Source organism: Aricia agestis, chromosome Z (genome assembly GCF_905147365.1).
Source record: "Aricia agestis chromosome Z, ilAriAges1.1, whole genome shotgun sequence".
NCBI classification, from domain to species: Eukaryota; Metazoa; Arthropoda; class Insecta; order Lepidoptera; family Lycaenidae; genus Aricia; species Aricia agestis.
Window position 1 is genome coordinate 22775892 of NC_056428.1, and position 72089 is coordinate 22847980.

Consider the following 72089-nt stretch of genomic DNA (forward strand, 5'->3'; position numbering starts at 1 on the left):
GTTGCCGGCCTTTTAAGTGGGAATAGGATAATAGGGGAGGGTAGGGAAGGGAAGGGAATAGGGGAGGGTAGGGAAGGGAATAGGGTAGGGGATTGGGCCTCCAGTAAACTCACTCACTCGGCGAAACACTGTTTCACGCCGGTTTTCTGTGAGAACGTGGTATTTCTCCGGTCGAAACGGCCCATTCGTGCCGAAGCATGGATCTCCCACGTATAATAAACACATCACACCACGTCAGTCTGGCCCCGTGCTAATTACCTGAAGGACTTGTGTTACGGGTACCAGACAACGGAAATATATTTAATACTTTTATACTATACATATATTTAAGATTTTTATTATATTATACACATATAATTTAATACACATCAATGACCCAGGAACTTTTTAAAACTTTTTGTTCCGTCGGCGGGATTCGAACACGCGGCCCCCGGCTTGAGCTACCAACAGCTCACCGACTGAGCCACATGGGTCTCATATTGTGTGATACACTTTACGGAAAAACTATCACACCTATTGATTTGTGCTTTAGGGAGATCGCAGACGGCACACTTTTTGTGTGATCGAGTCTGCGGCGCCAATACAGTCGGCATGGCGCGGCCATTTGATCACAATAGACATAACGACCAGTAGTTCGACTGCAAAGAGACGGACAGATTTCAATATCTGTCAAATTCGTCGGGTTTCACTAGGATTATGAACGGAATGTGCCTCGCGCTGGCTAATATAATTTATTTTGAAATATTTAAAATAAAGATTTCAAAATTGGATTCTGACAATTTTAATCACATGTGCCAAAACACAAACAACAATACGACCAAAGAGGAACACGAACAGCGAATATGTCATAGTTTTAAATTCGTAGGTAACAAGTTAACAACCCTAGCGACGATTTTCGTCTTAATACGTCAAATTTAAAAATTTCAACATCAGTTCTAAGTCGGTATACTCTATCATTCTGTCTACTCTGATTTGATGGTCCCAAAATGTCATATTTGTAAGACAATGTAATTCTTAAATTATATAACTATTAACCTATCACTATACAAAAAATCTGCTGGTTAGGGTTTTTGGGCTTCTGTAATCAACAAAACTTGGTTGAGATTTCACGCAGATAAAATTGCTGTTCGTCTTATCAAAATGAAGCTACTCACAACAAATTAGCTTGATAGTAATCAATAAAAAATTTGTACTAGGGATCCCTGACTATAAAGCCTCCATTTATGAAAGAAAAACTCAATTTTTTATTTCTTCGTTTCCTACATTATCCACTTAACATGTCTTTAATTGTTTAACGAAATCAGTGCCAGTTTTTGTTGCCTGCCCAGGCGCTATCTTCTAAATCTTTTTACCTTCAAATTTAAGAATTTGTCACTTAATAAAAGCACTTTCACAATTAAAAGGCGCCAATGGATTCCACAAAATTGTTTTCAAAATACAAAATTGCGAAGAATGTTAAAAAATACCATCGCTGCTAATGAAAATTTCATCCCGGGTAAAATTCACGTTTAGTTTCCACGCGAATATTCACTGAAACATTTTAACACTTTCTAGCAAACCTGTACTCTCTAAGTTTAGATACAATTATGATGTACCTTATAAACTTTAGGCAGTAAATACTACTATTCATATATATTTTTTAATATTACTAACATAAACTGTCCTAGTTCTAGTTACAGTTTAGTTATAGTTTAAACTCTGATATTAGTTTAGTTTGTGCATACGATTTTGTTGTATCTCTATTTTCAATGGGGATTGTCCATTTTTTTAAAATTTTGCTCATTACAAAAACATTTCGAGGAATAAGGTCAGTGATCGTTTTTCTGTATATAAAAGAAAAAAATACCCATTAGTTACTTATATTTTTGAACAAATATGTTTAACCTTTGTTTGACCTTCAATGGCGTTAAATTAGCAATAAATTCGACCAACATTACGTTTCGAACTTTTGGTAAGCTTCTCGTATCAACTTTCACATAATGAGAACTTGGATTTGACGAACCAGCCATTATAAATAAGATTGAAAGGAAAAAACAGACTGCAGAGGTCAATTATTGGCCGCCGATGATGACGTCAGAGCGAAACTTTAAAAATTTATTGAGAAAAAACTAGCCAATGAATTTCAAAATTATTTAATTTATATTCTTAAAATACCTTATTTTAACGAAAAAAAATATAAAAAGTACATGTGATTTTTTTTGGACAATGCCCATTATATCTACAAAATATTTGACTGGTAGAGATTGCTTGGTAGCAATAAGTTCGCCTTTTGTACATCAATAAGTAATATTATATTATTTATTATGGTATCTTTCATATTGTGTCTGTAGTTTGGTGTGCAATAAAGAGTTTTATTATTATTTCAAGTCATAAAATATAACATCGCCTCTTGTTTGCATATACAGAAGTTACCCACATAAGCAAACAATTAGTAAAAAAAATCTAAAAATGGTCGATAATAATCATCCACGTAGTAATTAAATTGTGGTGAAAACCAAACGACTGGTAACGACATTTTGATGTACCCAAACATCCAAATTACGCGTAAGGTAATTATACTGTCAAATTTCATTAATTCATTTTTGATGTAGTTTCAGTACGGGAATCGTACCCACAAGCACCTTGCTCGTGGGAGCTTGCTCTAAAACATTAGATGACGGAGGCAGCGCCGGATTAATTTTTTATGAGTATAGGCCTCTTTAATTTTGCCGAAAACTCTACCGCCCCTCCTAGGACGCCATAGGACGCTGCCGTCCATAGGCCATGGCCTGTAATACTGCTTATATATAAATCTAGAGCTGCACGGAGGCATAACGGGAAGCGAAATAAATAAAATTACATTTGTACAAAATATTGAAGTGAATATCAAGGTTTTTTCAATAATTTGTTGTACCGAATCTTGTCTGAAGTGCAAACAGCAACGGAGCAAACTTTTAATTGTGCGAAGCGAGGTACAATTGCTACCTCGAATATAAACGGAATAAATTGATCTGAAAACCTTGAGCTTTGACACGTGTCTATAGATTAGTTTGAGACAATGACTTTAAAAAAAACTGGCGGAAAACTGTGATTTGTTGTGTTGATGTGACTTAGGGGCTAGCCTTGGGCTAGCGCGCTTCTGAGTCTTTAGATAGACGCATCGGTACAAATGAAGATACGCACATACTATACGCGTTGGAAAAAATATTTTGTACTGCATGACGCCTGCAACTACGTTGCGCCGAAATTCGTTTATCGCACAGGAACCGTACATGTACCGGGATAAAAAGTATCCTCTGCCCTTACCCGGGACTCAAAGTATTTCCATGCTAAATCTCAGCAAAATTGATTCAGCGGTTTAAGCGTGAAGAGGTAACAGACATACAGACTTTTTATATCATACTTTTTATTAAAACCTGTCATTAGACCTCATCATTAAGAGTTGCGTGTTTAAAATTATCAATTGTTATTTTTGCTTAGCGCCTATTTTATATCTTTACACCGTGTTTCTTCAGAAAACATTTATTTTATCTAAATGGCTGCGGATGTTAATAAAAACTTTTGTTGTTTTTACTAGCTTTTTTCCTGTATTGCCCCTAACTTAATAAAAGTTGGATGACTAATGAGTAATGATTTTACTATTTGTATACTATTTTATGCCTTAGTTGTTGAGTAATATTTATGGATCAGAAGCACTCCATTGCTCTACATGTTAGGGAAACCTCCTATCGCCTACACTGTCCCAAAGTCCTAGAAATTCGTGATGAGTTTCTTTTAACATGATGGGTCTCCCACCTGCCCGCACCTTCAAGCGATTTCACACTACGTCATAATGTTACAATCAGATGCCTGATCACTGCCATACTAGAAGTAAGATAGACTTTGCGCTAGATTCAACGATTCGGCGGTTAAAGCTGATCACACATTTGTTAGCATTGTACGCTCCGTACGCGCCGCATAGTTCACGAAATGCGGCGCGTACGGCGCGAGCGAATGTGCGAGGTTTCACATAATATCATACAATGGATTCTAAAATGCGGCACGTACGGCCTGTGCGACCAGGAAAAGACGGTTTGAAGACGTAGAACTATTTCTATCATTACACTCTTCTTCTTATCCACCTTCGATTACTCGCGGATAGAACCGTCAGCCGTGATTCTTGATTCGGATCAGACGTAATGCAAAACCGCTCTTAGATGTAGAGTCGTCGAATTTAGCGCAAAATTACCATATTAAAAGAAAGTTTACTTTTAATGTGGTAGTGATTCATCTTATGATATAACGTAACTCTGTTAAACTAACATCTTCGGCCGCAAGTGTACCATTTATCGGAAAATTATCGTCAATAAAGCATTCATTAAATGGCTCTAAACTTCCAGTTACCTCGTAAAAAATGAGTAAAAGTGTTAAGTGCCTATAAATGATTATGTCGTGCTAACAATAGAAGAGCCCGCTCCAGTAAGTACGACATGAAATAATCGCAGACGTAAGTGGATTAAGTCGATAAATAAAAATTTAACAAATGACGATTTTTTGCATAAACGGAGACTTTAGGACAGACCGAAACTATAAGGGTTCCTTGTTGACTACGGAACCCTAAAAAGTTACTCTTTCAGCGCTGCTATTCTTCCTCAGCGAACTCTATATAGGGGACTCATACACACCCTTAAGTATTATCACTTACTTTTGTTACACCCTGCATAGAGAAAGAATGAGAGAGTTTTTCTGTAGAATAAAAAAAGAAAAGTAGAAAATATCGGCTATTTTCTTTAGTATTTTACGTGAAAGCGTAATATTTCTTCCATTTTAGTGAAGCTTAATCCAAGATTAGGCTATATCGCAAGAAATAAAATACATTTTTTCAGCGTAAGCAGGCGTAAGCCTTCTATATTGTTAATTAAATACTGTGGTCAGTAAATCCTTTTATTAAAATCTTTGAGTTGTAGTTCTTGTAGATGCCGATAGATTAATAATTTTCATTTTATGAAAGTCCATAAATTACTATCTAATAAGTACTGTACGGGGTAAAATAATAAAACAAGTAATCAAAGCAAATAATTTTGTATTACTTGCTTAATACGATATAATCCATACTAATATTATAATTAATGTGAAATGTGTCTGTCAGTTAACTTTTCACGCCCGAACTGCTGAACCGATTCGGCTGAGATTTGACATGAAGATAATTTGAGTCCCGGAAAAAGTTATTAATACTTTTAACCCGGAAAAGTGTAGGGTCTTGCAGGTGTAATCTAGTCTAGTATCAATACATTTATCAAGCTGTTAGAGCTAGAAATTTAGCTGACAGACGTGTTTTTAACATAGGCATCTACTAAAATTGTTTTTTTGTATAAAAAAAGGGCAAAGGAACAAACAGGACACCTGATGGGAAGCAAATATAAGTATTGTCGCCCATGGACACTCGTGAAATCAGAAGAGCTGCAGGCCTTTTAAGAGGGAATACGATATCTTGAAGGTTTACAGGTCGTATTGGTCCGGAAATACTGCTGGTGACAGTTCATTCTAGAGTTTCACAGTGCGCGGCCGAAAATTACGCGAAAAACGCACGGTGGACGACTGCCACTCATCAAGGTAATGAGGACGGTATATTTTAAATATACCAAATCCTAACGGAAGGAAATAGACGACCAATGTCTGTATGGCAATGCTCATTTCACTCGTACGTTCCACTGGGTCATGAATGACAAAAGGAATAGAATATAGTCCTCTTGTGTATTTCGCAAACATTTGGGCACTTTAAAATTATTCCTGCATAACTGGGGTGGTTTCAATGAAACACCGGCCACCGTCACCGAAACCGATGTAGGAGGGTGTAAGCGTGTTATAATAACACTAGATGACGCCCGCAACTCCGTTGCGCCAAAACTCGTTTATCGCGCGGGAACCGTACATTTTTTCGGGATAAAAAGTATATCTCATTACAAATTTTCAGCATTAGAATATAAGTTCCAATTGTAAATTATCTACCTTAAAATCTAGCTATGATTAGAATTCACATTTTTAGGGTTCCGTACCCAAAGTTTAAAAACAGGATCTTATTACTAAGGCCTCGTTGTCTATCCGTCTGTCTGTCCGCCTGTCTGTCCGTCTCGTCGCAGTTGGCCGATTTTTGATTTTTCATTTTCAATGTCCTAATGCGTCCATTTATGCAAAAAAGTCCGTTTTTAAATTTTTAGTTACCCATTTCATTCACACCACCTGTCTTCAAATCATAACCGATTTATTAATCTACTCTGCGTTGGAATAAACACATAAGCTGCCAGAATCGTAACATTTTGCTTCGTCAGGTGTACGATGTAAAGGCTAAAGTTTACGTCAAAATTGCGTTGAAACAGAGCTTGTTATTTCCATTGAGAGGCTAATTGTCTAATGGCTATATCGCCAACATCAAAAGCAACTCCAAAATATCGTAATTATTGGTTTCTTTTGCGATGCGAAAATAGCTTTTTGTTTTTACAAAGTTTTATTCGGCCTCGTGGTAATTGTTCTTTGATTTTTTTTTTATGAAATAAGGGGGCTAACGAGCAAACGGGTCACCTAATGGAAAGCAACTTCCGTCGCCCATGGACACTTGCAGCATCAGCAGAGCTGCAAGTGCGTTGCCGAATAGGGTAATAGGGGAGGGTAGGGAAGGGAATAGGGTAGGGGTTAGGGGATTGGGCCTCCGGTAAACTCACTCACTCGGCGAAACACAGCGCAAGCGCTGTTTCACGCCGGTTTTCTATGAGAACGTGGTATTTATCAGGTCGAGCCGGCCCATTTGTGCCGAAGCATGGCTCTCCCATGTATAAATGATTTTTTTTAAGCTGATATTAAACGGTTCACTCGAGTGATTGTTCATTCGAATGAATATTCAGATTAAATCACTAGCTAGGTATGTTTCATTATGTGTTCAGCCATCACTTGGATTAAAGATTTTGAATGCAACAGGAAAGCGACAAAAATTAACTGCCTGATTATCCATTAAAGTGAAGGCCGCACTTGGATACATTTTTACTATCTGTCTGTCTGTCTGTCTGTCTGTCTGTCTGTCTGTCTGTCTGTCTGTCTGTCTGTCTGTGGCATCGTAGCATCCAAACGGGTGGACCGATTTTGATCTAGTTTTTTTTGTTTGAAAGCTGACTTAATTGAGAGTGTTCTTAGCTATAGTTCATCATCATCAGCCTGCTCCGTGCTGAAAAATCGCGGTTCATCTGGTTCGTGAAGGGCCGATTAGCAACTTGCAGTCGTTTGGTGAGCTTTATAATTATTAACTTTAATTTAATAAGGAGTATGACATGAAACTTACGTCAAAATCATTAAGTTCAGCGTTCACAATCTGAACATGCTTGTGCCTGCATCGTGGGTATCGCAGACACAATAGATTTTCAATTGTTATGTGGCAGTCAGCTGCCGCTTGGGGATTGATGGGTTAATATTAAATAAAGTTCTTTTGGTTTGTTTACTTTACTCACTTGATTTGTTAAAGACGTATCAGCTTATGTCTGTTCAAGCATTACACAAAAACTGCAGATTCAGTTGAATTTGTGACAATACGGGCGAGCGGTACAATAACGCTATTTCTATTTGTCTAATGAGAGAAATGACTAATCCATATGTTATTACTTATTACATAAATAGAATAAGGGCCAATTCAGATGCAATGGGACGCGTCGATGCATTTCTAAATTTCTATGCATTTGACAGATCAATTGTGTGAGACGTCATGCAAATCTGTCAATTCAAAACATATTTAGGAATGCATCTATCTATGCGTCACTTTGCGGCCTGAATTCATCCTTTATCATCAGATAGCTGTATTCTACTTCTATCCATAATATATTATAAACTACATGTTCCGCGCGGCTTCGCTTCGTAATTTAGGAATGTCACGGAAACTATACATTTTTCCACAAGTAAAGAAATCTTTCACGTGGTCTATTCTTCATGTGTGCCAAATAACATAAAAATTTCTCCAGTATTTTCTTAAGATAATAAGCAATTTTAAATAATTTCCTCCATTTTTTCCACATTTTCCTCTATATCTTCGCTCTTATTAGTCTTAGCGTGATAAAATATAGTTTATAGCTTTTCTCGATAAATAGTATATCTAACACTGAAAGAATTTTTCAAAAGGGACCAGTAGTTCCTGAGATTAGCGCGTTCAAATAAGCCCTTTCAAATAATTTCCCCTGTTTTGTCCATATTTTCCTCTATTTCTTCACTCCTTTTAGTATGAGCTTGATAAAAATATAGCCTATAGCCTATTTTAATAAATGGTCTATCTAACACTGAAATGATTTTTCAAATCGGACCGGTAATTCCTGAGATAAGCGCGTTCAAATAAGCCCTTTCAAATCATTTTCCCCCGCTTATCCACACTTTCCTCTATTTCTTCGCTCCTATTAGTATTAGCGTGATGAAACATAGCCTCTAACCTTCCTCGATAAATGGACTATCTAACATTGAAAGATTTTTTCAAATAGGACCAGTAGTTCTTGAGATTAGCGCGTTCAAACATACTAACTCTTCCGCTTTTATAATATTAATAGCTGTTGCACGCGACTTCGTCCGCTTTAGTATAGTAGATCACGTCTCAAGTATTATTTATTGTACAAAAATGTTCAGTGTACAGCATAGACTCTCCTACGAAATTATTATTCATATATAGATGTTCCGCGCGGCTTCCCTTGCGTAATTTAGGAATTTCACGCGACCGTACATTTTTCCACAAAAAAATAGCCTATGTCTCTTAATGTGTTCTATTCTTCATGTTTGCCAAATAACATAAAAATTGCTCCAGTAGTTCTTAAGAATCTTAAGATAATAAGCAATTTCATATAATTTCCCCCGTTTTTTCTACATTTTCCTCTATTTCTTCGCTCCTATAAGTCGTAGAATAATAAAATATAACTTGTGGCCTTCCTCAATAAATAGGCTATCTAACACTTAAAGAGTTTTTCAAATCGGATCAGTAGTTCCTGAGATTAGCGCGTTCAAATAAGCCCTTTTATATATTTTCCCCCGTTTTTTTTACATATTTTCCACTATTTCTTCGCTCCTATTAATTTTAGCGTAATAAAATATAACCTATAGCCTTTTTCGATTAATGGGCTATCTAACACTGAAAGAATTTTTCAAATCGGACCAGTAATTCCAGAGATTAGCGCGTTTAAATAAGCCCTTTTATATAATTTTCCCTGTTTTTTTACACATTTTCCACTATTTCTTCGCTCCTATTAGTCTTAGCGTGATAAAATATAACCTATAGCCTTTCTCAATCAATGGGCTATCTAACACTGAAAGATTTTTCAAATCGGACCAGTAGTTCCTGAGATTAGCGCGTTCAAATAAGCCCTTTCAAATAATTTCCCCCCGTTTTTTCCACATTTTCCTCTATTTCTTCGTTTCTATTAGTCTTAGCGTGATAAAATATAGCCTATAGCCTTTCTCGATAAATGGGCTATCTAACACTGAAAGAATTTTTCAAATCGGACCAGTAGTTCCTGAGATTAGCGCGTTCAAACAAACAAACAAACTAACAAACTCTGCAGAATTATAATATTATAATATTAGTATAGATTAAGTATAGATTAGAAAGTGTGTCTGTGTGTCTGTCTGTCTGTGACCACTTTACGCCAAAATATCTGAATCGAGTTTTTTGAAATTTGGTATAGAGTTACTTTGAATCCCGGGAAAGGACATAGAATTCTTTTCGTCCCGGAAAAATGTATGTTTCCCTCGCGACAAACATATTTGGCACAAGTTGCGTGGTGCGATTAAATAATGTTTTTTTTTTGTTGTAAAATGTTAGTTAGCCACTTTATCCATTCATGCCTTCAATTTTGTACTGTGAAAACGGAACCGAATATCGAATATCGTGAATTTTTTCGTCAATTATTTTAACTTCAATTATTATTTTTTCATAAAACACTTAATTAAAAACAATTCTTGGCAAATCATGACACCACAAATATCAATAAATAGATATAATATTATTATTCACTCAATTGGAAGTATTTCAATGAAATTTACAATTAAAACCATTGTATTTTGAACCTCAATGCGTTCGGATAGAGTTGTTTGTTGTTCAAGAATAATATTGCGGCTACATCTGTCACGGACAGGACACGATTGTAAAGTGACGGTAATAATTGTTACTGGCGTTAGAATGGGTTCACGCGGATAAGTCATAATGATATTGATAATAACCTAAATAGAGCTAAAATCTACGGTAAAATACAGGCACATTTATATTTAAGAAGAATATTTCCTTACACTTACGAATAGAGCATCTGTCAAAAATCGTGAATTGTTTTGACCCACTTTACTTTACTGAAACCTTACAATTTCACTCTCAACGCGCCTAAGAAGTTTTATTTCAAAAAGATTTTAAAATATTCAAGCGGTTTTAGAAAAAAGTTAGGAAAGGTTTTGTAGAAAGGCCGGAGGAAACTGTATATTTTATGTTATACTTGGTTTGTTTGTTTCCGTTGTGTTATGTGACAGAAAATAACAAGCGAAAAAAGTTCGGGTAAAAGAAAACGAGTACAAACAATATTCAACTAAGTACATACTCAATGCTTAAGAAAGTAAGTCATATCGACTTGTCTTAGATATTTTTACCGTTCACTTTAAGAATTAAAACTTACATAAAGCGAAATGTTGAAATACCAAAACAGAACATTGGCGGTATCAGCTATCAGCCTATGAAAATAGATCTGAATAAGTTTTCTGTATGAAATAAAAGCCTGTATCTTTCCTTTACTGATTTACTATCCAACATCGAAATCAAATTGGAAATGCTAATAATTATGTTGTTCCTACGAATATTATCCTAGAAAATATGTATATTTTCTAGGATAATATTTTTAAAGTTATTACAGTTTAACTGCAAATATTTTTGATCCACAGAATAATTAAATTTATGAAAGACTAGGTGAAGCCCGCAACTCCGTTACGCGAACATTCGTATATTGCTCGGAAAAAGTTAATTTTCCGGGATAAAAAGTATCCCATAATATCCTTTCCCGGCACTCAAAGTATGCCCATGCCAAATTTTAGCGAAACCTGTTCAGTGGTTTGGATGTGACTCTTCACATAGTAGAGTATAGTAATAGAGTAACAGACTGATACACACACACACACATACATACACACTCGCTTTTATAATATCGGAATGGATTTCAGATTAATTAAATTAATTATTATAAAGCGTGGGTAGTTGATTGATCGTATTCGATATTTTAACAGCGAAATTAAACATAAAAAATAGCGGCGCAGTACGAGCTTTGCTGCGTATGAAATGAAACTTGATTATACTGTCAAGTGTCAACACTGAAATATGTTTCAATTTCACAGCATAATCCCCATCTGAAAAAAGTTTCAATTTTACTGCACAATCCTCATTATCAAAATGATCCGCCATTTATTGAATTTATCTGTTACACAAAATGTGATTCAATGAGGAACCGCTCGACTGATTTTGTGTAAACTTCACATATAGTATCTACTAAATAGTCCAAACAGAGCCTTAACATCTGGTTGGAAAGGTGAGCCTGTTTTTGAATTATAAAATTAAGCGCGTGGCTTTCATTTTTATTTACCTCTAAAAATATGTATGGAATTTGACATGCCGCATAGTGACTGACGATATCTCTCTTCGCTGTCAGATTATCGAATACAACTTGAATTATACTGTTGCCATTCAGCAAAATATTAATATCTCGATCGTGGGAATCGCAGACACAAAAGATTTTCAATTGTTATGCGATAGCCAGGTGTCGCTAGGGGGGTTGATGGGCTAATAAAAGTATGAAATTGACAGCCTGGATGTAAAAAAAAATATTATAGGGGATATAATGCAGTTATTTTGAATTTCTAACGCCGTAATGAAAATGTCAAACAGGTGCGAGTGTGAATGAATTTTCCGGTGGCGAAAATGCAAATGAGCATTTCAATTGCTTGAAACATGAAGCTTTTTGATTCTAGCGCTTCATGAAAATTGATATAAGTTTATATTTTGTAATATAATATAATACTGTAAGGTTTCGTTAATTTATTTTACGGCAAAATAATTTATAATTATTTAAGACTATTTTTAATATTATTGCACTACATTTTAAGGCAGGAGAAGAAAAAAAGTAATTTTCGGACATTTGAGTTATCTGAACCTAGGTTCCGATAGTAAATTAAGAATTATGTTACTGGTTTCATGTATAATTGGAATCTCGGAATCGAATCGGAATATATATAATTGGAATCTCGGAATCGGCTCCAACGATTTTCATGAAATTTAGTATATGGGGGTTTCGGGGGCGATAAATCGCTCTAGCTAGGAATCATTTTTAGAAAATGTCATTTTCATCGAATACCGAGCAAAGCTCGGTCAAATAGCTAGTTTATGGATTAAATAAATAGTAGAAGTATATACAGTTATTCCTGGGAGGGTTTTTACAGTAGGTACATGCCTAAAATAGAAAAACATTTGTTTCGAGATATCTTGTTTTTTAAGTCGTGATTCATAAATTTTCAAACTAATATTTTCCAGCGTTCCTCATGCAGTTGTAGCCATATCCCGGCACACTAACACCTGTGTCTATTACACTGACACTGATGGAGACGCTGTGGCAAGCTTCATAAAAAGAGCCACGGAGGTGTCAACCGAACACATAAGAGACTATAATATAAAAATGGCTATAAAAGACAGGAACGATAAAGTCCTAAGCCACATGGCGGGTAGATTCGACACAGAACGATGTCTTTTTAACAACCTAAAAACTCCACCCAGCTTGAGTGACCCCTCTCCACCAAGCCAATGTCACAACATCTAAAGGCAAAGGGTGGAGCAGCATAAAATCTAAGGAAATCGGAAAATGTCGGATCTACTGGCCGCCACACCGACTGGGACCTCACCGTTCAAAACATTAATATTATCATTATGCAATTTATAAAACAATAAATGTATATATTTATTTATTATATGTATAACATATTATACTCTATTCTATTAAATATACATATACACATATATATATAAAAAAAAAAATAATAAAAAAAAAAAAGTGTCCATGGCGTGATGGACCACAATTAATTAAAATTCATAATATTATTTCAATTATCCTTGGTGCGAAAAATCTAAATAATAAAATAACAAAAAAAGGATATGGACGAACAGTCTATAGACGGCCCCAATTTTATAATAAAAAAAAAAAAAAAAAAAAAAAAAAAACTAATATTTTTCTTATTAACTATTTTCATCCTTTACCATATTATAATACAAAGCGGTTTCAACAATACATTACTTGACCTTATCTATTAGCGTATTGCCCATTTAATACAGAAGTTTTATTTACCTGAATCAACTTGAACCGGTTGGGAAAATAACATGGTAAATAGCCGTTTCCTATTAACATTAGAAATATAAAATTAAACCCAAATCAAAACATAAAGTAAAATCTAAAATCGATTTGGAAGGCCCTGACAATCTGTAATAAGCCCAAAATTTCCAGCACTGAGCAGGCTGTTGATATAATTATATTGTACCAAATAAGAATACTCTTACCATCATTAAAAATTTTAGATCAAAATTAGTTCGTATGGATGCTACGATGCCGCGGGATGACGAACACTCACACAGAAAGACAGATATGTTGAACCTATTTTAACACTCCTCTTTTTGGCCGGAGGCTTAAATGTGGAATATAGAAATATAAGTTTTATCTACAATTTTTTTTTTAGGGTTCCCTGCCCAAAGGGTAAAAACGGGACCCTATTACTGAGACTTCAATGTCTGTCCGTCTGTCTGTCTGTCTCCAGGCTGTAACTCAAGAATCGCTATAGCTAGACTTCTGAAAATTTCACAGATTACGTATTTCTGGTGCCGCTATAACAAAAAATACTTAAAACAAAATAAAGTTAACATTTAAGGGAACCCCCCATACAATAAACATTTTTTTGATCTTTTTGGCTCGTAATCCTTAATGGCAACATAATATATAGACACTTGAAATTTTCACAAAACGCTTACCTAATTTTATGTGTTCTGTAATATAAAATAATAAAATTAAAATAAAATAAATAATTAAGGGTTCTCCCATACCATACAAAAAAACACATTTTTCCTTATTTTCGCTCTATAACGGTACGGGACCCTTCGTGCGCGAGTCCGATTCGCACTATTTTACATAAAATGAGACGGCTAACGAATAAACGGGCCATTTGATGCAACAACCGTCGCCCCGCCGGAGTCCAGACACCAGCAACATCAGAAGAGTTGCATGTGCTTTTTTTTAGCAGGGAATATGCTATTTTTTTAAGGTTTACAGGTAATTGTGCTGGCAATTATATTTCATTCTAGAGTTTAGCCTAATTTGTGTAAAATAATGATTGCGCTGTTCCCAGCTGCGTAAAAACTCTCAACTTTTATTGGTGAATTTTTAATCACAATACGTCGCTTATAAGCAAAGTTATTATTAATTTATTCTAAAACAAACTTCTTGATAATATATTCTGTTCTAGTTCAGGAACCTTCTAACAAAAGTGGATAATAGTATTATCACTATTTTGGTGCACTATTATTAAAGGAAGACTTGGTTCTCACACCATTTCGCTTCTATAACAGGGAATTCGATTTCTTGAATTCTCTTTAAGACTAATTTTAGACTTCCACTAAAAAGTGGCCCATGCGAGTTTGTTACGCCGGTTCTTCTCGCCGGGTTAGTTCCCGAACCGGCGGTAGGTCAACAGGTTCTGGAATTATTTGCTGCTTAAATTCAGAAATAATACAATATATTATTTATTTATTTGTAAGTAACTTAGCGTTAATTTTTAAAACGTACCGCTCAAACGAGCAAACGGTACATCGTAATCTGGTCGTAACAGCTACTGACCCCTGTCATAAAACCTGTCATATTTCATCGCTTTCTATACTAGCGGCCATGGCAGTAAAGCGCTTTGAGCTCATAAATAGCTGGAGTCATTCTAGAATAAGCAAGACGTTATCCGATGATGTTATAAAAGTTTCTGTCTTTTTAAGTTTAATTGTTAGCAGAGTACAGAGCGAGCATTTTTCGTAACGCGAACGATCCTACAGTAGAAATGACCGCTGATGCCACCTAAATTCATTTCAACTATAGTAGCGTGTTGCGATCCTGAAACCTTTATATGAAACCGAAACTTTCTTTTTACAATTTGTGTAATAAACATATAATAAAATAACAGTAGTGTTGTCAGCATCGTAGTTCTCAGAAAAGAGCGTTAACGTACAATTGCTAGAGGTCTGCCGATAAAACCAACCTGTGTCCACTTCCGGGACTCAAAGAGATAAAGAAAAGAACAGCATCTAGATTCATAGAAATATGACGGAAATTCCCCTTTCATTTTATATGGAAATATACATTTTTATTCCCAGAAACAGCTCAAATATAAATTCACATAGCGAATCAAGATACGAACATAAAGCAAAGTACCGTTCATTACTAGCGCAAGATTACTTTATCTTTCATCGCTGCGCCAGTCGTTTTAGCCAATGAAAAGCAAATATACCGCGGAAACGGAGCGGTATACAAATTAAACGAGTTTACTGAACCCAACCGAAACCGAAATTTATGCCTCGAACTCAGTTTACTTTCACATCCGCTGAAACAAGTGCCGAATTAAATTATTATGATAAAATATTGAGTGAACATTGCGTAGTTGTCCATGTATCGTGAGGATTTCATCCCGCGGAATCCTTAAAATTAAAAACTTATTTGTAACCACAAATGTTCAAATTCTTATAATTTGAACATTTGTGGTTATTATTTTACATAAATGACTTTATTTTAATTACATCTTCCAAAGGAATTATTTGAAGGTTAAATTTAGTGACGGCGTCCGTGTGTGATTTTATGGAGTCCAAGTGTGTGCGCAGTACCGATGGCATTGGCAAGAGATCAGGCGTAGGATTGACTTTTTATGTGCCCATACAAAGCGTGAGTCATCTTTCTTCTCAGAAATTCCCATCAGAGATCATTTACACTCACCTAACTTTAAAACAATATAATATTTCAAACGCAAATTCGGAACTCATGATCTTCAGGTCGATAATCGTGCTCTGAACAATTGAACCACAAACGCGTGTTAAGCCTATGCTAATGCAAACGGTGGGCAAAGACTATTTTATCGACAGTACTCTACGTTTGTGTAAACTGTGGCAATTGGGCAATTACGACCAATCAGAGGCAAGGGACGACGAAGTAATCTATTTATTATCCAATCACGTCTTGGGAATATGTCAGGGCTTAATTTCTATAAATTTTTTCGATTAAATAATATGAAATTTCTGAAAATGTTAGGGCCTGTAAGAAGCGGTAGTTTTTATGTCAATTATTAATGTTTATCATAATGACATTTTATAATAAACTAATAAGCTAACCAAAGCCGGTCATAAATATTTTTGTCATCTAACATTTTTGTTCTTTTTATATTCCTAACTATAGCTATTGTCCAGTGGGACATAGATAGCACAAGCTCTTAAAAAATTGAATAAAATTTTGAACTAGCCGATAGAAGTATTCATTCAAAGGATTAAAGTACAAAAGGAGTTCTCATAAAATAAAACCACTCAGTAGGAGACAAAGACAGAAGCTAGTTAATAAAACATATTGAAAATTCTTACGAAACGTTTAATTTCGTTATGAAATTTCAATAAATAGGTCCTTGGAACATTCCATCAGCTTTATTGTCTATTTATTAAATATTTGTATTTCAAACGTTATACCAGAATTTTAGTACTTTGAAATTTCTTTGATTATAATCAAAGCAATTTCATACACATTTTGACATTAACAACGACAGCTCTCACATTAGGGTCAATTAAGACCGCGACGTGACGAGGCGAGGCGAGGCGCGGCATGAATTTGTATGAATTTGACAGATTTCAATAGCGTGAGACGTCTTGCGAATCTGTCAAATCCATATCGACGGTGGAAAGGCAAAAGTTACCAAGCGCACTATAGCTATTTTTACAGGAGAGCCGTTTAAAGATTCATTTTTTCTTTAAAAAATCGTAGAAAATTAACTATTAGAGATATTTTAAAAAATCCAACGGATTTTTAATGCATTTTAATGCCTTTATTAATTGGTTTATTAAAAAAAAGGTATTTCTGTATACTTTACGTAGAAGTGGTGTTTGGTTACAATTTACCTAAATTTAGAAGCAGGTAAAAGTTACCAACCGACAAAAACGTTTTATCTTTCAATCTAGTAAAGATATCCAAATATACATTTTTTTCCAAATGGTTCGAAGCAAAAAGGGATAAGTAGAGAATTATTTTTTTAATTGAACAAGCAAAGGGGTATAAATTTCATAATATTCCATTATTATAACAAGCAAAGTTTCCCATACGACAAATCAAATTCTGTTAGTGTGAGTTATTATTTTCCTGCCGCCAAATAAATTTGAGCTAGAACTCAAAAGTTTTTACTTTTTAGACTCAGTGAGGAAATTTGCTCAGTATAGTTATGGTGCAATCGAAAATAACTGAAGTTAAACTGTTGAAGAGAAACCTATCAAGTATACAATATTTGAAATATGCCTTTGACTAAATAATTTTCAAACAAATAATTGAAGCCGAGTTCCTAGCTGTTGCCATTATTGATATGTAGCAAAAAAGGCAAAAAAAAAACAGGTTTGTTGTATGGGATTATTTTTTAATTTGTTGTTACAGCGGCAACGGAAATACACTATCTGTGAAAATTACAGATGTCTAGCTGTAGCCGTTCTTGAGGTACAGCCTGGAGACAGACAGACATTGAAGTCTTAGTAATAGGGTCCCGTTTTTACCCTTTGGGTGGGTGGGAACCCTAAAAAGGCGCTAATATAAAATAAAAATTATGCAACACTTTTTATTTTATTCATATGAATATTAATTTTGTTTTTGCCGAGGAAGTCAGTTCCAATTTTTTGTTTGAAAATAATTTATCTTTCTCTTTTTTACGGCTAGCCAACGAGGAACCCTTATAGTTTCGGTCTGTCCGTCTATCTGTCTGTTCATCTGTCTGTCTGTCCATCTGTCTGTCTGTCCGTCTGTCTATCCGCGGTTTTTCTCAGAGACTATAAGGCCTACAAAGCTGTAATTCGGCACGAATGGACATCTTAATCAAGCCGACAAAATGGTATATAAAATCTTTAAAATATTTTTTTTGTGGTACCTCCGATATACATCAAGCGAGGGTGATTTATTTTTTCCGCGTCTACCCCACCGTGTGGAGTGTCGTTGGATATGTTTTTTAAAAATATTATGAGTATTCAAAGACCATTTTCCGATTTAGGGATCCATTTGTGAAATATGAAGTTTTAAAGTCGAAAAAATCGTTAGATTTTAGTGTCCCTTCCTTCTACCAGCTAAACGGTTGCTTCTGGAAATGTGACAAAATTCACGGGAGTAAGAAATATGCTAAATAAAAAAATAAAAAAATCACGACTAAGAAGACATGCATAAGTTATTGAGTAATAGTACAGAATATATATTAAGTAATAGTCGATCAACTAAAAAAATGTATTCGTAGAAGTACAAAGGAAATTTTCTTTCAAATTCCTTTGAACGTAACTGAGATGATGTTGTTAGTAATGTAAAACACGTTATAAATGTACATTCATTAAATATACAAAAATTATCAAAAACTAGCGGTACTACGAAACCCTATATTGCGCGTGGCCCGACACGCACTTGAACGGTTTTTTTTCGAGTCCATCCCAAAACATTTTGATTTCAAAAATCATTTTCCGATTTCGGGGTCCATTTGTGAAATATGAAGTTTTAAATTCAGCATCTCTTTAACGTATTTTACGTTAAAGAGATGCTGAATTTAAAAGTAACTCACGGCTTAGAAGACTTAATTAGTTATTTAGTAATAGTCGATGACATAGGTAAACAAAATGTATGAAAATTATAAAGGAATTTTTGGCTAAAATTCCTTTAAATGTTACTGAGATGATGAAAAATTATCAAAAACTAGCGTTACTATGAAACCCTATATTGCGCGTGGCCCGATACGCGCTTGGCCGGTTTTTTTAGTTATCTAGATGTCCAATGTTACGCATATTATACGCAACTGACTAGTGGTGGATAATTTTATCTATGTGTATATAACTACCACAAAAGTTTACTGTACCTGGGTGTATTTAAAAAAAATACACATTATTTTTATGTGATTGATTGATGTCCATGAGAAGTACCAATAATAGGGTCATAATTGACGGTGCGTGGCATAATAACTTTATAGTGATGATGATGATGATAATTGATGAAATTGATATATTGGCATATTATGCTTTTAGTTGTTTCAATGCTGAAATCCCTGAACATCTATATATGAGAATTAAAAAGTTCTGTACAGCACCTTCGGAACCAAGGTATACAATATACATTTTTGCAGAATGTTACTTTTTGGAAGTACATAATATAATATGTTTGAAATCCTTTAGAAAAAGTCTACAGTAATACAGTAATACCCCTGTACATGTTTCCTTACAAATTTTAAGGAGTTGTCTCGATTCCTCGTGGATCGCATCATCAGATCACAACTTTTGTGAACGTGGTACCAAATTTCAACTATGTCCTATACAACAACAGAAGAATATTAAAAATCAGTCTACAAACAGTGGACTTATCCGCGAACAAACATAACTAAATAAAGAACCTCATACTATCGAATTGAGAACCCTCCTCCTTTTTTGGAAGTCGATTCAAAATAATAAGACAGTTCTCTTCATAAATTCGTTTACTTTATAATCAGCATTTGCTATAATGGAATCAGTAAAATATTTGGTATGAGTTTATTATAAAATTAATACAAGAACTTACCGCATCGGAAAGTTCTTATATTCAAAACAGAAAACTCAAAAAAACAGATTAGCTTGAAAATAATAATTTTAATAGATACCAAGTGTGGTATCGCACAAAACAGTAGTAAGGAAATGCGCGAGAGTACGCACGCTGGTTGCCTAAGTGACAATGGAACTACGACTGATCGAAAAAACCGTTACTATCCACCATATTAGGTATGATTTACAGCGGGGACAAGCGACAACGTGTCAAGTGTTTGTTTGGGCTAACCACAGTTAAAATTATATAATTATTTCAGCAATTGGTATCCAAGTTACAAAATTTATAGATTAAACGACAGGTAAAAGGTTACCAAGCGCCACATATTATCTTAGTTTCGGCGAGTAAAATTTACTATATCGAATTTTTGATATGATTACGGTTTGTTAAAAAATACTGAACAACAGAAAAAATATCTCAAGGGTTTGAAAAAGAGTCCGAAACACCATAAATAAATAAACGTATTTTAGGTAAAACTTCCCAAGTACCTAATTGATACCATCAGTGGAAAGGCACAAATTACTATTTGTAGTTTGAATTAAAAACGTGTAAAGCCAAAAATTACTAAGTAAAAAAAGAAACATGTAGATATTACCAAATGCCTACTTTTTTAAAAGGTGTCAAAAAGTGGTCGCTTGGTCGCAGAAAATAAGAAAAATACCCGTTTCCACGGAGTTGCTAAGCGACATCAAAAGTTCTCGTAGAGACATGGGACTAAGACCAATCGATAGAGAAAAATTCGCTGATTCCGAATATATAAATAACTCATTTTGACCCCTAGTATCGCTTGGTAACTTTTGCCTTTCCACCGTCGATATTAATTTAGAAATGCATCTACGCGTCGCGTTGCGGTCTGAATCAACCCTTATATAAGTACGGCGTAGTTTTGTTTGTGTGAGACTGGGAGTGGCGTAATTTGACCGACCACAATAGTTGCATACATCTTTAATCTAAATACTTCAAATAAGGGTAATCGATACACCCTGAGCACTGAGTTGACACCGCGACGACGACACTCTTATAAACACTCGTTTGTCTACCCTTTTTGCTTCTTTAGGGTTCCGCAACCAAAGGGTAAAAGGGGGACCCTATTACTGAGACTTCTCTTCTCTTCTTTGAGATACAGTCTGCCTCCAGGCTGTATCTCAAAAACCTCTACAGCTAGACTTCTGATCACAGATTGTGCACTTCTGTTGCCACTAGAATATGAAATCCTAGAAATAAAATAAAAGAATGTAGCGCGTGTGTTAACTGTTACAAATATTGTTTATTTGTGCGTAATATTATTGTCAACGACGCCCGCCAAAACGAGCCGATCTGTTGCATCGGGGCTCGAGGTCAAGGGGCACCGCGGGGTGAAGCGTTCTAGAATGCTATGCACTAGTTTCTTAGCAGACAGAAGCATAAAGGTCGTAGTTGACGGCGAATGCTCGGAAACTCAGTCTGTTAATGCTGGTGTCCCTCAGGGCTGTTTGCTATCGCCTACTCTATTCATACTGCATATCAATGACATGATACAAACCAACGGCATTCATTGTTATGCGGATGATAGTACAGGTGATGCTGTATATACCGGCTCCCCTAATATTTCTCGGCAAAATGTCACTGAGAGTCGAAACGAACTTGTGTCTAAGGTGGAGAATTCATTGGAGAAGGTCTCTGAATGGGGTAGACGTAACTTAGTCCAATTCAACCCCACCAAGACACAAGTCTGCGCGTTCACCACTAAAAAGTCACCAATGGTCGTTTATCCTCGTTTCGAGGGCACATCTTTAACCATCTCCCCTAGCATTGAGATACTTGGCGTCAACATATCGAGCGAAGTCCAGTTCCGATATCATCTTGAGGGTAAGGCCAAATTAGCCTCGAAGAAGCTTGGTGTACATAACAGAGCGAGACAGTACTTCAGTCCGGACCAACGCCTACAACTCTACAAGGCGCAGGTTCGGCCTCATATGGAATATTGTTCTCATCTCTGGGCAGGGGCGCCAAAATACCAACTGCTCCCTCTGGATCATATCCAATGAAGGGCTGCGAATTGTTGACTGCCATAGTGTTTCAAACAGCTTGGACCCCCTGGAATTACGCCGAGATGTAGCTTCACTCTGCATCCTCTAGCGGTTGTATCACGGGGAGTGCTCTGAGGAATTGTTCGGAATCATACCACCTGCAACTTTTCGCTATCGTCCCACGCGAAAAACATACCATCCTCATCACCTTGATGAGTGGCAGTCTTCCACAGTGCGTTTTTCGCGTAACTTTCTGCCGCGCACTGTAAAACTCTGGAATGAACTGTCACCAGCAGTATTTCCAGACCGATACGACCTGCAAACCTTCAAGAAAAGAGCGCATTCCCTCTTAAAAGGCCGGCAACGCACCTGCAGCTCTTCTGATGTTGCGAGTGTCCATGGGCGACGGTAGTTGCTTACCATCAGGTGACCCGTTTGCTCGTTTGCCCTTATTTAATAAAAAAAAATGCACCGGCGAGCGCGGCACCCCCGCGCCAGTCGGGACGCGCGAGCGTAAGCTGCATTACTTGATTGTGTACTTTGTTGTTATTATACCTAATTATAGTTATTAGTGAGCCACACCTGTATTTTAGTGCATAAGTAAAGTAAATAAAAGTATTGTGCATTAAAAGAAATATTTATGGGGCTTTCTGGCAACAGGTAGGCACTTGAAATATTCACTTTATCTTTAATTATATTTGTACTTTACTAGTTATTAATAAAATAAAAACGAAAAACAATATTGAATCCATAAAAAAAACACTATTTTTTGCCTACTTTCGCTGTGTAGCGGGACGGAACCCTTCGTGCGTGAGTCCGACTTGCACTTGGCCGATTTTTTAGTACCTATAAGGTACAAAAATGCTTAACAGTGTCCAATTGATATTCAAAATATTGTGATTATATCGATAGCTTAATTAGAACAAGGTCACTACCCCTAATTGACTAGACTTATTAATTTCGGTACAGTTAATTAGAATGCAATTAGTTAATTATTTTGATGGGTATCGATCTTGTGATTCATTATTCTAATAACTATTTGTACTCAATGCAATGTCAGATATGTTGCAAGTACAAGGTTATAGTAGGATAAGGTCCTGTTTTACCACTTCCTTATAAGTGCCGGATAGGCTATCCACAACTTATTTGACAGATTCTCCATACTCTGTCTGTTAAGTTAAGTAGTGGATAGCCTATCCGGCACTTATCAGGAACCAACCATAGAATATCAAAAACTATAGAACAGTAAATTATACATTTGACTCCATTAAGAGAATACACTAGTAGTAGGTGTTAAATAAAAGAATTAGTATGTTGAAAATATAATATTACAATATAGATTAAATTATCAAAATTAGAATTTAGGAAGCATGGATCGTGGTTGTACCTTGTTGTACCAATGGTACTTTACTTTCCTGGAGGCTGTGCACTCCGGTGCTTTTTTAGGGTTCCGTATCCAAATGTAAAAACGGGACCCTATTATTAAGCATTCATTGTCTGTCCGTCTGTCTGTCTCCTGGTTATATCTCAAGAACCGCTATAGCTAGAATTCTGCAATTTTCACAGATTGTGTATATCTGCTGCCGCTGCGCTATAACAATAAATACTAAAAACTATATATAATTAACATTTAAGGGGGCTCCTATACAACAAACGTGATTTTTTTGCCTTTTTTGGGTATAACAGATAGGCACTTGATATTTTTCACAAATGCCTTAATTATAATATGTTGACTTTAATAATAATAATATAAATGTATTATATTAAGCTAAGTGTTATTCTCGAGAATAGCAGCTCAACTAATTTTGGAGATTTTTTTTGTTTTTGTCAATGAAAAAATTGATAAAATAAGAATAATAATATATAAATGAAAAACTGGGCCACCGTTAAATTTTTTTTTCACAACGCGATGTAAATTTTACCACTTTTGATAATATTTAAACTTCATAGTTAAGAAGGGGAGTTGTCCCGTCTTAACCTCTTCTTAACTATGAACTTTAAATTCGGTAAGTAATACAAATGGGCCCGATAGACTTTAAAATAAAAGTTTAAAGTCTATCGGGCCCACTGGTATTAAATAAATAAAGATGCGGGCAAGAGCTAGTAAACAGGAGTATACTAATAAAACTAAAACTCAATATTCCTTGCTTACTGTTTACGGTTCTAAGTCTGAGAACTAATAAACGAGAAGGTCAAGTCTTGTGGTAGACAATACAGGATGTTCAAGGACATTCAATATTATACAGGATGTTCCAAAACCTACTTCAAGTACGCCGGCTTTGTACGAAACCTCTTTGTACATTTTTATGAAGTACTACAGCTTAGTACGAGTTGTTTTATTTTTTTGTATTCTCATTGTTTTCTCTTTTTATTCTCTTTACGTATTTGTAACGCACGAGTTCAATACCAAACAGGTGCTATTTATAAATTGAATTGAATCTGAAATCAATGTCAATAATTGTGAAAGCCTTGTTATTTTAATTTTTTATAATTCAAGAATGGTGCAACTGGCTGAAAATCCATATATTAAGTCTATGTGAAAATCTGATATAACAAAGCCAAATCACGTAGGTACTATGATTATAAATCAGCTTCTCTGACATTAAAATATGTTCAATGCATGTTATGTTTCTATTGAATTATATTATGTAAATTCAATGCATTTCGTACTAATATCCCAGGAGTGCTTAGCCGATATGCGCATACAATGGATAAGCATTTTGCCGTATTGTAAGCTTTATACTGCAGACGGCAATGCTTCACGTTTCGATGGAAGGTTAAAATATTTTAAATTTTCGAATGGCATTTACTTCGATTTCCAGTGTTTCAGATGGATTCATAGTCTAAATGCGTTAAATTAGCTAAGAGTTCATAATAATAAAATTTATTTAATGAAAACAATCAAATTTTCTCTCTCATTACGAGGCTCTATTTGCGTTAATATGATTTATATTCCTTCGACCGAACGCGCGGTTTGGCTGCTATACCGCGAAAACATAAGCAATTGTAAGTAAATGTCAGTGCGACCACGCCGCTATTTAAATGAATAGTTACAAAAATTTGCTTGTGATCTCGTGGAGTAGCGGCTAAACCACGTGTTTGGGTCGACGTATAGAAAAACAGCTAGCATCAGCCACGAAATAAGCGGGCAGCGGGGTGGTGGCGGCGGTGGCGGAGTGGCGCGTTCCAATGTTTAGATATTGTTACGTGCAAGGGTTCGAGGATTTGGAGAGAAAGACCTGGTGACTCTCTTGAAGATTTTATTAACACTGCACTAAACACTTAGGTCACAACACTTAGCACTAAGTCCAAACACTAATCACTAGGTCCAATCACTAAGCACTATCACTGTCCTAGGTCGTAGACAAGTCGCAGGTTTCACTGGTTCACTCACTATTTGTCACTCCAAAATCGCCTCGAAGATCGCTCAGATCGAACTGAATTGCCGCGCCGTCTACCTGCGGCTTTTTATATGGCGAGACGAATTCCAGAAAGTTCCCGATACACGTAAACAAGTAAACAAGTGTCGGAACTTTCTAGGAGGCTTGAGCATGTACCACAATAAACATAAACAACTGAACACGTAAACAAGACACTTCTAGAAAGTTCGAGCACAGTCTATTCGAGTATGTACTAGCGCACCTAACGCCATCTAGTATTGAGTAGGGGATTTATGTTGCCTGTGTCCCCTCAGTAAGTTTTGCTGGTTTGTCGCTAGATGGCACTACGTGTCCGTATACCATGTACCGTAACACTACTCCCCTCTTAGAGATGCTCGTCCCGAGCATCATTGTTACTGCCATGGTAACGCGCCAGATGGTCTAGGTGTACCACTTTGAAGGTCCCTCTTGGTTGCTTTTGAATTCTGTAAGTCACATCATTCAATCGTGTAACCACTTTGTATGGGCCGCCCCACTTGGTCTGCAACTTTGGAGATTTCCATTTCCGGCGAGTCGGGTTATGCAGCCACACCAGTGTCCCTTCTTCGAAGCCGCTTGTATTCGATTTCCGGTCGTATCTGGTCTTCATGTTCTCACTTGACTGTAACCCATTTTTCCGAACCATGGCGTGTATATAGCGCATCTTTTCCCTTATATGGAACTGGCTTTGATAGCGCGGTGAGCGGCGCGCGGCGTACTTGACGGTTGCCCGCGCCGCCGCGATCGCTCCCGCCCCACTGCCCGCAAAATTCGAGGCTGAGGCCTTACTCTCGTAGGGTAAGTTTTTCCTGAATAGTGGCAGTTAATATTAACAATTTAATATAATAAAAGATAATATATTGTTTTAATACAAGGGTATAAAAAGCATAATATGGTGGACATTCGTCATCTGGTTGAATTACGTAAAGCCCAGACTACGGATCACAATGTCATAACCCGACGATGTTACGTAGGCCTATCATCAATGCATCAATTTATCTGATATTTTTAGCCAGGCTACTGTTAATAAGAATAACAATATTAATTGGTTGGTTCATTACTTTTAAAAGCAACGTTGTGATTAATAAAAATGCAAACATTTTTCAATTAAAATTCAAGAATTTTGGGCTGAGTTTGCAAAAGAGCCTTTTATTTTCACTTCACGCGAATCTCATAAACTGAACTTGTAAGGCGGCATCTAAAATTTAAATCTCTAATAATGTATTCAAAAGTTCAAAAGCGAATGCAATCTTATATTTAAGGATTGATGGAATTTTATTTTGTTTTTCTTCGGCACTTTGATACGGACGATTATTTAAATATATTTCAGGTAAGATTATAATTTATGTACCTTAAATCGAAATTCTAAGTTAAATAAATATTTCTTGAAATATATTCAAATAAAAAACGGATATTTTCCGTCATAAATACCGCAGTACGATTATTTATCTCTAGATGGGTTGTTCAGGAAAAATGAGTTTATTTTGGTTTTACGTATGTATTCGTATATATCTACTATCTAGTAGATAGTATCTACCCAATTTGGCACAACTAAATATTATTACGAACCCGTAATCCTTGCTACGAAGTGCTACGCTTCTCTACGACGTTTCGTATTGGTGCTACGCTTCTCTACGGCACTTCGTATCGGTGCTACGCGATGCTGCGGCACTTTGTATTGGTGCTACGCGATGCTACGGCACTTCGTATTGGTATTACGCGATGCTACGGCACTTCGTATCGGTGCTACGCGATGCTACGGCACTTCGTATTGGTGCTACGCGATGCTACGGCACTTCGTATTGGTGCTACGCGATGCTACGGCACTTCGTGTTGGTGCTACGCGATGCTACGGCACTTCGTATTGGTGCTACGCGATGCTACGGCACTTCATATTGGTGCTACGCGATGCTGCGGCACTTTGTATTGATGCTACGCGATGCTACAGCACTTCGTATTGGTGCTACGCGATGCTACGGCACTTCGTATTGGTGCTACGCGATGCTACGGCACTTCGTATTATACAGTGTGTAATATCTTGATACAACTAGCTATGGAATGCTCAAAGTCGAAAGAATGCTCGTCAGTCAGGGAGGCAGTATTGTATTACATAATGCTCAAAATCGAATCTTCAATGTTACACTAGTGTAATATAACGTACGTAACGTAAATCTTTTCTCTGTGTGAACGAGACAAATTTTCAGAATGTTATCTCACAGCACAATTATTTTAGCATTCCTTTGAAATACTTCAGTCAATTGCAGAATCTGTTATGAAAAACCAGATCTTCAAAATGCACAAGCCATTTGCCAAACAATTTTCCACGAGAGCAAAAGCGGGACACGACTATCAAACGCTCGCCTTTCACATCGTAGTGCGAGTCAATAACGTAGAGTATACGTAGTAAAATACGTAGTAAAACGTACTCGAGGATAACGTGAATATTTAACTTCTCTCCAACTTTTAACTTATAACTTTCAAAGTTTTACGCATATTGTAGGGATTGAATTTATATTGGAGAATTTTGAACAGATAAGAAGCAAAGTTTATATAAAATGTGTTTGTGATTTTTTCGTTATTAACACACTTAAAAACTTGTTTTTATTTTTAATTTATTGAAATGTTTATCTCAAATAAGATTGATATTTTATAGAAAGCAAATATTACGAGTATAAAACAATTATGCAAGCCATTACGTCGCTAGATAGCTTTGGCCCCCTGAGAGTGCCGATGTCGGGCTCGAAAATAATGAAGCGAAATTGTTTTCCTGCCTTCGATTTTAAAAACAGCACTTGAAAAGCTATTAAAATGAATTTGAAAAAAAGTTGACGAAAGTTTCAACCGCGCTAATATTAATTATATTGAAAAATAAAACAGGTATATGGTGAATAAGCCACACACAATTTGGCGAAAAAAAGATTGAAGAAAATTGACGTTATTGATCATCTCATCTTCGCGTTGTCACAGGAATCGGCCAATTTATCGCGCGACTTTGTATTAAATTTTAATATCATAAAATTGTAGGATCAAAGTTCAAGTATGGTAATGAAAGTAGAGAATCGCTATTGCCACCTGAAATTAATTCCCTGCAGATTTTGCGGAGGATTTAAGGCAAAATAAATAGTGTAGAACGTACGTAAATAACTATTATGCTAAGAACTTACATACGGTTTTACACGATAGTTTTACTCCAAATCGAGCGCAAACCATGTGGACCGCAAAACTCACAGATTGAAGGCTCGCATCGAGCCAGCTCGAAGGCTCGCATCGAGCCGGTTCAATGGAATTTAATATATCTAATTTCCTTCGATTTGGAGTAAAACTATCGAGTGTGGATGAAAGCTCGAGCCATGGCTTTTACTCTACGTGATTGCTCGATCGAGCAAAACCGTATGTGAATACTTAGCATTATAATATTAAATTAAACTTATTTAGCAGAAGTTAGTGCATAAAATCTTACTTTAAATAAACCCGAATTATCCAGTACTGGGTGGGCTGATGCAAATGAACTATGGCTATGAACACTTTTGATCATATTATCAGCTTTCGAACCAAAATATTACATCAAAAGTCAACCCGTTTATCGAGACATACTCTTCAAACTTATAACTCCCCTTTTTTTGGTCAGGGGTTATAAATAAATTCATAATATGGTGCAAAATATATCCAGGGTCTTTCTCTATAGACGTGTCTTTAAAAGTTCTGTCACCGCATTCCGGTCGGGTAGTTATGTAGCCTAAAAATAAATGTTATAAAACTAGCGTGGCGAAAAGACACGTTGAATTAATAAGGGCCCTCGCTGTTTTATCCATTTTTTATCAACACACCCCTTGATTTTTTTAAAAACCCTCGCTGCGAAATGGGGTAGCATAAAAACACGGTAACTCCGAGCTTAGCTGTTAATTAATTTAAAATCCCTGTTTATTTACTCGTACGGCCATTATTTTTATTTCCATTTTGAATTACATGCCTTATTGGCCGGTCGTATTAGTAACAGAAAAAGCGAAAGTCAAAATTAATGAATCCTTACTGTAGATGTTCGACAAAAAACATTATCTAAGTAGATGACGCTCGTGAATAGCTGAAAAATTCGTTGATCACGTGGCTACCGTAAGTTTTTCCCATCTCTAAAAGGATATCCTTAGCAAATTTCATTTAAATTAGTTGAGCTGTTAAAGAATCGGTCCGCAAGCGACCCACTCCGCGTCTCTGAACGATGTTCTAGCACAGTGTTTCCAAACCTGTTGTCTGCATTATATTATGTAAGTATAGGGGTCCACGGTGTCATTTCTGGACCATAAATCCTAATGCTTCGCTCTCTCTCTTATTTTTTATTTCATTCATTTTGTTATAATAAACAGTTATATAATAATTAAATCTAAGAAGCCATTGTCCTAATAAACAGTTAATATTATGACGTGCTCCCGCTCCGGGCGCCCCTATTGCCAGCCCGTACGGCGTACGGTGTTTCAGATAGCTGTGAAGGAGTCCTTACTATGGATTGAGAAAATCAACAGAAATTTTAACATCCGTACGTTATCTGGGGGCACGGCAGTGCCCCTTCTAAGTCGAGCAAAAAAGCGGCACGGCCGTACTATCCTTTTCTCGAACCAATTCAGGCTGTTTTTGACCCCCTATAACTTGCCCTATGACTGACTGACTGACCGATCACCAAAAGTCTAAGGCAGTTCTAGCAGACATAGAACCTTCAAATTTAGAATATAATTAGTGTTTAGTGTCTAAATCAAGGAAAAATTCAAATATTTCAAAATTTCTGTCCAGTTTTCTAGATACACTAACTTCGTAAATAACTTTGTAATCCCATATAAATGTATAGGATTACAAAGTTACGTTTGCGGTTTATGAATAATAATTTGTACCCGTACCATCAATATCTCCGGTTTATCGTCGGTAGAGAGATATCTAGCTAGTGTTCAGGGTCTTAATTAAGGGAAAACCTAATAAAAATTTTATAATATCTGTCAAGTTTTCTTTTTCTTTCTCTAACTTCGTGAATAACTTTGTAATCCCTTATACATGTATAAGATTACAAAGTTACATTAATTGCAATTTATGAAAGGTACCAAAAAGGAGAAAAGTAGGACTCTATTAAAAGAAGTGAGATCCCATCAAAAACATCCTGTAAAAAAACCAAGTCTCGCAACTCAGTTTTTATACCGTAAAAATTTATGAGATCCATGCAATAGGTACCAAGTCGGTTAATTTATTCAGTCCCTACCTAGGGGACCTTCTGTCTCAAGTTATTACGTAAGTTATTATCATATCAATATTAAAAATCTTTTACGTTTTAAATAAATATATCGACTTGGACTTCGCACTTAGTTTTTTTACAGGATGTTTTTGATGGGATAATCTATTGTCTATACTAACACTATACAGGGTGCAATTAAACCTTTCTGCTAATTTTTTTCCAGGGCTTAGGTATCATTAGTAGAGTCCACTTAACAAAAAAATTGCGTATTATCTATTTTTAGATGATATATTTTATCCCATTTAAAATCGTTGCAGAACGGGCACTTCGCGCCGGTGAGTATGAGCGGGGGTGACGCGGGGGAGCACGTCACGCGCGGGCGACGCGTCGTGTCCATTAACTCTGGTGTTTTTTTATTTAGGATAACTTTTGGAAGCTATTTCTCAACATTTTAGTACTTAATGAGTGATTATAAAATAAAAAATACGTGTATTTTTATTTTTAACAAGGATCAATATATCAAAACCTGACCGGAAGGTTTAATTGCACCCTGTGATAATTATATTTAAATATAGTTTTTTTGTATAAAGGACAAGTAAATCTCAGGAAATACTAGTTTGAATAGATAATTATGAATTCCGTGAAACTAGCGCAAAAACGTTTACGCAAAGCTTACGATGAGACTAATTATAGGAGCGAGGAATTAGAAAACGTAGAAAAGACGGGGAAAAAATATTTATCTTTTCAATATTATGTATTTTAATGCGGAAAGTTAGATGGAATAAATGGAAATATCATTTAATGTCGCAATTGGTTAGTAACTAAGTAAACTCGACAGCTGGAAATCTTGAAACTCGTCATGAAATACGACAAAGTATGTGTATTTAATATGACATTTGAGATTTATCATCTACCCGCTTCGCCGTAAGCTATTTCCGTCCTCAACTTTTCTCATCGCCATTTCAAGTATAGAAATAAAACTTCCAGTATAAGTTCATCAACCTGAAACAACTTTAAGACGGCGCTTAGAAACTTATAATAGTTATCGTAAGTTATTATAAGTTAATATGGTAAGCAGTAAGCACATACTTCCGTGATGAACTGCTAAGCAAATTGTACCAATTACCTTAAACGTATGTGACATCTTTGCAACGTTGCGACGTGTTGGATACATTTTCAGGGTTCCGTACCCAAAGGGTAAAAACGGGACCCTATTACTGAGACTTCGTTGTCTGTCCGTCTGCCTGTCTGTCTGTCTGTTTCCAGGTTGTAACTCAAGAACCGCTATAACTAGACTTCTGATATTTGGTGCCGCTTTAATAATAAATACTAAAAACAATATAAAGTAAAGATTTAAGGGGGGCAGTTATTTCCCATACAACAAACGTGATGTTTTACCCTTTTTGGCTCGATCGGATCGGATTACGGATTACGATCCGTAATGACTATATTATATAGGACACTTGACATTTTTCCAAAGTCCTCAATTACTTGAATATTTATTAACAAAATTGAAATAAAATAAATAATTAAGGGGGGCTTCTATACAAAAAACACAAATTTTTCCCTAATTTCGCTCTAAAATGGTACGGAACCCTTCGTGCGCGAGTCCAACTCGCACTTGGCCGATTAGATCCCGATCTAAGAAGAAAGGTATCTTATTATGTTTAAAATATTTGTCTGCGTGTGTGTCTGTGGGTGTTCCTGCTGTCTAAAGTACCATAGCTGATAAAAGGATGTGTGATTTTTCTTTAAAATATATTTGATGAAAACCGGTTGTACCCTACGAATAATAAAAACTAAGGAAACGTAACTCCCATACTTCAATCGTTTTAAATTTACTGCCTAAAATATGGCAATAGCAACGAAACACTAACACTCAAATTTAAGAAATAAAGCCGTTGACATTAATTGTAACTTCTTTATTCACACCAAACTGTGTACCGAATACATGCTGAAGTATGCATGTATTCGGGTCACATTTTGTAGACTCGTGGACACATTTTTTGACACAGTTACTCTTTAAAAGTTCAGAGTAGGAAAATGGTAATTTAAAAAAAAGGACACACCAGTAATATCTTTTATCGATATGTCCTAAAAAGTACTAAAGAAGCCACACTCAGTTTGACCACCTTTTTGCCGATTTACCGCGCTCAGAGACGAATGTTAATCATTTAACTGTAATTAAATAAAGATTTGACAGTAGCCCCATATATTATCTGTCAAACTCGTCATTAAATTGAAGTTTAATCAACATTAAATGAATACCGGAAAAAAAGCTCTAAGTGCCAAAATTGTCGAAACGTATTTTTTTCCAGAAATGTGTTTTATGTGTCATCGCCAATAACCTAAAATAAGCATTAAGTGAGTAGCGCAGTTTTTTGCTTGGTATTTACATCTTTACGAAAGGCGGCGGAGCGGGACGCATAGCACATTGTTTTATAAAAGGGTTTAAGTCCCTGCCAGCGAGCACCCAGTCTTATGAAAATGGTGGACATTGCACCTGTTGTTCGGGAAGAAAATTAAGCTATTTTAAATAGAATAGTATGAATAATGTTTTATTCATATTATATATTATAATATGTTATAATATGTATTTTAATAAGTTGACCCAAAAATTTGGTAACTTTTTTGTTTTGGACTATTTACTTGTCGTCGTCACTAGTCTTTGTGTGTTTAAAACTTTAAATGTCCAAAGTGGCAATTTTTGTTTAACATTTAATGTCTCTGAGTGCGGTTGTTAATTTTTAAGCCATCGTCATTGCATCACAGAAAAACACATGTCTACAACAATTATATAAGGTAATTGGTATAATTTGTTTTTTGGCAGTCGTGCTCAGTAATATTAAGATGTATTTTTAACTGATTGAAATTTCGTTCAAGAACAGGCACTACATCTTTTTAAATGGATCCACTTTTTCATAACGTTTACGCCCTATCAATTTTAAGAAAAACTATTTTAACGCTGAATATTTTTCTTAAAAATTGTTATCCAAAATATAATTAAAAGTTTCTGTAATCTTCTTCTTATCTTATCTTATTCCTATCTTATATATAAAATTCTCGTGTCACAATGTTAGGCCGCGTACTCCTCCGAAACGGCTTTACTGATTTTAACCAAATTTTATATGCATAAGCAATTAAGCATATTCAGTGGGTCTGAGAATCGGCTACTGGCTACTTTTTATATTGATTTTCGTTGAATAAATAATAGTAAATTATTACAACTCGAAACTGACGGCGATTGTTTATGCGACGGGATAGCGATGGAGGTTGCCATGGTGCCTTACTTATTTAGTCACTTCAATAAAATAATACGCGCGTTTGCTGGGACAGCTATTAGTAACTTAAAAGACAAAAAAATATATACTAGATACTTAATATTATGATATTATTGTGATTTATGATAATAATAATTAAAGACTATTTGTATTGTAGTTATTATAGTCATAACAATTATTATTATAAGTATTAGTCTTAATTGTCCGCAAAACTAAAGTAACTTGCACTGTAATCAATAATAATATAATATACTCATAAAAAAACAGATATTGTCCGCAACTCCGTTGCGCCAAAATTCATTTATCGCGTGGGAACCGAAACCGGACGTGGGAAGTTTTTCCGGAATAAAAACTATCCTATGTCCTTTTCCGGGACTCAAAGTATCTCCATACCAAACAGCAAAATCGGTTCAGCGGCTTGAGCGTGAAGCGATAACAGACAGACAGACTTTCGCATTTATAATATTAGTATGGATTTTTTAAACAAATACAACATTACACATACTACAAGTTACAACACACACACTAGGAAAGATGACAGTTTTGTGAGTGACAAGCCTATACGTACGAATTAAACTCTTTTATTTATGGTTGACGTCTGTTGACAACAAGTTGACAAATTGAAAATGGATTATAGTTTTTTTTTATTGAATCTAAGATACTATTAGACAATAGTTACACGGCCAGTCTGAGCTAAGATGAGTCCCGGAACAAGAGTTGAAAGAAAATATTATGATAAAGAAAGTCAATTTTTTTTTACAAAATATAGGTAGTAGTCCTAATGTCGTCGAAAGTAAGCTAGAATTTCGACCATTGGGCGATCTCTAGTACGTTCTTGTTTTTTAGTATTTGTACACTAAGTCTAGCTTTGTCTAAGAGAAAAATGATAGTTAATAAGATCAAATTAGAAATACCGCGAAGGTGTTTTTATATCGAGCTCATAAGTATAAGCTTTGCATTTGTGGTCCACTGGCTTAGAGCGTGGCTTTTGACTCGAAGGTATCATTTCCACCTTGGAAAAATGTTTCGAAGTTTGGTAAGGAGTCAGGAGAATACAACCTTGGTTGACTGTGAGCCTGGTCTCTAGTGGCGTCGGTCATAAGTCCCCCTTCATAGTCACTTTCTCGCTCTCTCTCATCCTATATTCTCCAAAAGGAAGAGAGAGTGCTCTGGTGTGCTTCGAACATAGTGGTAATTATAAGCTCCTGAGTAACCGGCCTGGTTTCAATGAAACCGGCCAAATTCACCGAAACCGGGATACATAGGCTCGATGCATACTTATATTATAAACGCGATTTTTTTTTTTTAAACGCGAAAGACGTATGTCTATCTGTCTGTCTGTTACCTCTTCACGACTAAACCGCTAAACTGATTTTGCTGGGTGAACTTTGAGTCCCGAGAAAGGACATAATATTATCATACATGCCGGTAAAATATTGTATGGTTGCCGAGCGATAAACGATTTTTGGCCCAACGGAGTTGCGGGCATTATAAGCTGTCGAGTAACGGCCCTGATTTTGATGAAACTGACCACCGTCACTGAAACGGGCATGGGATGTGGGCTGAATATTTCCACAAGCCCTCAAAGGGCACAATGAGAAATCCGTGCGTGAACCTGATTGAGTCGCGTCCAATTCGGGAAAAATGAAAGACCCCGTATCGAGGGATTTTTCTAAAACAGAATGAAAATATTATTAGATACATTATAAGCGTGGTGTAAAGCGTCCGTAGATATTATTATTATTATTATTATATGAAACGACGTGGGCGGGTCTCGCAAAACTCTTACCCAGAAAAGATTATGTTTGACAGCAGTGGATTTGGGTGAAGATTCTTGCATTGTACCCATGATGAGACGAGCGCTGATGATGGTAATAAAAAGTGCCGCTATAGCTATACTATTGTATAACATTTTTTGTCAACTTATGCAATTATAATTCGCATAATATGTTTAGTCGCATACGTACACAAACACCGTGCTGGAGTCTGGCGAACTGCAACGACGTTATACGAATGTCAGACGCTTTTTGTTACGGAATTTATAGATTCGGTCACTGGCCTCAAAGCCCGTGATAAAAGTTATACAATATTTTAAAAAAAAATACGAAGAAGTTCATATTGAGGTAGCAATAATAATATAGTAATGGTATTTTCAAAGACACAAACTGCTATCAAAGAAAATATCTCTGACGGTACGTCAAATACTCAAAAAGTAATAATAAATAAATACTCAACGAGTATAATAGAAAAGATTCTTGGAGACTATAGATGTGCAATCCACGAAGACGCGCCCCACCAATTTTTGGGTGAGGGGTTCGCGGGGTACGCGGAGTTTTACCCCAGCATCAGTCGCGAACCGTTAGCGGTTCGATATGCAAGAGTAGTACAGTCTATGTTGCAAAAATATAGAGTTTAAACGAAAGTATAAACGATTAGGAGAAATAGTCGGGCGCGTCTTCGTGGATTGCACTATCTATACGTTTATTGTATCTCCAAGAATCTTTTCTATTATACTCGTTGAGTATTTATTTATTATTACTCCTTGAGTATTTGACGTACCATCAGATACTGTTAGCACTAGTTATCTATACCCTCGAATATCTTTGCGGATCTTTAATGCACCTATCCGTACTAATACGAAAGTGTGTTTGTATGTCTGTCTGTCTGTCTATTACCTTTTTAAGATATATTCTGAGTCTCGGGAAAGGACATCTTAAACCTTCGTATGGTACGGCGGTGGGACAAAGTGTGCCCCCAATGATTTTTCCGCCAGTGCGTGACAGGCCTTTCTCGACCAGAGAATCAAAATTCCCTGTCTTAAACACAACTGAACCGATTTTGATGAAACTTGCAGTATTCCCTAAGTTAAATAATACTCAGTACAACAAAAAAAGAATTTCTTTAATCGGACTAGTAGTTCCGGAGATAAAAACATACATACATACACTTTAGAAATTTGACGTATTTGTTTAGATGCTGATAAATACCATACCAAAATAATGGAAATAATGCATACTGTATACAGGTCGATTTGATAACCTCCTTTTTTTGAAGTCGGTTAAAAACGCGAAATGCCTCAGTTACGATAGATTGCACAACACTAACTGGCGAGGCGAGCGTTCGGTGTGGTATCGGGACGTTGCCAACCGCCTGCTTGGACGGCGCGGCGGGCCGCAATAGGCCCACTGCCGCACCGAGTTGATTTTTAACACCGTCATGTCAGTGCGTGGAAGGCCGATAAAGACAGGCCGTGATGTTTTTAAAGGGAATACCTATAATTTCGAACACAATCTCAAAATATATATTTGTTTCTGTCGTACCTTTACAAACACCTGAGATAATCATTCCGCACCGAGTGATTATCTTCCGCGGCAGGCTGATTTCGACCTGATCCGCAGTGAAGGTGTTAATAATAATAATTATGTTTTATGGTACCTTCCTGCGTCTTTCTACTGTCTACGAGTTCCAACAACGTTCAAGAAATAAATGTAAAGTTGTAATTTCTTTTAAGGCCAAAGTTTCAAGTGTCTTGAGAGGGTATCTTTGTTACATTGACATATTTGGCTTGTTATGTCCTCTTTTAGAATAAAGGCTAACTAAACGGACTTTGATCATATTTGGAATGTCATTTTGATTGTCAAATAACGCATTTTTTTATTCCGTAAAACTAAAAATAATAAAAGCTAAGGAAACAACACTCAAAACGAAATAAAGCCGTTGAATTAATTGTCACTTCTATAATAATTAATAATACATGTATTCGGGTCTCATTTTGTAGACTCGCGAAATCAATTTCTGACTCAGTTACCCTTCTTTAGTTTTTATTATTCGTAATTTCGAAAGGTGATTTCGTAGATTGCATGACTAGAGTTACGACTAAAAACTTGCGGTGGAGCTCCAGGTAAAAGCTATATAGTATATACCAGTATTTTTCAACCTGTGGATTTGTGTTTTTTAATATTCTGTATTAGTGAAAAAAATGTAACATTAAAAATATTTATATTATATTTTATGTAGGATAATTTTAACAAATGGGGTCGCAAAATATTTGTTCTTACCATAAAAAAGGTTAAATGGTATATATTATATCTTGAGAATATTAATAGTAAGTATATACCCGGTTTATACCGCTGACCTATATTAACATATCGGATGGGACATTATAAATATAAGTACCTCTATAATATCTGTATATATAAAACTCAAAGGTGACTGACTGATTGACATAGTGATCTATCAACGCACAGCCTAAACCACTGGACGGATCGGGCTGAAATTTCGCATGCAAGTAGATGTAGGCATCGGCTAAGAAAGGATTTTGATAAATTCCAACTCCAAGGGGTTCAAATAGGGGATAAAAGTTTGTATACAATAATACTTCTTAACGCGAGCGAAGCCGCGGGCAAAAGCTCGTAGAAATATAAAATTTTATGTATTCGCTTTATGAGCTCTCAAACATCATGTCTTGGTTTCAGACTAGTCCATGTGACTATAATATTATATCACCAACTAGATGTCCCGCGCGGCTTCGCCCGCGTAAATTAGAAATTTTACAGAATCCGTAGGTACATTTTCCCATAAAAAATATTTCCCCCGTTTTTCCCACATTTTCCTGAGTTTCTTCTGTCGTATTAGTCTTAGAGTAATAATATAATATAACCTTCTCGATAAATGATGAGTCTTACTCGATAAATGATCTATCTAACACTGAGATAAGTTTTTAAATCGGACCTGTAGTTTCTGAGATTGACGCGTTCAAGCAAACATACTCTTCAGGTTTATAATATGAGGTAGATATAGATTTTTTTTAATTATCGCTTGACAAACTCGAGTCTCGATCTAAAAGACCATGATATGGTAGTGATGATGATGATGATGATGATGATGAAGAATGTAATTTGCATAGTAGCATATGCTTTCTGTTCTTAAAACAACGCCGAAACTCCCAAACTTGTATCTATAAAGAATCAGGAATTCTCTCAGCACCTTCCGAACCACAGTATACCAGGTATATCTCGGTGCAAAATCTTACTTGTTGGTAGCATATGCTTAGAATACTTCTCACGAAACCGAAGTCACCATATGTTTCCCTATAAGTTTTGAGGAGTTCCCTCGATTACTTATGGATCCTTCATCAGATCATCACTTTTCTGAATATAATACCAAATTGGGATGATACCCTATATACCAAAAGAAAAATTTTGAAAATCGGTTAACCAACGGCGGAGTAATCGTTGAATATAAGAAAACGAACATAACACCTCCCCCATTTTGAAAGTCGGTTAAAATTGTAGCCTATGTGTTATTTATTTAATATTTTAATCAGCACATGAATTGAATAACAAAATTTTTTTCAAATTAATCGTAGCACCATCTGTCAGGACAAACTAAAATTGAAATAGAATAATATTGAATGCGATGATAGCGCCGTCCGCCGGATCTAATGTAAAACATTCCAAAATCAACAACTCCTTATAAATAAGAAATTAATTGAAAAAACATTTTCCAGTAGACCAAACTGTAAATCTAAACCATTCTCGAATCTCCACGAACACACACAAAAAATTTCATCAAAATTGGCCAAGATAAGATAAATCCGTTCAGCCGTTCTCGAGTTTTAGCGAGACTAACGAACAGCAATTGATTTTTATATATATAGATTTATCTTTCGATTTCTATATAGTCTTATTAAAAAAATAATCGGACAGAGTAACAACTTAAGTTAGCTAAAATAAAAAAATAATCGGACAGAGTAACAACTGAAGTTAGCTAAAATTGTGTTTATTTATGTACTATGTATTTTGAGACTATGCAATTTTGTCGCGTTCGCGATTCACTTTCACTTTTGTTGAGTTTCAGAACGCGATATTAGGTCCTCCAACGCGCACGCGAATTTGAACTTTATGCAGCGGTAATAAATTACAAATTGACTCTCCATTTTATTTAGAAAACGTTTGTATGGGAAATAGAAAAATGCTGTTTTGAGGATTTTCCCGGCAATTATTTGAATTTTTCTCACCTTTTAAACCTTCCCTAGACCTCCACGAATAATTCAAGACCAAGATAAGATAAATCCGTTCAGCCGTTCTCGAGTTTTAGCGAGACTAACGAACAGCAATTGATTTTTATATATATAGATATACTTGTAGATGACGCCCACAATTCAATTTATCGACAAATTGGCCCTCAATTTTTTTTTCTCTCTCACGGTTGTAAAATGGCAGCTATTTTAGTTTTTCTCGGGCTTTCACACTAATCTGACCATAACTTCTCATGTAAATATCCTATTAAGATAAAAAAGGTCTCATTTGATAGCTAAACTTGTGGACTACGCTTACACAGGCAATATGTTATAAATTTCGTGGAATTAAACATAGAAAAACCAAAGCTTAAGAAAAAAATCGTGTATTTTTAATTAATGGCCTTTTGTGAAAAATCTAGCACATTAAACTGGTTCTTTTTTGTTTTATAAAGATAGAGGAGGTTTCTGAAATCTTAAATAAATTCATTACTTCAATGCTCTAAGCCAGATAGTTAAGAAGTTATAACGATTTTCCTATGAAGTATAGGTCAGATTAGTATGAAGCCAGAGATTTTTTTTTCAAAAGCTGGAAAAAAAAAATCGAACTCATGATTTATGGCATATTTTAGTGACAAATTGGCTTTCAAATATTTATTTTTTCTAACTTTTGAAAAAAAAAATTCTCTGGCTTCATACTAATCTTACCTATACTTCATAGGAAAAACGTTATAAATTTTAAACTATCTGACTTAGAGCATTGAAGTAAATAATTTATTTACTTCAATTAGAAATTTACAAAATATTAGAAAAACCAAAGTTTAAGAAAAAAATTGTGTAATTGTGATTAGTGTGAATGCCCGAGAAAAACTAAAATGGCTGCCATTTTACAACCGTGAGAGAGTGAAAAAATTTGAGGGCCAATTTGTCGATAAAATATGCCATAGATCATGACAGTAAAGGATCGGACACCGGTGTCGGGACACATTGTATAATAGTACTGACAGAACTAACCAGTAGGCCGACTTCAAACAAACAGCAAGTCAGCGCGGGTATGTATGAATGCTACGAGAATGCTACGAGCACAGACGGCTGGACAACGCAGAGTCACAGCTCGCGCCGGCTGATATGTCATTCTATGTCTAACGTATTTTCTATAACTTTGACGACATCTGTGGCTCAATTGGTTGAGTGCGTGGCAGCTGGCAGCTCAAACCCGGGGGTCGCAGGTTCGAATCGAAAAAAGGTTTTCAATGTTCCCGGGTCTGGATGTATATTAATTAATATTTGTATGATATAATAAAAATCTTAAATATATGTAAAGTAAGTATTAAATATATTTTTGTTGTCTGGTACCTGTAACATAAGTCCTTCAGGTACTTAGCACGGGGCTAGACTGACGTGGTGTGAAGCATCCATAGATATTATTATTATTATAACTCTTCTAAAGTGCGTCAAGAAAGTGAAGAAATTAAAAAGTGGCTACATCGTAGTGTCATCCCTTTCAAATCAATTTAAGAAAAAAGGGATGACACTACAATGTTGCCACTTTTTAATTTCTTCACTTTCTTGACGCAATATAAGTCGGCCTACTGGTTCGTTCTGTCTATTATACCGAAACTCTGACGTCACGGTGCTATTTTTTTATCTTTCATTTTGTTTGAAACTCGAACAATTTTAGTCACCACAAAGCTAAATTAGATTTTTTTAACATCAAAGTCACTTATATTGTAACCTCGAATTAAATATACTCAGATATATTTTTACACTACTGTTTAGGGAGTTATAAGCAGCTTAAATCCAAAAATTCGACAAAATCTGACTGGTGCATTAGCTGCTATATTGGTTTGAAGGTCAAGCCTATTTTTGACCACATGTTATTTTTATTATTATTTAATCTATTTATAACACTTCCCCTAAACATTGTATAAAAAAAGACGGGTTGCACTCCGGGAGTGCCGGCAGAAGTGAAAACTTGATTATTGACGTTGTGCATTTTTTAACCCATTTTTTATGAAAATCGGTTTTTAAAAAATTGATTTTTTTAATTACTTAATCGAAATCCTGACAATTTTTTTAACCCATTTTTTATGAAAATCTATTTTTAAAAAATCATTTTTTTTTTAATAAATCGAAACCCTTACAATCGATTAAAAATATGGACAATCGAAAAAAAACAATCGCTTGTTTGATTAATCGATTTCGATGTTACAACACTACTCTCCAACCGCCTTACGGTTTATAGATCAGCACGAGAATCTGACGCGAGTTTCACAGTTTTTACCCATCCCACAAAAGTGCTCAACACCGCTAAAGAAGTTTTCACTTCAAAAATCTGATCATAATTTATTCCAGGTTCCAGTCTTACGCGACTGGGCTATTGCCGGAATTCGGTAATAATTAAATCCATACTAATATTATAAATGCGAAAGTATCTCTGTCTGTCTGTCTGTCTGTCTGTCTGTCTTGCTTTCACGCCAAAACTACTGAACCGATTGCAATGAAATTTTGTATACAGTTATTCTAGAGTCTGAGAAAGGACATAGGCTATATTTTGATGTGGGAAAATATCTTATTTCCATGAAAATTCGATGAAAATGAATTCGCATTGCGCGTGGCCAGCGCTCATCCCGGGGGTCCTGGGTTCGAGTCCCGCAGGCGGAACAAAAAGTTTTCAATTTTCCTGGGTCTTGGATGTGTATTAAAATAAAATTTCAAAAATCTTAAACATATTTTATGTATAATATTATAAAAAATCCAGAAATATATCGATGGAATGAACATTTTAGTTCTAATACGATTCAACAGATGGCGTTTTGTTTTTTACTTTATTGTAACATAGAACTAATCATACTTATTAGTTAGTATGTTTTTGTTTATAGTTTTTAATACGTTAGAATATTATCTATACTAATATTATAAATGCGAAAGTATCTCTGTCTGTCTGTCTGTCTGTCTCGCTTTCACGCCAAAACTACTGAACCGATTGTAATGAAATTTTGTACACAGATAGTCTAAAGCTTGAGAAAGGACATAGGCTACTTTTTAACTGGAAAAAGGGGTTGTAAGGGGGTGAAAATGCGTAAATTTGGTTAAATTAACTTAGTTCCAAAAAACTCAAAACAGATGGCGCCAAGAGTCCCCTAGATCGCGCTATTGCTTGCTCATGCGTATTTCTATAAGAGGTGGTACCATGTTGAGGTAGGTTTTACGATTCTTTCGATTGTTATACACGTTAATATTAACTAACTAGCTGTTGCCCGCGACTTCGTCCGCGTGGTCTTTAGTTTATAGCGCGCGGTGTCAACAAAATTTGTGTCAAATTTAAAAACTTTTTAAAACCCTGGTAAGTGGTACCCCTCTTAGGGCCGCGTTACACCGGAATGGCAGCGCTGAAAGTGCTCGCCTCGCCGCTGCCATTCCGGTGTAGCGCGGCCCTTAATTAATCAAAATACCCAAAAACAGCTGTGCAGTGTGCACATAATCTATACTAATATTATAAATGCGAAAGTATCTTTGTCTGTCTGTCTGTCTGTCAGTCTCGCTTTCACGCCAAACGCCAAAAGTATCTCTGTCTGTCTGTCTGTCTGTCAGTCTCGCTTTCACGCTAAACGCCAAAACTACCGAACCGATGGTAATGAAATTTTGTATACAGATAGTCTAAAGCCTGAGAAAGGACATAGGCTACTTTTTTTACTGGAAAAAAGGGTTGTAAGGGGGTGAAAATGCGTAAATTTGTTCAAATTAAGTTAGTTCCAACAATTCATAATAGATGGCGCCGTGCGTCTTCTACATCGCGCTGACGCTTGCTCAAAAGTCTTCCTATAAGACGTGGTATCATTTTACATTTAAGTTTCGATTTTTTTCGATTGTTATATCTATTCTACGGTATTAAATAACTCAGTAATTTATCTGTGCAGTGACGTAACCTTAAATCTATCAATGATAAATAGTTTATGGGTAAAGTTGTGTAATCGGAGGGCTAAATAAGCTTTCAAATTTGGCATAAAATATAAAGTTTAATATAAAAAAATGAAATACTTATTGTATGCACACTGCACAGCTGTATTGATTTAAGGGGTACCAGGGTTTTTTTATAAAAGCTTTTGACACCAATTTTGTTGACATCGCGCGCTATAAAGTACTATAAACTGAAGTCCACGCGGACGAAGTCGCGGGCAACAGCTAGTGTGAATATAAAATTTGAATTCGCCCTTAAAACACCTTAATCGTGGGTATTGCAGACACAATAGATTTTCAATTGTTATGCGGTAGCCGGCTGCCGCTTGGCGATTGATGGGTGATTCGTGTGAAATATTGAAGTGAAATCAGCTTATCTTATATCTTTAAACGAGCAATTCTTGTATATATACCTAATAGGAATCTCGGAATCGGCTCCAACGATTTTTTATGAAATTTAGTATATAGGGGGTTTCGAGGGCGATAAATCGTGATCGATTTTCTAAAAATGATTCTTAGCTAGATAGCTAAGAATCATTTTTAGAAAATGTCATTTTATCTTATATCTTCAAACGAGCAATTCTTGTATATATATAATTGGAATCTCGGAATCGGCTCCATCGATTTTCATGAAATTTAGTAAGTATAGGTATAGGGGGTTTCGAGGGCGATAAATCGATCTAGCTAGGAATCATTTTTAGAAAATGTCATTTTATTCGTGTTTTATCGAATAACGAGCAAAGCTCGGTCAAATAGCTAGTATAATATTTCAGGGTCATGTGTTGCGGAAAATTCCTGAATCGTGCTTTTGACTATATTATTATGTCGGTGGTTCTAAATGATTTCATTACGAAAATTGTCGAAATATCTTCAAGGTCAAATCCACAACGTATGGTGAAACTGTTATTAGTATGTACAGGCAGCAATATATTAAAAAGAAATATTATTATAACCTGATTTTCAAACTTTCTTCATTCTTCTATCTCAATTCTATAGCACCGCGATAGTTATATGTATACAATCGAAATTTCTGATTAAATATTGAAGTATCGTTATAATGTGGGGTTAGGGTTGGACCTCATCTGGCAGCACGGAATCGCATTTGTTCCGTCTGTGCTACCACGTGCTGCAGTGTGCTGCCGCATGAGAACGCGCGCTGTCGCATTGCACAGACAAAAAAGGCGATCGCGATAGCAAGTGATCGGCGGTGAAAGGATGCGTTAGCATGCTATCGCACGCTTCAGCGTTCCGGAGTCTCCCTGCCGACCATTGCATTTTGTCCGAGGATTCCGCCGCGTGCTATCGCATTATGCTTTCTGTCTCGGTCTAGCAAATGGCAATTCTAAGCGACAGAAAGAGAAAGGGCGACGGAAAAAGGCGATTCCGTGCTGCCAGATGAGGTCCAACCCTTAACCACCTGTAAACGCGAGCACGAGAGGGTTAAATATAGAACCTTTTTATAGAGTCCAGTTGTATAATAAGCGCGTGAATGTTTTGCCGGCCTTTTTGGTCTACAGAAAAGGATAATTAAGCTATTGCATAGCTTTTATCTCAGGCTTCGAGCGCGGCGACCGAATCGAGAAATTCCGTAATGAAAAAACCTAACACCCCCGACTCCGACGGCAGTGTGGCGTTGCCAGACTTCGGAACGGTGTTCGTGCGCGTGCGACTGGATGTTTCTTAAGTTGATAAAAATGTTTTGCAATAGTTTATGTTTCTGGTCGGGTATATATATATATATATCGATCGGCGATAAATCGATCTAGCTAGGAATCATTTTTAGAAAATGTCATTTTATTCGTGTTTTATCGAATACCGAGCAAAGCTCGGTCAAATAGCTAGTATATTCTCTGGTGCATTCAACGCAATCTCAGCAATCTCACTGAAGCAATTATTTTAGAATCTTCATCGGTCGAGAGGAATGAATGTCACAACTGATGTGCAATCCACTCCGATATAATGTGAATTATATTTTCTAACTTTATATAATACGAGCTTTTGCCCGCGACTTCTCTCGCGTTAAGAAGTATTATTATAATATACAAACTTTTATCCCCTATTTTAACCCCTTGGGGTTGGAATTTAACAAAATCCTTTCTTAGCGGGTACCTACGTCATAACATCTACTTGCGTGCCAAATTTCAGCCCGATCCGTCCAGTGGTTTGGGCTGTGCGTTGATAGATCACCATGTCAGTCAGTCACCTTTGAGTTTTATTAACCGACTTCCAAAAACGAGGAGGTTATACGTTCGGCTGTGATTTTTTTTTTTTATGTATGTTCAACGATTACTCCGCCGTCTGTGAACCGATTTGCAAAATTTTTGTTTTGTTATATTACGTTTCACTCCAATTTGGTTCCATTTTCACAAAAGTGGTGACCTGATGATGGGATCCATGAGTAATCGAGGGAACTCCTCAAAATTCAAATGGAAACATATGGTTTTTTTGGTTCCATATGAAGTATTTCAGGCGTATGTTACCAAAAAGTAAGATTTTGCACGAGGATACACCATGGTTCGAAGGTGGTGAACAGAACTCCTTACTCCTTATAGATACATATTTGGGGGTTTCGGCGTTGTCTTAAGAACTGAAAGCATATACTACTATGCAAATTTAATTAATCATCATCATCATCACCACTATTCCACCATATCGAGGGAACTCCTCAAAATTTATATGGAAATATATAGTGATTTCGATTATATGAGATGAATCCTAAGCATATGCTACCAAAAAGCAAGATTTTGCAATTAGATAATGTACCATGGTTCCGAAGGTGCTAAGAGAACTCCAGATTCCTTATAAATACAAGTTTGCGGCTTTCGAAGTTGGTTTAAGAACTGAAAGCATATGCCACTATGGAAATTACATTCATCATCATCGTCATCATCATCACTACCATGTCAGGGTCACCAATGTCACAACTCACATGGTTGTATATGGATACAATATACACACAACACCATAAAATATCATCAGTCATCACGTTATGTCCTTATTTATTTGGTACATTTCAAAGCGATTTTAATACAAAAAAACCAAGTTCAAGTACCACAAAATTGATCATAAGTAACAAATTCAACCTTTACTCCAGAACATAAGGCACACATTTGGGTTGGACTGAAGGAAACGGGCACTATAGAAAAAAGACTTAAAAAATTTTTCGTCAAAAATTTAACCTCTTATAACCACCCTTTTTGAATATATCAATCGATAGGGGGCGCCAAGGGGAGCAAAAAAGCTCAGATAAACTTTTCTCAAAAATCAACCCCTGTCGAAAGACAGGTCGAAATGTGACCCTCGTTAGTAGTAGTAGTTAGAAAATACTTAGAAAAATTTGGAAAAAATTCAACCTCTTATAACCACCCCTTTTGAATACACCAATCGATAGGGAGCGTCAAGGAGAGTAAGAAAGCTCAGATAAACTTTTCTCAAAAATCAACCCCCGGTCAGATACAGGCCGATATACGAACCTCGTTAGTATGGCGAAAATACTTAATATATAAGTATTTTCGCCATACTAACAAGGGTCACATTTCGGCCTGTCATTCGGCAGGGGTTGATTTTTGAGAAAAGTTTATCTAATCTTTTTTGCTTCCCTTGGCGCCCCCTATAGATTGGTATTATAAAAAGGGGTGGTCATAGGGGTTGTATTTTTGTCATCAAAAATTTTCTAAGTATTTTCGCCATACTAACGAGGTTCGTATATCGGTCGGAAATTATTATTTTTAACAAAAAATTAAAACCGACTTCCAAGGTAAAAACAATAATAACATCCTTATAATATGAACTAAAAAGTATTAAATAATTTTTCATAATGACATAATCTCAAAAGGTCTTGTTGCTGGTCCTAGATGAGACATAGATCCAAATCTTTCATGTCCTCTTGTTTTATTTTTTTATGCAAGTTGCACAACTTTTGCAAATCTTTTTAATATTATCTGATAAATTTCTTATAAAATAAAATTTACCAATCATCTTTTGCATTTAGTTGATTCCAATATGACACATATTTTCATGAACATCTTTCAAAAATGTTAAACTTAATTATTTTGATAAAATTATTTTATCTCTTTTTCCAACCCTTTTGAAGTACACATTATGTTTATTTATTAACTTATGTTTTTGTTCTTGTACTTCCTTATTAATTTCTTGATCTTTCAATATGTCTTCAATGTTTATAAGATTGACAACTCTTAGTAGTTCATCAGTGTTTTCATCTGAATTCAACACTGGATTTCTACTTAAACAGTCTGCCTCTAAATTATTTTTCCAGGAGAATAAACTATATTCAATTCGTACTGTGAAAGGTAATAGGTAAAATCCCCTAATTCTTCGTACGTTCTTGATTTTAAATTCATATTCCCCAAAGGTTTGTAGTCCGAAAAAACAGTAAATGGTCTTCCTATTAGCCAATATTGCCAAAAAACCACCGCCTCTTTTATCGCCAACAATTCCAAATAAATAGCTTTCTTTTTCTTCTGCGTTTCCGTCGATTTCTTCGAAAAATATGCTACAGTTTTTTCTTGTCCATCTGGCTGTATCTGTTTTAAGACTGCACCAACTCCTTCTATGGATGCATCTGTATAAATGTGTATAGGTAAATTTCTGTCATAAATCTCTAATATTGGCTTAGAGCATAATAGATTTTTTATAACGTCGAAAGATTTTTGGCATTCATTGGACCAAACAAATTTTTGGCCTTTCCTTAACAATTTATGCAAGGCTTGGGATCATGGTAGAAATTTATTTTACCAAGAAACTGTCTAATGTTTTTTTGATTTTTAGGAGTAGGAAAGTTTTGTACGGAAATAATATTATCTTTTAAAGGCTGCACTGAATTATTTTGAATGATATGTCCCAGATATTTAACAGAATTTGAGGCAAAAGTGCATTTCGTAAATTTTAACCTGAATCCTTCCTTTTTTATAGCTTCTAATAACTGTCTTAAGTGATTAATATGGCTATCAAAATCCTCGGAGAAGATCAAGATATCATCAATGTAATTAACGGTAAGTTCGTTGAGTTTATATTTTCTTAACATGTTGCTCAACACTCTTTGAAATATTGCTGAAGACGTTTTTAAACCAAAGGGAAGACATGTCCACTGGTAGTGGCCTTCTTGACTTACAAACCCTGTTTTCTTTCTGTCTTCTGTTCTTACAGGAATAGACCAAAATGCTGAATTTACATCTAAGGTCGTGAAAAATTTGCAATTTCTTGTTTTTATTACTAGATCTTCAATTAACGGGAAAGGTTGAGCTTGTGGTACTACAATTTTATTTAAGTCTCTAAAATCGATACATTATCTTGTTTTCTTATTGTCTTCTTTTTTATATGCTAATGTAACTGGCGCTGCAAATGGACTGTAGGATTCTTCTATTAGCTTATTATCAAGTAATTTTGCTATCTGCTGTTCTATCTCCTTCTTATCTTCCATCGTGCATCTGTAAGGTCTCTTACTGCAGTATTTCTCTAATGTTAAGTCAATTCTAGCTTCATATCCATTTACAGTGCCTATGTCATACTTGTCTTTAGCAAAAACTGACTTGTAGTCATCAATTAATTTATTTTTTTATATTTTTCACCATCTTCTAAATGATCTACTTTCATTTCAATATCATCTTCTTTGACATGTTCATTAAAGTTTATTTTTATTCTGTAATTCCATCGTTACATATTTCTCTTTTCATGCTGACATCTCCACTTTCTATCATATTATCCTTGTTCTCACAATTATATTTCTTTTGAATAATCGTTAACTTTTCAGTTTGAATCAATCCAAACTTTTTTATCATATCCAAACCAATGAGAAAATCATGTTTGAAATTCTTTTCATCAATGACGTAAACATCCACGTCTTTTTCTACTTCAAAAATCTTAATTCTTAATCTAGTCAAACCAGTTGCTTTTTTGGACACCATTAATAGTTATTAAGCTTGCCTCGTTTACATTCCTTCCTTTATTCTTCATTTTAAGTAATTTTGAATTTATCAAAGAAACATCAAAACCTGAATCATAAATTCCATCTATTTGTAACTTCTCAATTATTGTTAATTTTATAGTTATTAATGGTGTCACTATTAGTTTTTGTGTTCAGTTTCATTTAATTCCGGCTCAATTTCGGAATTATTAACATGTCTTATTAAATTTCTCTTTCCTTATTATCATCTTTTGGTTTTAACCAACATGTAGGTTCTGAGTGATAACGAGCTCTTTTATTTAAATTTTCGTTTAATTTTAGTTTTTTTGTTCAGTTTCATTTAACTCCGCCTCAATTTCGGAATTATTCACATGTCTTATTAAATTTCTTTTTACCTTATTACCATCTTTTGGTTTGAACCAACATGTAGCTTCTGAGTGATAACGAGCTCCTTTATTTAAATTTTCACAAATCTTACATGTATTTCGAGTTGCTTCATTGTCATTAGCTCACCAGGCAGTCTTATACATTTTCTTTCCATTCATCATATCATATTACTTTTCTTTTGTACCATATGCTCGTGTTTTCTTAGTACATTGAACAAATCTATCGTATCTGTTAAAATCTCTCTATCAATCTTATGCAATATATGATTTGGTAAGCCTGCTGCTATCAGGTCTATTAATGTGCCTACATCTATAGATGTTCTCATTTCCAGTAGAAGCTTTTCTTTTCTTATTGCATAATCTAGTAAAGAACCATCTCTATATCTATATGATAAAGCTAAATTGACTGGATTCCACCCTTTGTTTGCAAAAGTCTCACAAAATTTTGCCTTCCAAATAGACCATTCAGAGTTAAGTGTTAGCTTCATAATCATCGAATAATACCAGTCGATGCAACTCTTATCAAAAAATAATCTAAGAATTTCTAGTATTTGTTCATTAGTTGCGACGCAAAAACGAGTACATTCTTTTTCAAATGTGTCAATCCATGAGTTTGCGTTCATATTCTTAGTTGAAAATTTATCAATTATAAATTTTTCTGCGATATACTTAAGGCTTTGATATTTAATTTCATGTATATTACCTGCATTCTCACTCCTTTGGATCACTGTTCTTCAAGAAAAAGTTCTTCAAGATATTGGTCTCCAAATTGTAGATTATCATTTTCGTCTACATAAATTTTCATCAACTCCTCTGTCATGTTTATCCAGATCCTTCTGGTCTGATATCTTTTCTTTAGGCTATTTCGCACTTTACTATATGTAGCGGTTTGCATTATTTCTGTGTCATTGCTAATATCTTGCAATTCTTCAGGTATATAATACTCTTTATTACTTTGAGTAGTTATCGACGTTATAGAAAGTACATTGGACTTTCCGTCGTTTTTAGGTAGGAAATTAAATTTAAATTGTAGCTTCTCCATACTGTTATGATAAGCGAATTGTCGTTTTATAAGATTATTTTGATGTATGGAGGAAAACAAGTAAACAATTTTGTTTCTCTGTAAAATAAAAGTTTAATCACTAAAAGTAAAATTATAAACAAAGTAAATACAACAATAATATAATAATATCATACCTGTAAAATAAGAGAAACGACAATTACGTTTATTGTTATTCCTCCGATAAAATATTAAAATATTTTTAACACAGATCGTTTCTCTTACTACCTATTTTATTTTCGTCCTATTAACATTATAGGGACAATACATTTAAATGGAACAGAATGGTTGGATCAAATATAGGATTAAGACATTGAATTGGACTTCATCGGGGTAGACGGGGAGGGCATTACATTTGAGTAAATACGCTCGTATTTGCTAAGTTTAAGTAATTAAGTACCCTCATTAAGAGTTATTTGGGGATAAGACACGTAGCAATGCTGAGTATATTTTTATATTTTGGTTTATTCTAGAAAACTCTATATTAATGAACTACTAGCGGACAAAATTTTATACGGTTGTAAGGAAAGACGTCTTGCGAATCTGTCAAATACATACAAATTTTAAAATGTCGTATTGCGCTCTGAATTGACCCTAACCATGCACAAATTGATTGGAATTATGCAATTTTATTTGCATACAAACTGTTACAATTGAATTTAGCAAAAAACTCTTTTTGAAACTTAATTCCCAACTCTTCTATTCCGCACTTTTTTTTGATGTAGCATGTTTGGATGCTATTCGTATCTAAACTCTAGACTGCCGCACTCAGAAACAAATATTAATTTACTTAACTTTATTTTATTTTTTATTATTAAATAAGGGGGCAAACGAGCAAACGGGTCACCTGATGGTAAGCAACTACCGTCGCCCATGGACAGTCGCAACATCAGAAGAGCTGCAGGTGCGTTGTCAGCCTTTTAAGAGGGAATATGCTCTTTTCTTGAAGGTTTGCAGGTCGTATCGGTCCGGAAATACTGCTGGTGACAGTTCATTTCAGAGTTTTACAGTGCGCGGCAGAAAGTTACGCGAAAAACGCACTGTGGAAGACTGCCACTCATCAAGGTGATGAGGATTGTATTAACATAAGGATTTTGACATAACATATTATATTATGTCAAAAGCCCACACATTATCTGTTAAAACATTTATTTAATTACAATTAAGTAATCCTTACAAATCTTCATATTATCTTATATATAAAATTCTCGCGTCACAATTAGTTACCTAATCTCCGAAAGGGCTTTACTGATTTTTAGCATGTTGTATATGCATATTCAGTAGGTCTGAGAATCGGCTACTAACTGGCTACTTTTTATATTGATAAGTGCATTTGTTGAATAAATAATAGTAAATTTATGCAACTCGAGACTGACTGCGACCAATTGTTTGTGCGACGGGATAGCGATGGACGTTGCCATGGTGCCATACTTATTTAGTCACTTGTTACTTATTTAGTTGTCGGGACAGCTAGTAATATTATAAATGTGAAAGCGAGGATGTTTGTTACACTTTCACGCAAAAACTATTTGACGAATCATTGTGAAACTTTGAACACATAGTCTTGGATGTTTCAGAAGTAACGATACTTTTTATTTTAAAAAATATTTTTACAAAAAAAATGTTGACGTGGACGCGGATGAAGTCGCGGGCAACAGCTAGGTGATAATAATCGTCTCTGAGAGCTACATTTAAGGACTTAAAATGCACACGTAATTCCTCATATAGCTACTGCAAGTTAAAAATTAACAGTTGATTTTGCTATATTGGTCCACATAAAAAATATCAAAGGGACACAAAATAATTAAAAAATAATCGGCCAAGTGCGCGTCAGACTCGCGCACGAAGGGTTCCTTGCCGTTATAAAGCGACAAATAGTGCTAATCTCAGGAACTACTGGTCTGATTTGAAAAATTATTTCAGTGTTAGATAGCCCATTTATCGAGGAAGGCTATAGGCTATATTTTATCACGCTAAGACTCATAGAAACGAAGAAATAGAGGAAAATGTGGAAAAAACGGGGGGAAATTATTTGAAAGGGCTTATTTGAACGTGCTAACCACAGGAACTACTGGTCTGATTTGAAAATTTTTTTCAGTGTTAGATAGCCCGTTGATTGAGGAAGGCTATAGGCTATATTTTATCACGCTAAAACTATTAGAAGCGAAGAAATAGTGGAAAATGTGGAAAAAACGGGGGAAATTATATAAAAGGGCTTATTTGAACGCGCTAATCTCAAGAACTACTGGTCTGATTCGAAAAATTCTTTCAGTGTTAGATAGCCTATTTATTGAAAAAGGCTATAAGTTATATTTTATTATTCTACGCGAAGAAATAGAGGAAAGTGTGGAAAAAACGGGGGAAATTATATGAAATTGCTTAGAACTACTGGAGCAATTTTTATGTTATTTGGCAAACATGAAGAATAGACCACGTTAAGGGACATAGCTTTTTTTGCGGAAAAATGTACGGTTGCGAGAAATTCCTAAATTACGCAAGCGAAGCCGCGCGGAACATCTATATATAATAAAATCGTAGGAAAGTCAATGTATTACATTGAATATTTTTGTACAATAAATAATACTTGGGACGTGATATACTATACTAACGCGGACGAAGTCGCGGGCAACAGCTAGTCGTGTGATAAAACTAAGTGATAATAGTTCGGGTTGTGTACGCATTCCTTGTAGAGATTTGACTGTGAAAGAAGCAACACTGAAAGACCAATTTGTTTTTTTCTTTTATGTATGGGAAAACTCGGGCGCTTGCCCATACAAAAGTGAAAAAAATAGTTTTGTTTCACCCTGTTTATGCATTTTTCCGTTCCGCATAGCGACATAAGGAGCAATAATATGATTAAGTCGGAATGCCTTCGAATTAAATTTTCTTCTGGTGTAGCAATTAAAAATCGTAACTGAACGCGAGAATCTTATTATTATGGAGGAAAGTGTAGAATTTGATTAGTTACTATAGAGAAAGTTTCATTATAATAGTAATTTGTAGAGAAAACTTTAATCAAGTAGTGTTGAAATGTTTCAACTACGTCAGGTACAGATTAAATATGAAGAAAAATTTATATTCCTACCTTAGAAAACTTAATAAAAAGCACCAATAAAATACTTACGTTGTTACGTTACAAACGCCGTAACTAAGCGTACTACGAACGTACTATTAACGTCACGTAGTGGCAGAAATAAAAATAAACGTTAAGCTTACGGTGCGCTAAAAATAGCGTTCCGTGCAACGTCCTAGACTGGCTACTATTACGTACCACAGACATATAGTAAAGGCGTAGTAAGACGGCGCATTTCTGAATATATAATGTGTTTCGACACCGGTGTCCGATCCTTTAATGTCATGATGTATGGGATATTTTATCGACAAATTGGCTCTTAAATTTTTTTCTCTCTCTCACGGTTGTAAAGGGCAGCCATTTTAGTTTTACTCGGACTTTCATACTAATCTGACCAGTACTTCTCATGTAAATCTTAATATATATATTTCTTGTGTGCGTGTGTATGTGACTGAACTCCTCCTAAACGACTGGACCAATTTTGATGAAATTTTTTGTGTGTGTTCGTGGAGATTCGAGAATGGTTTAGATTTACATCTTAATATATATATTTCTTGTGTGCGTGTGTATGTGACTGAACTCCTCCTAAACGACTGGACCAATTTTGATGAAATTTTTTGTGTGTGTTCGTGGAGATTCGAGAATGGTTTAGATTTACAGTTTGGTCTACTGGAAAATGTTTTTTTCAATTAATTTCTTATTTATAAGGAGTTGTTGATTTTGGAATGTTTTACATTAGATCCGGCGGACGGCGCTATCATCGCATTCAATATTATTCTATTTCAATTTTAGTTTGTCCTGAGTCCTGACAGATGGTGCTACGATTAATTTGAAAAAAAATGTGTTATTCAATTCATGTGCTGATTAAAATATTAAATAAATAACACATAGGCTACAATTTTAACCGACTTTCAAAATGGGGGAGGTGTTATGTTCGTTTTCTTATATTCAACGATTACTCCGCCGTTTGTTAACCGATTTTCAAAATTTTTCTTTTGGTATATAGGGTATCATCCCAATTTGGTATTATATTCAGAAAAGTGGTGATCTGATGAAGGATCCATAAGTAATCGAGGGAACTCCTCAAAACTTATAGGGAAACATGTGGTGACATCGGTTTCGTGAGAAGTATTCTAAGCATATGCTACCAACAAGTAAGATTTTGCACCGAGATATACCTGGTATACCGTGGTTCGGAAGGTGCTGAGAGAATTCCTGATTCTTTATAGATACAAGTTTGGGAGTTTCGGCGTTGTTTTAAGAACAGAAAGCATATGCTACTATGCAAATTACATTCTTCATCATCATCATCATCATCATCACTACCATATTATACCATTTCATAGTCTTTTAGATCGAGACTCGAGTTTGTCAAGCGATAATTAAAAAAAATCTATATCTACCTAATATTATAAACCTGAAGAGTATGTTTGCTTGAACGCGTCAATCTCAGAAACTACAGGTCCGATTTAAAAACTTATCTCAGTGTTAGATAGATCATTTATCGAGTAAGACTCATCATTTATCGAGAAGGTTATATTATATTATTACTCTAAGACTAATACGACAGAAGAAACTCAGGAAAATGTGGGAAAAACGGGGGAAATATTTTTTATGGGAAAATGTACCTACGGATTCTGTAAAATTTCTAATTTACGCGGGCGAAGCCGCGCGGGACATCTAGTATCCTATAAAGATAAAAAAGTCTGATGAGTCTGATTTTATAGTTAAACTTGTGAACTACGCTTACACAGACAACATGTTAATAAATATGAATTTCGTAGAATAATACATAGAAAAACCAAAGTTTAAGGAAGAAGAACTGTATTTTTTAATTAATTTCTTTTTGTGAAAAACCTAGCACATTAAACTGGTTCTTTTTCTTTTAGAAATATCGAGGAGGTTCTCATCTTAAATAAATTCCTTTACTTCTATGCTCAAATCAGATAGTTCTAGAGATTTGCAGGGATGCCCGGATCAGCAATTTGTATGAAGAAGATTCATGGATTCAAGAAGATATGAAGACGGATTTTTTGAGTTCCCAGCATTGTTCTCATAGAATAAGTTGTTCATTTTGACGGAAATAATGTTTAATATAAGACTGTTTGGAGACCCGAATAAATGAAAATAAATGAAAATGAGACTGAGAAACGTATAACCCATCTCCTTATCTTTAAAACTCCGTCTTTGGTTTTAGCAGCAATTGCAGTTTCCCGGCAGAGGCGGTTAAGGACCGAACTAAGTGATATATGGTTGAAAGACCGACTTATAAATAAATGACCGTAAATAACCACTGAATGAACATTCCCCGTACTTCCTTATTCACCACACTATATTGTTTTCGTTTTTTAGATTTTGCGTTTTATTTTTTCACGTTTACTTAAGTAGCATATCTAGATAACTTATCCGGCACTTATCAGAAAGTGGTGAAACAGCTCCTAAATATCTTATTAGGGTTTCGTAGCCAAAAGGAAAAAACGGGAGCTAAGACTTCGCTATCTGGCTGTCACCAAGCCGTATCTCAAGTACGGCTATAGGTAGACCGTTGGAATTCCCCCAAATTGTATTTCCGTTACCCTTTTAATAACATATACTTTAGCCAAAATAAATAAATATTTTAATGTTGCTCCCATTTCAGCGACTTTTGCCTTATTCTTCTTGATCAATGCGGAATCCTTTTTCCAACTCGCACTCAGCCGATTTTCTACTTTCATCACAAAATCGATGTAAGGGTTCAAATATTTAAGTACATATATAACAAAACAGCGTACGAGGGCTACTAAAAAACTACTATGGCACAAGAACAAGAAGACACCAGACTCCCAGTATATACAATAAAATAGATTTCATAAGGGGTATCACTAAAAAACTTAGTATAACTAGATTAAAACAAAAATTAAAAACTTATTTTTTGGAATCAGGCTGTTTATCCATCCGTGCATAAAAGTGTTAATATTTTACTTAAAATTATTACTAATAAAATTTAGGAGTCATTAATTTAATAATACAGAAAAAAAAAATATATGTTATTGTAATTACTAGATAATTAAAAAGTTTATATTGTGTTTTAATTACTTATATTAAGAAAGAAAAATATTTTGTTATTGAATTTAATAATTATTGTTTTTTAAGTTTACTATTAAGTACTTATTTTTTATCCTATGTCTTTAAACGAGCAATTCTTGTATATATATTATATAATTGGAATCTCGGAATCGGCTCCAACCATTTTTAGAAAATGACAATTTATTCGTGTTTTATCGAATACCGAGCAAAACTTGGTCAAATAGCTAGTATTAAATTATTTCTGTTACAAATATCGCCAACAAACTGAAATGCAAGTTTGCGGTTTTTAGGATAAGGACATAATGTTGTAAAATGGCTGTTTTTGGTGGGATACTTTGATTTCTCGACCTCGGTTATCGTGTATTCATATTTCAGAAACAAAAACACTCTCGATTTCGTTCACATTTCAAAAACAAAATACAGTATAGATATTAGGTATACGGGTTTCTGAAATAAAACCTCTATCCACCCGCGTGGGCCTAACCACATCATAACAGCTCAATTTGCCACCAAAATTTATGCGTATTTAGTTAGGTAGACTTAGTTAATTATTATTGACGTTTGGACGTTCAATGCCATGATCAATGTTACGTTGTAGAAGGTTGTTTTGACGCAAAATCGAAACTTAGGGTCAATTCAGACCGCAACGTGACGCGTAGATGCATTTCTTAATTAGTATGGACAGATTCGCAAGACGTCTGACGCAATTGAAATCTGTCAAATCCATACAAATTTAGAAATGCATCTACGTATCGCGTTGTGGTCTGAATCAACCCTAAGGGTTCAGTCTTGAAATCAGCGGGCAATTACGGGCCCGGCGGCGGGAGCGGCGGCAGTGCTTGACAATGTAAAGATGTTAACCGACTTCCAAAAAGGAGGAGGTTATTTATTATGTTCGGCTGTGGACATATCTATTTTTTACATCAAACCGACACCATAAACTGACAGCTTACTTGTAGTCAGTGGCTGCCAGTAATTGATGTAACGCAGCCCAATTATTTTGTCAGCAAAACTTCTTTAACAACAGTCTTTTTGGTCACTTACATATTGGCAATCTTACTAAGAAGCCTTGTACAAAGAAGTGAAGAAGATGAACCTCCATTATGCCAAGTATCATTAGAGAGACATAATATTATTGTTATTCACATATTGTGGCCCGCATTGGTCGGTACCGCCGCAAAAGTTACTACCCGCAATTTTTAAATCTGTAATATCTTCGCAAATATTCATTTAATATATTATGCTGTAAAGGGCCATATAAATCTACATTAAATCAATAATGTATTAAAATTATTTAATAAGCTTAAGGATTATTGCCGTATTGGTTAAAATCGCTTCGAAAATTAGCCATTATTTGTAGTAAAAAGTAAATAACAAGAAAATGTTATTGTGGGATATCCATGAAGGTATGATTCGGATCAAGGCAGCATGCAGCGGGTCGCCGCGACCCGCGACCCAAACAGCCACTGCTCACTATGAAGTTGTATGGAGGACTAAACAATCACGGCGACCCGCGTCGCGAGACAAAGAGACCGGTCGCCGCATAAAATAGCATACCGATGTCCGCGACCCGCGACCCGAGACTGTCGCCAAGCCACTGCTTTGTATGTGTTTATATGGACGACAATCCGATTACCGCGACGCGCGACACGAGACCGGATAGCAGTACCGCGACAGCCGCAGGGCAGCTATGGTAGATATTCTATCTAGAAACACGCCGATAGGTTATTAATCATTTCGCCGTCACTTAATAAAAACGCCTCCGTGGTCTAGTGGTACAGAGCGCGGCTCTTGACTCGGAGGTCGTGGGTTCGATTCCCGCGTTGGAAACATGTTATTTCCAAGTTTGGTTAGGACAATGCAGGCTGATCACCTGATTGTCTGACAAGTAAGATGATCCATGCGTCGGATGGGCATGTAAAAAGTCGGTCTTGCGCCTGATCTCTCGCCGGTCGTGTCGGTCTGCCGTCCCACTGGGTTATGAGAGTAAAGGAATAGAGAGTGCTCTTGTGTACTGCGCACACACTTGGGCACTATAAAATTACTGCTGCGTAGCTGGCCTCGTTTCAATGAAACCGGCCACCGTCACCGAAACCGGTGTGGGAGCTATTATTATTATTATTATAATCATATCGAAACCGAAAATAAAAATGTTCGTATAATATAAGCCATGGAGGTATCAAAGTATGTAGGTATGAACTATAATATTATTATAACAGCTTCTTCTCTCATAGTAATCTATACTTCCATACTAATATTATAAAATGCGAAAGTATCTCTCTGTCTGTCTGTCACGCTTTCACGCCAAAACAACTGAGCCGATTGTAATGAAATTTTGTACACAGATAGTCTAGAGCCTGAGAAAGGACATAATCTACCTTTTAACTGGAAAAGGGGGTTGGAAGGGGGGTAACGGGGGACGTGGCTTAATCTGCAATACATTTATTAATTCAATTCAATAAATTTTTCCTCATTACAGGTGATGTGCAATGAGTATATTGTAGCATCCCTCTTCGACCCGCGACGTAAAAATAGGGTCAACCTTTCTCCTCTTTTCCGGAAATGATAAAAAATACAAAATAATTTCATCATCCTCTTCATCTGCCAACAGTTTTTGGATAATTTCTTCCCTTAATACTAAATTTCCTGCCATAATATTGTAAAATCAATGATATTCTATGTTACTAACGTAACTAGATTGGAAGTTTACGGTAGCAACGCGTTGCCACTTCGAAGATGCCTGCAGGCATATCTCACATACATAATGACATAACGAATAATTATATGACTTGACATTGTCTTTTGAACAAAAAAGTGGTTACGCATTTCTGAGAATCTTTTGTGAGACATTGCTACTCTAGTATTTTAGAAACTCATTGTGTAAAATAATTCACAATTATTGTTTTGTTTACACTCGTAGTTATGGTGGAAAAATGGTCAAAGCTTCTGTCTGCGCACAATATCACAAAATTGTGGATCGCAACATAGTTTGAAATGCTACCTAGTTACGTAGTTAATAATGTTGCATTTTGTTCAAATGTACTTATATACGCGGCGCACTTGCATGCCGCGGGCAGAGTAGACAGAGTAGTTAAGTCTATTGTGCCGCGGGTCTCTGCAGCATACGACGCTGGCCACGTGGTTATTATAATACTACTTAGTGACTTAGACAAAAATGATAGATATAATCATGTCAATAAAGTATCATTTTAATAAAATTTTTGTCGGTCGCGGCTACGCGGTCGCGGACATTGGTAAGCTATTTGCTGCTCCGCAGCAAGCGACCGGTCGCTCACGCGTGACGCCGTACGCTTGCCTCGCAGATCCGAATGGTACCGAGATAGACATATACCATCGCGGAGTTTTCTGTAGACCTTTTCAATGTGTACAATACTTGGTACATTATCTATATATTAATACGTGAGCCAAAATCTTTGTATCCCTTTTGACGAAAAATGGGGAAACGTAGGTGATTGAAATTTTGCACAGTTATAGTATATATGGTGAAGGAGTGCATCGAGCTAATATTATTTTGAAATTATGCTTTTATCATAAATTTTTTTAACAAATAAAACATTACACACACTACAACACACACACTAGGAAAAATGACAGATTTTGAGTGACAAGCCTATACATACGAATTATACTATTTTATTTATGGTTGAAGTCTGTTGACAACAAGGTGACAAATAATTGAAAATGGATTAGGTATTATAATTTTTTTTTATTGAATCTTAGATACTACTTACTAGACAATGCACGGCCAGTCTGAGATCAGCTGAGTCCCAGAGACAAGAGTTGAAAAAAATTTGATAAAGTCAATATTTTTTTTACAAAATATCGGTAGTAGTCCTAATGTCGTTAAAACTAAGGTCGAATTTCGACCATTGGGCGATCTCTAGTTTTGATAAATCTCGTAGGGTTCAGCCTGCGTTAATTTTAATTTTAGTTATTTGTTTATTTATATGAATGTTATTTCATAGCTTCAGTAAAATTAAGGCTAGTAAATGTTTCGAGCGCAGTATTCTGAGAACTTTTTACGACGACAGATAAAGTTTATACAAGAATTTAATATTCTTGCGGCAAAATTAATTAAACAGAGTGAAGAGTTTACATTTGTTTACCTTTTAGGGGCTATATTCTGGGAAGTTTAAAAGTATTTTTGGGTTCGAACACTTAAAATTAACCCAGGATTGGCTAAATAAAATAGGCCAAGTGCGAGTTGGACTTGCACATGAAAGGTTCCGTACCATGTAAGAGCAAAAATAGGCAAAAAATTGTATTTTTGTATGGGAGCCCCCCTTAAATATCAATTTTATAATTAATTATTAAAGTCCTCATACAATTAGGTATTTTGTGAATATTTCGAGTGCCTAAAAATAGCCATTTTCGATGTAAAGCAAAAAATGTAAAAAAACAAGTTTATTGTATGGCAGCCACCCTTCATTATTTAATTTATTTTGTTTTTAGTATTTGTTGTTATAGCGGCAACAGAAATACATAATCTGTAAAAATTTCAACTCTCTTACTATCACCGTTTTTGAGATATAGTCTGGAGACAGACAGACGGACAGACAGACATCGAAATCTTAGTAATAGGGTCCCGTTTTTACCCTTTAGGTACGGAACCCTAAAAAGGCTGTCACAAAAATTTAAGTCCCCATTTTTAAATGGTTTACTTTTTGTCCCATCATTCGTCTATGATTGCCTATGATGGGCACCAATTATATTTGCAACAGATAGCTTGATAATCATTGTTATTCATCATGTTCAAAAGTTGTGCGTTGTATTTGATGGCAATATAAAAACAAATAATATTATCATTAGAAAATATTAGAAAACGTCATGATGCATGGTACGACGAGCTGATAATGATGAATTGTGGCTGGGAACACTCTTGAGCATGTCAGCTTTCAACTTAAATAAAAATCAGCCAAGTGCTAGTTGGACTTGCGCACGAAGGGTTCCGTACCACAATAGAGCGAAAAAAGGCTGAAAATTGTGTTTTTTTTCTGGGAGCTCCCCTTAAATATTTGATTTATTTAAATTTTATTATTAATTATTAAAGTACAAATAAGACTGACTATTTAGTGAATATTTCAAGTGCCTACATGTTTCCGTTATTGATATCGAGCAAAAAATAGGAAAAAAAATCACGTTTTTTGTATCGGAGCCCCCCTTTAAATTTGTTGATATTAGCGGCAACAGATATACCCAATCTGTGAAAATTTCAGAAATCTAGCTATAGCAGTTCTTGAGATACAGCCTGGAGACTTGATATGCAGATCAGGTTTGTTGGGGCTCCCCCCTTAAACATTAATATTTTACTGTTTTTAGTATTTGTTGTTATAGCGGCAACAGAAATACACAATCTGTGAAAATTTTAGAAGTTTAGCTATAGCGGTTCTTGAGATACAGACGGACAGACATTGAAGTCTTACCTGTTTTTAACCCCCGACAAAAAAGAGGGGTGTTATAAGTTTGACGTGTCTGTCTGTCGGTCTGTCTGTCTGTCTGTCTGTGGCATCGTAGCATCCAAATGGGTGGACCGATTTTGATCTAGTTTTTTTTTATTTGAAAGCTCACTTAATTGAGAGTGTTCTTAGCTATAGCTCATCATCATCAGCCAGCTCCATGCTGAAAAATCGAGGTCGATCTGGTTCGTGAAGGGCCGATTAGCAACTTACAGTCGTTAGTTTGGTGGGCTTTATTGCATTCTAGTTCGTGAGATTTAGTCCTGGTGGTGCAGCATCACCCAGGTGATGCTGCACCACCAGGACTAAATATACTAAATCAATAGGACACCCAACTCCTCACCAACTTAGAGCAATGGTTTTATTGGGATATAATATGATCCTGTTGATAGGAATTATTCTGCACTATAACCAATACAAGTTTGAAAAGCATGAAATAAAATTAAATTAAGAAATTTAAAAAAACCCCCGCCAAATACCTTTAAAAAGTAATGAAATAATATATTTTACTGACTTTAAGTTTAAATAATTCCTAAGTGTAAAGTGATATTTTAGTCCATAATTGTTGTCAAGGTGTGTCAGGGGACCGCTAATGTACATGTTTGATTTCACATAACATTATAGTTTAAGGGTCAGTTCACAGCGAACCGAATCCAGACAATCAGTGATGTGGTGATACAAAATGCAAAAGACACTGTTGGCGGCCCCCCGACATACCGTGACAACAATTATGGACTAAAATATCACTTTACACTTAGAAATTATTTAAACTTAAAGTCAGTAAAATCTATTATTTCAATACTTTTTAAAGTTATTTGGCGGGTTTTTTTTTAATTTCTTAATTTAATTTTATAGTAATAGGGTCTCGTTTTTACCCTTTGGGTAAGGAGCCCTAAAAAAGTAGTTTAAAATCGATATGTTTGAATGCAACATGGGCAGACACACACAAAAAACTTACAGACAGACACGTCAAACACAGAACACATTTTGTGTAAATGTAGTATACTTACACAAACCTAGATAATATTTTTACGGTACTAATAGCAATTTGAAGTTAACAGAAATATTCCCTACAATTTACAAACCATCAACGTTTGCTATTTGAATAATACATGTCTCGCTTGATTGCTTCATACATTATACATTATAGATGTATAATTAAGCTTACCTGAAGACTTAGGATGTCGTTTCTGACATCCTAAGTCAGAAAAGTTTCAGTAAAACATATAAGGTAATTGAAGATTTACATAACAACTCCGTGATCTAGTGATTAAAGGTACAAGTAGGAAGCCCGCTACATAAAGCGGTAGCAGATGACGTGACACTACAGTAACTGGTTTCTATGTATATCTTATATATAAAATTCTCGTATCAGAATGTTAGGCCGCGTACCTACTCCTCCGAAACGGCTTTACTGATTTTAACCAAATTTTATATATGCATATTCAGTGGGTCTGAGAATCGACTACTGGGTACTTTTTATATTGATAAACTGTGCATTTGTTGAATAAATAATAGTAAATTATTGCAACTCGAGTCTGGCGGCGACCATTGTTTATGCGACGGGATAGCGATGGACGTTGCCATGGTAACATGCTTATTTAGTCACTTCAATAAAATAATATGGGCGAAATACTTCATATGGCAAAGCAACGTTTGCCGGGACAGCTAGTTTTCTTTAAATAAACGACCGCATTTAGACCGCAATGCGATGAGGCGAGGCGAGGCGCGGCGCGGCATAAATTTGTATGGATTTGACTGATTACAATTGCGTGAGACATCTTGCGAATCTGTCAAATCCATATAAATTTAGAATGCATCTACGCGTCGCGTTACGGTCTGAATCAACCCTTACGGTCTGTTTCACCACCTCCTGATAAGTGACGAATAGGCTATCCAACAATTAACTTGACAGATCAAGTATGGGGAATCTGTCAAAAAAGTTGTGAATAATACCTATTCAGCACTTTATCAGAAAGTGGTGAAACAGGACCTTAGTGTCGCTAGCTTCATGTTGCTAGCTGCGGAGGGTATCTCATAGAAATACATAGAAACCAGTATTGTCGCGACGACAATAATTGTCGTAAGCTGTTGCCGCGTATCGCTCGGTTCCAACTTGTACCTTATAGGCTCTTGATTTGGAGACCTTGAGTTCGATTACTGCGTTCGACGGACGCACAACGTATAATTTATAACCCAATTACCATGACTTCGATGTCTGTTCGTCTGTCTGTCTGTCTCCAGGCTCCTCAAGAACCGCAGCTATAGCTAGACGTTTGAAATTTTTACAGATTGTGTATTTCTGAACTTAACTAAGAACAATATAATATTAACATTTAAGAGGGAGCCGCAACAAACCTGATTTGTTTGGCTTTTTTTGCTCGATATCAATAATGGTAACAGGTAGATAGTTAAAATTTGAAATGTTTACAAAATAGACAATTGCATTACTTCAAAAATAAAATTTAAATTTAATATGGGAGCCCTTAATATTTATTATTAAGGGCTTTTTTTGCCTATTTTTGTTCTTCGTGCGCGAGCCCAACTAACACTTGGCCGATTATTACAATATTCATAAAAGTGGTGACCTGATGAAGGGATCCATAAGTAATGGAGGGAACTCTTCAAAATTTATATGAAAACATGTGATGACTTTGGTTTCGTGGGCATTATTTTAAGCATATGCTACTAACAAGTAAGATTTTGTACCAAGTTATACCATGATTCGGAAGGTGCTGAGAGAACTCCAGACTTTTATAGAAACAAGTTTGGGTGTTTCGACGTTGTTTTAAGAAAGGAAAGCACATGCTTTATCATCATCATCATCATCACTACCATAAACCACTATAAAACCATGTATCGTCCCGTTTTGACCCTATTAATGGTACTTTTCATAGTTTTTTAGTATATATTACCTAAATCGGGAGTAACAACGCGGGGCACAGCTAGTATAATATATTATTAGCAGTAGCCTTCAGCGCGTCGTAACAAAAGGTATGTGGAGGGAGAGATATATTTTGATAAAATGACAATCTACCTCCACTAAGAGCCAGTCCACACGGCGCGTTGCGTTGCGTGCGTTCGTCGTTACGTACGAAGCAGTCTTAACGTCAGTTCGTCTCAGGGACTATTGTCCGTTATGTGTGTGTTGCGACGACGCAGCGCACCTTGGTTAATTGTATGTAAAACAACGCAACGGCAACGCTGCGTCGACGCAACGCTGATGCGCCGCCGTGTGGACTAGCTCTAAGGTCATAAAACGAGAGGGAAAATACTCGAGAGGATGATAATATTACATAAAGGTAATAAAATACCTATTATGTTTGATTATAAACGTTTAAGTTTATTATATGGATAAGCGAATTTATACTAGTTTTCACCTACGGTTTGAAACCGCAAAATAGTGAGCAAATTATAACATTATAAAATATGTAGAAAATAAAGGAAATAAATGTATTTTCATAAATATACAATTCTCGTGTCATGATGTTAGTTACCGTACTCCTCCGAAACGGCTTTACTTATTTTAACCAAATTTTATATGCATATTCAGTATGTCTGAGATTGGCTCCTTTTAAATCGATAAGTGCATTTGTTGACTCGAGACTGACGGCGACCATTGTTTGTATGACGGGATAGCGATGGACGTTGCCATGGTAGCTTATTTAGTCACTTCAATAAAATAATAAGTATGAGCGAAATACTTTATATGGCACTAGCGACCCGCCCCGGCTTCGCACGGGTAAAAAATATATAGCCTATGTCACTTACTGAAAAAACGATTAAAATCGATTCAGTAGTTTTTAATCTATACTAATATTATAAAGAGGTAAACTTTGTTTGTTTACTCATAGATCTTCTACTACTACTCGACTAAGAGCTGACGACCAAATCAGTCATGTAGCTTCAGCTGTGTTTAAACTCCGTTAGCTACTTCCCTGAACAACCCTTTCTGATAATCTGCGTGCTGGCAGGCCGTGGGCGGTGGGTGTGGGAGTGGTGGGGTGGGGAAAAATGAAAAAAATATGACTGTCTGTCTGACTGTATGACTCCAGGCTGTATCACAAGGACCGCTATAGATAGACTTCTGAAATTTATATCTATAGATAGACTTCTGAAATACGGAACCCTTCGTGCGTGAGCCCGTCTCGCACTTGGCCGGTTATTCTTTATTATCTATGTGGAAAAATTATAAATTAACATGTAGGTACCATCGCAGACACTATTAAGTCGCTGAAACTACATTTTTTTCCAATTTTTTCCCCACCCCACTACTTCCACACCCACCGCCCACGGCCTGCCAGCACGCAGATTATCAGAAAGGGTTGTTCAGGGAAGTAGCTAACGGAGTTTTAACACAGCTGAAGCTACATGGCTGATTTGGTCGTCAGCTCTCTGTCGATACTACTGATAGATCTACATTACTACTCAATAGTCAATACTCTGAATAGATCTAAACTCCTCTGCCGCGAGCGCACCCCCGACCCCGCCTTGGTAGCAGCGCCCACTTCGAAACGGGCGAAAATCGCAATATTTTAATTTCGCTATAACTTCTAAACCAAACGTCCAATTTTAATCAATCAAAGACCAAATATTGTCTACATAAACTGTACTTAGAGAAGAAATAATTTATTTTGATAAGGATTATTAGCATGAGTAAATTAAATGCGTTTAAATGTAGTCCAAAAAATCAAGATTTTTAAATAAAAAAATGGTTGTTGTGCCTCACTTGACATAGATAGGTATAGTGTGTCGCGGACATTTTTGTAGATATTTATAAGATCTACATTTATTTAGAACATTGTATGGTTCATTGTATTTTCTGGTTGTTTCCGAAAAACTGAAATATCTTACGGAATCCTATATTTTCCAAAATAAAAAGTAGCCTATGTTACTCGTAAATAATGTAGCTTTCGAATGGTGAAAGAATTTTTAAAATCGGTCCAGTAGTTTTTGAGCCTATTCATTACAATTAAACAAACAAACAAACAAACAATCAAACAAACAAACAAAGTTTACCTCTTTATAATATTAGTATAGATAACAACTTTTGCCGGGACAGTTAGTTTTGTATAAAATTTTACAAAACTGATTACAACAATAAATACAAATTAGTTTAATGTCTGTCTATTACCTCTTTACACTTAAACATCTAAACCGATTTGCATGTAAATTGTAATTGACTAGGGCGCGGCGTTACTTTGAGAGGCAGGAAAGGATACGTATTATATCGGCTAAAAGGCACACTATAATACGTTATTACTTCTCGTATCGCACCAAGCAACAGGTTACTTGTTGCATCTGCTTGTTGCTTCAAGGCGAACTGAACATGAATGGCTTTTTGCTGAGTAACCATTCTCGCGGCTCGCATAAACATAGAACGAGAATTTTTTCGTCTCCCAACGAAAAGTGTTATAAATGTCGCATGTCTCTCTGACGTGTGTGTATTTGTGTATGGTACAAGTAGTTATTTGATAACAAAACTTCTCGTATCGCACCAAGCAACAGGTTACTTGTTGCATCTGCTTGTTGCTTCAAGGCGAACTGAACATGAATGGCTTTTTGCTGAGTAACCATTCTCGCGGCTCGCATAAACATAGAACGAGAATTTTTTTCGTCTCCCAACGAAAAGTGTTATAAATGTCGCATGTCTCTCTGACGTGTGTGTATTTGTGTATGGTACAAGTAGTTATTTGATAACAAACATCAACTTTATGGATATATCTAAATAAACTACATGGAAAACGTGAAATAAACTTTCCCGTTGGAAACATCACCCTGGGCGAGATTTTTTCAGCACCCAGGGTGCTAGTAGCTTTTCGTTTGCCTTTTTTTTATGAAATAAGGGAGCAAACGAGCAAACGGGTCACCTGATGGAAAGCAACTTCCGTCGCCCATGGACACTCGCTGCATCAGAAGAGCTGCAGGTGCGTTGCCGGCCTTTCAAGAGGGAATAGGGTAATAGGGGAGGGTAGGGATGGGAAGGGAAGGGAATAGGGGAGGGTAGGGAAGGAAATTGTATAGGGGATTGGGCCTCCGGTAAAGTCACTCACTCGGCGAAACACAGCGCAAGCGCTGTTTCACGCCGGTATTCTGTGAGAACTTGGTATTTCACCGGTCGAGCCGGCCCATTCGTGCCGAAGCATGGCTCTCCCACGCCTTTGGCGCCTCTTTCTATCTGGCGCCCTGGGCTGTCACCCATATGACTATTTTTAATTGCGATTAAGTAAACTTATCAAGACCCATAAAATTATCTAAGATATGAATTTAGTAAACCATTTTGAATAGGTACCAAAAATGGTATGATGATCATTAAAATCATATCATCCTTTCCACCCGTCTCATATTTAGATGTAAACGCGAAAGAGTGTATGTCTGTTACATCTTCATGCCCAAACGTTCACACGTTTGGGCATGAAGATGTAACAGACATACACTCTTTCGCGTTTGTTTTTGTCCAAAAAATATAAGTATACTTTGTGCCCTGGGAAAGGACATAGGACACTAATTTATCCTCGCTATCACTATATCACTTTACTATTTTTATAAAATGTACCCGCGCCATAAACGGGGTTGTCCAAGTTGCGGGCGGCATCTGTATACTAATTATTACTTAATATAAATAAATACTATATATGGACACTTCACACAACGTCGGTATGGCCCCGTGCTGAGTACGTAAAGGATAGTTTGTTACAGCTAGACAATTGAACGGAAATATATTTTATACTTTTATACTAGTTATACATAATATATTTAAGATTATTAATACAATAATATATTTAATACAGATCATTGAAACTTTTTGCTCTGTAGGCGGAATTCGAACCCACGGAGGGTTGTTATATGTATAGTTTGGGTTGTTACAAAAAACTCTCACAAGCAAACGGGAAATAAATTCCATAAACAGATGTTCCAGCCGATATTTGCTGGCTCAAACATAGATTACATCTATGGCAGCCCGAGAATCCTTTTGAGGCCATGATGGGCCTTAAAACATACAGTCAAAGTTCAGTTTTGCTCAAATGTATCTTTCCGTTTAATCTAGGCAAACAAGAATCGTACCAATTTTATTCATAAATCGAGTCATTGAAATATATTTAGTAGATAATATTTACTTTATGATTTCTTGTATTTTGCATATTGAATATTCATTCATATAATATCATCTTCATATTTTATTAAAAATAAAAATGAATTTTGTTCGTCTCGCTGATACTGGAGAACGGCTGAACCGATTTGGCTCATTTTAGTCTTGAAATGTTTGTGGAAGTCCAGAGAAGGTTTGTCTTAGGAGGGTCGTACGAAGTTTACCGGGTTAATCTTAAATAATATCATGGTAAAATGAGTATTCGGACTAATAAAACAAGTTTATCGTATGTTCGTAAGTTCTGATAATTAGATTAGTTTCTTTCCAAGTAAATTATTTAGAGCTGCCGAATGAGACCGGATATAAGCTTAATCGATTTTATTGTACAAATTACAAATATACAATAAGACATTCTTTTAAATAATTTGACATGATAAAAGATGGTACTTAATAAGTTTTTCTCACAATTTAGTTAGAATTTGTAAAACATTTATTTCTCTCTAAATCTCTAGAAATGTGTGTGCAAGCGCAAATCTCGAGAGATTTCCGAACCAATTTCGAATATTCTCTTTTCCTCTTTTGTTGTGTTTGTAAAGATCGTTATTAAATTGAAAAAGAATACCCTAGATAATTAGAAAATTGAAGAAAACTCTAGCTTTTGAGAATTATTTAATGTTAATACGACGGGATGATGTCTGTCGGGCGCGCTACAAATACAAAAATCTCTTATTTTCATCAGGAACGTGCACGTCGTCATAATCTCCCTATTAATAAACAGTCAAAGAGTTGGAAGCGTGGGTGTTTTATTGTAAATTGATCTTCACTTGAAATTGGGAAGCTGAAACACACGTCAATCGAGAACGACTGATTCCAATACACTGAAATCAGAGACTAGAAACTAGAAGAATTTATTCACGACTAGCTGTTTTTAAATTTAAAAAAAAAACAATAATATGCATAAAACTGTTAAGAAATATATAAAATTCCATTTTTACGTCGTTAAATTTTCGGGCTTTCAAAGACCCCCGGGTGATCAACGGCGTCATTTTAAAAGCGCGACCAACTGAGGGTTAAATCAGACAGATAGACACAATCCATTCCTAATATTGGTATTTAGTAATGCATAACTCAACAGAATCCTTTCGCAGGCTTCATTAAAATTTAAAATTGTCGCAGGACGCAGCTATAACCGGCGAACCGGGGTAGATTTCATTTTGAAATCTTGAATTAAAATAGGCGCTCCTCTCAGCCTCCTAAATATTCCAATTATTTTCAATCGAACTGGAGAATTTCGGTGAAATGTGGGAAACTCTCGGCGGGCAAACGGTTAGTAGCGGGGAGTTTGTTAACCAATTAACGGCGTTTAAATTGCCATAAAATTAAGACTCTATCTTGTTTTTACGTGGAATATTAGCGAGAACTTTGTGATGACAGAATCGAAACACTCTCAAAATTACTACTCAATATTATCGAGTGTGGTTTTTGTTCTTCGTTTTTATCTGTATATTTTGTGTTTACTTGTCACCCATTGCCTCTGCAGAAAAATATTGCAGCGGGCTTGCTTGCTGCGTTTGCTGAGCTGGGGTCAAGTTTTGGCATCTGGCATTTGGATTTTCGGCGAAACGTAGTTTCAAGCGTCGTTTAGTAAATAATAAATATTTAAAAATAAATAGAATATCCTAAGATATAACCGTCACGGATGTGTCTGATCAATTCATCTAACTAAGACGCTACCTTCACATATTTGGACAAATTGAAGGCGGTGCCGGGTCGCCATAACTGGGCCAAGGTGAACCGGGTCCCTCCCGTATGCCCGGGCCGGGATAAAAACCGGTTATACCCGAGAAAATAAATAGTTACAAATAGTTAGTTAGGTTTTTGGGGGATAAGTATTTGAGTGTTGGAATTGTTACCATAATTTTTGTTATTCTATATTTTAATAATTTTTATATTTCTTATTACGAATATAATATATACGTCACCTATGGGCTTCTCGCCCATATACTTTTTGTGTCGCTTTTGTAACATTTTTTTCATACGAAGGTTTACAGTTCATCTTAATTGCATAACGCCCGAGGACTATATTTTTAATGTCATTAGTAAGTATTTTATATTATAATTGATTTCGTGCGTTTATTAAATTGAACATTTGCTTCATCAAAATCCGTTTTGGATGCTACAATGCCACGGACACACACACAAATAATGACAAAGGAATAGCCAGACACATCAAACTTATAGCACGGGTGACGGGCCCTCGTTTC

General features: G+C 35.7%; 2 long non-coding RNA genes across 3 annotated transcripts; both read left to right on the forward strand.

Annotated features, from left to right (window-relative positions):
• The first annotated feature begins 3927 nt into the window (after positions 1–3927).
• LOC121739346 lies at positions 3928–16874 on the forward strand. Its single transcript, XR_006037431.1, has 3 exons — positions 3928–3939; positions 6619–6624; positions 16819–16874. It is a non-coding gene; the product is annotated as an uncharacterized LOC121739346 (long non-coding RNA).
• A 10105-nt stretch (positions 16875–26979) lies between these two features.
• Positions 26980–45028, forward strand: LOC121739049. Of its 2 annotated transcripts, none has more exons than XR_006037386.1 (3): positions 26980–26990; positions 27425–27435; positions 44820–45028. It is a non-coding gene; the product is annotated as an uncharacterized LOC121739049 (long non-coding RNA). The 2 variants fall into 2 exon arrangements; XR_006037387.1 differs by lacking the exon at positions 26980–26990 and adding an exon at positions 27228–27238.
• The last annotated feature ends 27061 nt before the right edge of the window (positions 45029–72089 follow it).